The sequence below is a fragment of the Dipodomys ordii genome, unplaced genomic scaffold (genome assembly GCF_000151885.1).
Source record: "Dipodomys ordii isolate 6190 unplaced genomic scaffold, Dord_2.0 Scaffold100, whole genome shotgun sequence".
NCBI lineage: Eukaryota > Metazoa > Chordata > Mammalia > Rodentia > Heteromyidae > Dipodomys > Dipodomys ordii.
Window position 1 is genome coordinate 1,526,143 of NW_012267316.1, and position 72,089 is coordinate 1,598,231.

Below are 72,089 nucleotides of genomic sequence, written 5' to 3' on the forward strand. Positions count from 1 at the left end.
CTGTCTCTCTCTTCCTCCCTACCTCTCTCTCTCTCTCTCTCTCTCTCTCTCTCTCTATCTATCTAGCTATCTCTCTCCCTCTCCATATATATTCCAATATCTCTCTAATTGCCAGCCCAGGCAGGAAAGTCCATAAGACTCCTATCCCCAATAACCATCAGAAACCAGAAGTGGCACTGTGGATCAAGTGGAAGAGCACTCACCTTAAACTGAAGAGCTCAGACACAGTGCCCAGGCCCAGAGTTCAAGCCCCATGACTGATTTAAAAAAGTATTGCCTCAGTGAAACCAGGGACTCTCATCATGACCCTGAAGTCATTTCTTAAGGACAAAGAGGTAAACAAAATAGTTTAGAGAACATTGTGAACAAAGAAAGGAGTTTCAGATAAAGGTGTCCATAGTTAAGCTTTTCCAAATACCACCTATATTTCAGAGACAGGCCAAAGCTGGTGGCTACAGAAACATGAGGGGCCCAAAAATAGTCTAAAAGAAGATAAAACAAATAAGAAAACATGAAACTGCTTTCAAAATAAGGAATGAATTCCTGGTATGTTGAATATGCCAGGAAATTAAATATTCAAGTCAAGCTGAAAATCATCAGTTTCCTTATCTGTAACTTGATGTCTACTGCATAAATGATTTCCTAATTGAGCTTTTGTAACTCATAAGTTTAATTATAGCACAAAGCAGAATGACTGGTAATTAACATACTGTGAGAGGCTGAGGAAATAAATACTTAAAAAGGGATATATCAAAAGTATATAAATTGTACTAGAATAAGAAGATTAATGAGAAAACTCTGCTGTAATATATGAAAATGTATAAATATATATAAAATTAGTGATACTTATAAACATAAATATAATAAATTTAAATACATACACATGTATATACACATATACATACATACATTTTTATATATGTGCATATACATATATGTACATATGTCTACATACATATATATGTACATACTTTATAGATACATGTATATATGTATGTATACACACACATACACACACACATATATATTGATAGACAGACACAGATAGATTGGAATTGCAGAAACAATAAGAGAATTATCTGAGGAGGCTTGGGGTTATCGGGTATAATCCCAGGCATGTCAGAAATGAAGCAGGTGTGGTCTGAGGCCAGCCAAGGCAAAGTTAGTACAAGACTCTATCTCAAATAACAAAAACGAAAACTCAAAACAAAGGGATGGGACATGGCTCAAGTGGCAGAATACTTGCCTACCAAGGCTGAGGGTCTGAATTCAATCCTTGGAACCGAAAAACTACTTGAAGATGAACGCTACATTCTTGACAAGTCTCTAGTTCCGTTTACACTAGCATTTCACTTTCTGGAGCTGTTCACTCTGTTATTTTTTTTAATAAATGTATTCTTTTTACAGTCTGTGATTACCATAGGTTTTTTTTTCATCTCCTTTACTTCAAAAAGAGGTAAGCTCCTAGCTGGAAGCCAAGAAGAACCAAGCACCATCAAGTTTCCTCCCCTTCCCCCCAGGAGGACACCAAATGATCTTTATACCGGCTTCATGTAGAGTCCCATCTTTAACAATAGGAAGCCTCAGTCTACACATAAATGAATTTTGATGCTTAGTCTTCCATTGAGATTTGGAAGCACTGTATTCTTTTCCAGATCAAATATGGTCTAAGCAGTCTTTTCCTTTTATTTTTCAGAAAGCTTTCAGAGAAAGATACCTGAGGGTATTTTTTTCATCTCGCTGTAGAATGAAAGCATAGAAGGTGCATAAATGCCCACACAGCAAAGTTAATAATAGTCTACGAGCAGTCTGTTTTTAGATTAATAGAACTAGTTTACACAAAGCAAGCCTGTACTGTGAAAAAAGAAAAGAAAATAGAAAGATCTTTAAATGTTAGGAATGATTCTGGATAAACTTTAAGAGAAAAAGTAAACATTTTCTTTTCCCACATTGAGTTTAGAATAATTAAGTGAATTCAAAGCCTGAGCCACTTCATAAAAGGCTTTTTAATTGCTCCTATTGATCATGACCTAAATTTGCTTCTGCACAGTTCATGGAGCAGCACTGGCATTGAATGGAATCCCTTGGGGAAGAAAATTCACAGTCATTCTAACATTATCCAATGGATCCAATGGGAGAATAACTATTTACATTTATTAACACACAGAGAAAGATCATTTTTGTTGGTAGACCAGATAACTATGGCTTCATGGCTAATACATTAAAAATATAATATTTGAAAACCAAGAATTCTCTCATTGGGTTTTGGTAGATCATGATTTTAGTTTATCTCTCATATACACATAGGTAATCATTCTAAATCTATTGGATAATTGAAGTTGTACATAACCCTCACAAACAGACATGCTGATTCACTCAATGATGGTGCTTCTAAGCATCAAGAAACCTGTAGAGTAAAACATACCACTCAGGGTCCAATAATTTGGATAAAATGACAAAATCTCTCTGCCTTTTCTCTTTTCATAGGAGAGGGGAATCACTGTGGTGATTATTAATGCCAGTCTGTACCAGGGCTTAAACATAGGCCTTCTTGCTGTCTCTTGGCTTTTTTTGTGGAAGGCTGGTGCTCTGCCACTTGAGCAACATATCTGCTTCTGGATTTTTGCTAGTTAATTGGAGATAAGAGTCTATAGGTTGGCTTTCAACCTTCATCCTCAGATCTCATCTTCCTGAGCAGTGAGGATTACAGATGTGAACCACTGGCATCTGTCTGTGGTTTTGTTTCTGTTTCATTGCAAATCAATAGATTTAAAAATTCTAAAGTAAGCCCAATGCTATTGGCTCAAGCCTACAATCCTAGCTATTCATGAGGCTGAGACCTGAGGACTGAGCTACTCAAGAGGCTAAAATATGAGGATTGCAGTTCAGATTCAGCCCAGGAAGAAAAGTCCCTGAGACTCTTAACCACAAAAAAGCCAAAACCAGAGCTATGGAACAGATGACAGAGTACTGAGAAAAAAAGCTCAAGGACAGCATCAGGTCCTCAGTTCAAATACCAAGAACACTACCACCAAAAAAAACCCCAAACACTCTAAAGTAGATTTCTCTACATTTATATTGATTGGAGGGGGATGTGTACATAGGTGCTGTCCTTGAGCTTCTATGCTCAAGGCTAGCACTCTGCCCGTTGAGCCACAGCTCTACTCTCATCTTTTTGGTGGTTAGTTGGAGATATTATGAGTCCCATGGTCTTTCCTACCAGGGATGGCTTTGAACCACAATCCTGATATCTCAGCTTTCTCAATACGTAGGAATATAGGTGTAAGCCAGTGGCAGCTGGGTAAAATTTTTAACTGGCATTATCTATAAAGTAAGCACTAAATCTACAAATTGCTCCTGAAATAAAAAGGACATAAAGAAGGTTAATATTAAGATGTCAGTTTTTCTCAATGTGATCTATAGCTTTCATGCAGTCAAAATAGGTGGGGGTGGGGTAGGGTGGGAGATGGGAAGGGATGGGAAGGGGAAACAAAGGAAGAGGCAACAATGCTTGATAAGAAATGTACAAATTAATTTTTGTTTTTGGGTCCGATCGTGGGGCTTGAACTCTGGGCCTCAGCGCTGTCCCTCAGCTCAAGGCCAGCACTCTACCACTTGAGCCACAGTGCCACTTCCGGCTTTTTTCTTTTTGCTTATGTGGTGCTGAGGAATCGAACTCAGGGCCTCATGCATGCAAGGCAAGCGCTCTACCACTGAGCCAGCTTCCCAAGATAAGTATTCAATATTTTTTTGTTTTTTTTCCTTTCATGCAATTGTTTCTATCATATTTATAAGATGATTTCTATGTTGCTTTGTATGTCTCTCCCCCACAGTATAACCCATACTTTCACTGTATTTGATGTTGGTATAATTTGTGAAGGGGAAGAGAAAAAACAATCATCATTTAACTAGGGATACAGGTGGACCCATTGCAACAATGAGATGTATAAGTCCTTATGTCGAAAAAACGAACTTAACAACTTTGGTGGGGGGTGGGGAGAGGATGGGGGAGCGGGGAGGAGTATAGGAAGGGATGGGAGGGGGAAACAATGAGGAAGCAACAATGCTTGATAAGAAATTTACTTGTTATCTTGCCCATGTAATTGTAACTCCTCTGTACGGTATTCTCACAATAAAAAAAAAGAAATTCACACATTATCTTGCCCACGTAATTGTAACCCCTCTATATGGTATTTTAAAGAATCAAGGAAAAAATACAAACTCACAGAAAGTTAATTTATAGATATGACAAATGGATTCCAATGTCTTGTGCGATGGCAAATAACCAGAGTGGCCAACACACAATGTGGACAAAGAAGCAATCAGGGGATCAATAGATAGTACTTGATTTCAAGATTTACTGTAAATCTACACTAATAAAGACAGCAGAGCATTAGTGTGACAACGGACAAACAGATCAATGGAACAGAATAGAGAGCCCAGAATGGGACCCACACAACTGAAGTCAATTCATCTTTGTCAAATGAACAAAGGCAATTCATTGAAAAAAGGATAGACTTTTTAACAAATGGCACTAGAAATACTGGACAGTTATAAGCAAAGCAATAAATTAGGCCGTAGGAACAACAGAGATTTTGATGTGTTGTTGAGAGCAATGCAAAATGGTACAACTACTTTTCATATAGTCCAGCAATTACTCATATTGGTCCACATAGCCTTACCATATAATCTGGCAATCACATTCCCAGCTATTTACTAAACAAATTAGAATCTCCTCTCTACACAAAAAGCTTGTACCTACATGTTATTTATAGCAGCTTTATTTATTTGTAATTATATTTTCAATCAAAGTATATTAGTCCTATGTGAAATGGATTGAAAAGCTAAGGATGACTAAGCATATGGCTTATGTGGTGGAGGGATTGCTTCCCAAGCATGAGCTCAAACCTCAGTTCCACCAAGAAAAAGAAATCACGACACACAAACTAAAGAGAACATATGAATAAAGTCGGAGATTTTTTTCCTAGAGAAACATGATACTTCATGAGTATGGTTCATTTTATATCACACGTGTGGCTTAAGTGTCATAATGCTTGCTTAGCAAGTATGAGGGCCTCGAATCCAATCCGTATTGTGTGGAAAAAAGAGAAAAAAATGAAGCCAATGGCTCAAAGATATGTAATTCCTCTAATTTAGAAAAATGGAAGAGCTAGAAAGAATGGAAAGAATCTATTTCATATAACCTCTTACCAAAAGTTACAATTTTTCTTTTTTACCAAAAGTTACAGTTTTTCTTTTTTATCTCCTCAGGGAGATAAAAAATGTTTCTCTTGAAACAATTGTTTTTGCTACATTTAACACATCAAATGTGTTTTCCATAATGACAGATAAAAGATCACATTTTTCTTCAGTTTTCCATTTATTTCTCTACCTTCTCATGATTGCCTTCTGAATTCTATGATTACTACAAGAGCTGATAATCCAACCATATTTCTAAATGTTCTTTAAACCTAACAATTCATCACAAAAGAAGTTTTCACATAAATTTTATTTTAAATAAAATTTCCAAAGAGGAAAATCACATATAGACAGCTAATTCGAATTCTGCACGTATATAAGAAATATATCTAAAAAAAAAGAAGTATATCCACTCTCTCTATTTCCAAAACTCTTTGCTTACCTAAGTTAACATTGGGTCTTTGATGGGCAGCCTTAATAGATAGTCACAGTTCTTTATCTTCAGTTTTCCTTTCTTTCCTAGTAGATTCTTTATAGAGTCACCATAGTGATATCTCATAGGCACAACTTGATCATGTTACATTCATACTTAAGATCCTTCAAGGTACTAAGACGCCTCTTTTCTCCCTTTACCTTTGGCTAATTGTCTCTTATCCATCAGTACTCCACTTCAGTGGAACTTCTTAGGGAAGGGCATTCTGAGTCTATACTCAGAAGTTAGAACACGAAGTACAGTCTCAGGATGTTGTATTTCCCCTTGAACACTTGTTCAACTTCAATGACAGAGTAAGCTACATAATTACACACATACTTTTCATCCCTGCTGAGGCAAAGTGAATTTCATGGATTTATATAAGTGGTATCTGTCTTTCAATCTTAGTTTCTTAAGTGATTACATCATTCCCAAGAGAAACGAAAGGCAACACAAGGACTCATAGTACAGATGATAGAGAGGGAGGAAAGAGTAAACAATTTAGGTACCCTAATTAACTACCTGGAAAACATCATTTCCCCCTAACCATCAAATAGCCCATACTTACATAATTTCCTGAGGCTGAAGCAAGAAGATTCTATTTCCCACAATGACTCTCTTAATTATTCTGACTGAATTTTCCATTCTGTAGTTGGGGCATAGCTTAGTGGTGAAAACTCTTGCCTAACATATAGAAGGCCCAAGTTTTGATCCCCAGCATTGAAAAAAAATATTCTGTTTTAAAGTGCCTAATGAGCAAAATGAGTGAGTAAAGGGATGTACAGTGAGAGATAAGAAACAAATGGTGAAACTGCACTATTCAAAGGAAAGAATGAGAATATTATACCTGCTACAACTTGTTTGTCTCTTATCCACAGGCTGGAAGTCAATGTCCTTACATCCATTGGTGTCCTCCTGTGAGATTTGTTAAGAACTCAATCATCTCCAACCTCTGTGCCAGCACAATATAGCATCTCCTGGACATGCCACAGAGCAAAACTGAGCAAAGGCCCGCTTAGATTTCAGGACTGATATGTGACCAACTCTGGCTAGAATTCATATTTGATCACTTTTTTTCTTTTCTCAGTTGTGGGGCTTGCACTTAGGGCCTGGGCCCTTCTCTGGGTCTTTCCCCCTCAAGTCTATTGCTCTACCACTTTGAGTTACAGTGCCAATTCTGGTTTTATGGTAGTTAATTGGAGATCAGGGTCTCATGGACTTTCCTCCTAGGCTAGCTTCAAACTGTGATCCTCAGATCTCAGCCCCCTGAATAGCTTGATTACAGGCGTGAGCCATCAGTCACCAGCTTGATCTCAATTTTTAAAAACTGTTTCCCTGATAATTTCCAAATTATCTATAAACTATTAAAACTAGGTCAAAACTAAAATCATCAGCAAAACAAAGTTAATAATTCATGATTATTTTTGCAGTTCTTCCTATTCAAATGAAATGCTTGGAGAAACTCTGTAGTGTTGCTGCTCTGTGAATCTGCCCGAAACAACAGCTTTGGAGGGAAACAAGGCAAATACTGAACTGATACTAATTTCAATCCTGGAATCTATGAAAAGATAATTTAACAACAAAGGTGAAACAGTTTTATGGGGTTGGGGTTTAGAAAGTATTGATTAGAACAACATTTATAGGATTGTGCAAATAGATATATTTGGATGAAAAATATGAATTGTTAGTATTTTAAAATAAATATTGGTTAAGTATATGAAACAATAAAAGACTCTTATAAGGAAATTGAAGAGAAAGAAAGCTAAAGCCAAGTTTTGAATGCTCTCTTCTACATTGTCCCTCTGCTTTTTCTGTTCTGAGGGTATTTTCAAAGTCCCAGTGAACTCATTAACATATATGTCAACTAAAAAAAAGATTTAAAAGTTTTTCTTGGCTCTTTATTTTTTGCAGAAATAGAAACTGAAGTTGAAACACTGACATATCTCTTGCTGTTGATAAAATTACTGAGATAAAGAGATTAAAGTATACATTCTTCAACCATTAAATCACTCTTTGCTGCACATTAAAAATTCTTAACAAACTGATTAGTAAATCTGAGTTCAAAACAGTCTTGAAGTGCTTCAGAACTTGCAAAAATAAAGGCATCTTATTAATAATTATATAAAGAGAAAGAGATAAGTATGTATGTATGTATGTAGATGTTTCAAATAACATAACCTACTGTCTTACATAAGTTCCTAGATTTGTAAATTCATTAAGAAAACACCATCTGGATTATTTTCCTTGCAATTCAGCCTTTATAGTTAATCCAATTTAAAGTGATATATGTGAATGTAATTTTTTATATCTTTTATTACTTAATAGAAGCTATAGGAGTATTTTCCTTTTATATTAGTGTTGTTTTATTGGCAAAGCATAATTGCATGCACACATAAGCATAATATCTTATCATAATATATGTGTATTATATAAGATGATTAAGCCAAGACAATTAACATACCCTTTAATTCACTCATTTTCTGTGATGATAAAATTTACTCTTAGCTACACTGAAAGATATAGTGCATTAAATATAGTCACCCTTCTAAGCAACAGACCTCTAAACCTATTTCTCAGAGAGATCTTTTGCAGAAAAAGAAAAAAACCACAAATATATTTTAAATTGTCATTACTAATTTTTACTGGTAAAAATTAGAATACTGGATAGTTTTGTCAGCCTAGAACTTCAGAAAGATCTATTTGTATTTGAAGATATCCAATTAAGCAATATCTAGCGATATATTTTCTATTCATCAGACACAGTAAATTACACATATTTTTACCTCATGAAAAATAATCTTGAGGAGACATTATGTATCTTTAAAACCTCCTAAATCTTTAGATTCGCTCAAGTAGAGTAAGATCAAGATGTAGTAAATCCTTTAGTGCATAATTCTAGTCAGCCTTCATATCTTTCAAGATGAAGAATGAGCTATTAGTAGTGGCACAAACTATATTTGCAGTACTTGGGGAGTTTGAGGCAGGAGAGGCTTGTTTTAAGCCAAAATAGAGTACATAGTAAGATAGTCTCAAAATAAAGGAGTATGTAGAAAAGGGCTTGATCCATGTGAGGCACTGCATCCAAGCCCTGGTAACCATCCCCTTACCCACATATGCAAAAATGAATTAAGGAATATTTAAGTGCTACCAGTATAACTTTATAAAGACTACTACCAGAATATCACATACTCTTGTTTGTTTTTGTGATCTATGGGGATCGACCCCAGGTTCCCAAGCATGGTAGGCCCTTGCTTTACCACTGAGCTACATTCCAGGGCATAATGATAGTGTTTTTAAATAGAAGACTGCTCTTGTAAAGAAGGTTTTATTCTCCACAGATGTTGACATTGCTATAGACGAGGGAACTTAGAGACATAAAGATAAACCTTAGGAATAAGACATTCTGCATATGGAAAACACACACTGCTGACTGTCATGGTGACTGCTGCTGCACTGGCTGTCATACAGTAGGGTCTGTGATGGTGTACGTGTGCTATCTTAGTATAGAAGTGGGGAGGCAGTGAAGGGAAATCAACACAGAACCGTTGTCCCTTCTTTCAGTGCTTTATTCAATGTCTAACACTAATGAATTATAGTTAGAGGTTCAAATTTGCAGCTTTTAAAATTATATTTATATAACTATAGATGTAATCTATATCTAATTTGTCATGTCTTTAACAAGAGCAGGGACAAAAGAGTTACACAATTTGGTCTCAAGATATAATTCATGTTTCCTCCCGAAATCCTTACACATGGACCTCAAAATACTGCACGATGTGCTGGTTGGTCAGTACTATCCCTGTAACACTTCCGTTCTCACTTGCATTGGGGAGTGGATAAACATTCATGGCTGGAGGAAAGAACCAGTATTGTAGACAGGCAGAGGGTTAGCACCTCACCCAAGGTGAGGTGCAGCCAAAGTAATTAGTGTGGTGTTCTCAATGAGGGGCCCTTCCCTACTTGGCACCTACTTGGCAAAAGTGGAGTTTGCAAACAGTGGAAAATTGGTTTGAAAAATCAGTGTTCAAACAGCTTACAGAGGCACTGTACAATCACCACAATATGGCTCAGACCTCTGCCCCTGGGGTGGTTTGTCATTCTGCTTCTTTTGGAAGAAAGTATCTTAGACTCTTCCTGTATTCAGATATCTTGTAAGAAGGATAAAGGAGGGATGACTGTACACATATCAATGTTTCCATTATTTTACTATGCATTTTAAAGCATTTGCACTTCTAGGAAATAAAATTGCTTCTTGCAATCAAACAGCATGCCAGTAGCACACCATGACTCAGTGGCACATAATATATATTTTATACTTTGTGACAGATTTGATGAATTATGAAAATTGTGAATACGATGTCCCCATACAAATGAGTCATCAGTACCAATGTCCTATGGCTTATGGAGGAAGGGTTCTCCAATTTAACCACCACCTTAATATAATCACCACATTTACACATTTACAGGTAGCATCTGACTTCTGGATTTGCCCTTAGGAATTAAGCCATTTTTTGAAAACTCATGATGGAGAAATTTTTTCAGTGGATTAACTTTGGGATCATGGAAAAGATGAGGGGAAAGCAAGTATCTTCTTAATTCTCAGAAGTAGATTTTCTATTCTGAATGTTATAAAGAGAACATAAGAATCTTGTTGCAGGTAAAAACATTTTTGAAGAGATTTATAGGTGATAAAGCATCATGATGATAGTTTGACTATCTTGATAAATGATTTCATTGATTAGAGGGACCTATGCTTCTATATATTTTGCACTATCCAAATTAAATAGAATATAGTTACCAAACTACAACTGATCTAGACATGTATTTGATTCAATTCCCATTTCATAATTATAGTTTGCATTATTATTGAATGTGTATACAATTTTGTAGCCACATATATTTAGTTATGTTTGGATGGCAAATATTTTCTGAGTAGCATCCAGCCTTTGCTAAGTACCATTTTTAATAGCTACATTACAATCTCTTTAAGCATTTGTACTATATTTTACATGTCACTTCCCTATTGTTTCCAAAATATTGCAATGTAAAGCCAGGAGATTTGTGAACTTTGAAAAACTTCTTTAAGCACAGTTTAAGAAATACAATTTCTTGTATATATGGTAATTGTATACATAACATAACAATGATTAATTTTTGTAGCTTTTGTAGGAAAAGTCTATTATTAATCAGATACTATTTATAATATTATAGATTCCATTTATATTATGCTTTAGTGAGGGTAATTACCTTTTTAGCCTTTCTTAACAGATGAGAAATTAACCTTAAATTGAATTTCCTTGATTAGTTCTAAGGTTGAATAACTTCCCATATATTTGGCTAATGATTCTTGTTTTATGAATGTCATAAAATTTAAAAAAGATATCCTCATACACTGTATTCCTTGATTTTTCTCACTCAATTATACTCTTTATGCCTAATAAATATATTAAGTATTCTGTTATTTGCCTCTGTGTGTGTATGTGTGTGTGTGTGTCTAAGTGTCTGTGTCTGTATTTGTGCATACCAGTCTTAGGGCTTGAACTCAGGGCCTGGGTATTACCCTGAGCTGTTTTGCTCAAGTCTAGTATGCTACCACTTGAGCTACAGCTTCACTTCTGGCATTTTTATTCTGGTGAACTGGAGATAAGAGTTTCACAGTTTCTTATCTGAGTTGGCTTTGAACTACCACCTTCAGATCTCAGCCTCCTGAGTAGCTAAGATTACAAACATGAGCCACTGGCATTGGGCTTGTTTTATTTGCCTTTTTTAACATGGAGATTTCAATAACCACAAGTTGAACTTTTATACCAAGTACATATACCTTCTCTTACATTTTCAGAAAGCTTACAAAGACTTTTATCATTCCATTAATAATTACTTCAAATGTTCTGTAAAATTTTTTTTACTCTTTATTACTTTTATTGTCAAGGCGATGAACAGAGGGGTACAGTTACATAAATAAGGTAATAAGTACAATTTTGTCAAACTTGTTACCTGGCCCCTCATTTTTCTCCTACTCCCCCTTTTTTATTCTTAAGGATTTATTTCACTGTAGAATATGACATAGATGTTTCACTTGATTTCATCCTAGGTATTTTTGTTACCAATTATTCTGCTACTATATATTAAATAAGTTTCCTTTTCCTCAGAAATTTATGATAATTTGAGTGATGTATTTCATGTCTAAGTAACATCACTGCATTTTTTTGGCTAATAAACCCATCTGTCCATTCTCTTAGTCCTTTTGGGGTGAGGGTATTCCTGAGGCTTGAGCCCAAGGCCTTATACTTACTAGGCAAGTACTATACCATTAAGTCATGCACCTACACTTCTTATAATTCTAATTGTTTTAATTATTACTGTGCAAAAATCTTAGTTTTCGTTTGCCTATGATATCCTTACCAGCGTTTATATGTTTTATTTCCCACTCAATGTATCTTATAAACAGTAAAACTATTTACTTATGTTATTGAAAAGATGTTTTTGGAGTTTTTTAAAAAATCAAGATTGCAATAAACCTGTCAAATCAGAGAATTAAAAAATCATAATACATGCCACTCATAATTTTTATGATTTTTGAATACATATAACTCTCATTAAAATGATTATCAGGCATTTTATGTAATTTTGCCAATATAAATAAAATATTTCCACTTTATTTTCTAAAATAAGCTTCAAGCCAGGTGCCAGTGGCTCATGCCTGTAATCCTAGCTACTCAGGAGGCTCACCTTTCAAAGCTAGCCTGGGCAGGAAATCCATAAGACTCTTATCTCCAATAAACCACTCAGAAAACCGGAAATGGTGCTATAGCTCAAGTGGTAGAGTGCTAGCCTTGACCTGACAAGCTCAAGGACAACACCTAAGCCCAGAGTTCAAGCCCCACACGGACAAAATTAATAAATAAATAAATAAGTTTCGAAAAATAGCATTGATGTGTTCTCGTTTGATCTTTTGCTAGATGTGTTAGTTTTTGTGCTGCTGTTAACAGATAACTGGCATAAATGATTTAAAGGAAAATGCTTGCTTTGGGCTCAAGTTTTCAGAGGTTTCAGTTCATGCTGGGCTGACTCTGTTGTTTTTAGGCCTAGAGCAAGGTAAAGACATCACTGTAAAAAAAACCATGGGGGATAAAAGCTTCTCACCTCATGACAGCCATGAAACAAAGAAGAAATAAGAAGGGAGTAGGACAGGCACATCTTTCCAGAGCATGCCTGCAATGATACACTCCCCCAAGCAGATGCTACCTGATACTGGCCACTGCCTCCCAATAATGTCATCCTATTATGACTATACCACAGGATCAATTCTTGAATGAGATCAGTGCTCTCAGTATCCAGTCATTTCCCAAAAGTCTCTTAGTTGGCAACAAAGCTTTCAATACATGAGCCTTCAAGGTACATGTCATATTCAAACCATAATACCTAGTTATCAATGTTTTATACGTTACAGCTCTTTTCAACAATGGCATCACCAATAAAGTATAGTATATTCAACTGTTCTAATATTAATAGTTCTGCCTCCATCTTTCTCATTGCCTTGGTTAGAACATTCAAATCAATGTTAAATAATTTGGGTAAAACTAAGAATTATTAGAGCACTAGCCTTGAGCTGAAGAGCTGAGGGACAGCGCCCAGGCCCAGAGTTCAGGCCCCATGACCAGACCCAAAAAAAAAAAAAAGAAAAAAACTAAGAATTATTGCTTTATTTCTTAAAAAACAAATGCTTTCAATAGCTAATAGGTGGGGAGTTTGGGAGGAGGGAAAGTAGGAGAAAACCGAGGGAAGAGGCAACAAGTTTGACAAGAAATATCCTCATTACCTTACTTATGTAACTGTAAACCCTTTGTACATCACCTTGGCAATAAAAAAAAGAGAAAAAAAGTTAAAGGCAAATTGTAATTGATTAACTTTTGCCTGGCTAAAGTTACAGCTCCTAATTACCAAGAGTATGACTAAAGTTAGGTCATAACCCCATGCATGCAGTGGCATTGAATCTTGTTAATGGATTTTGCTATTCATTTGAAACAGAGGATTTAATTCCGATTACAAGGGAAACCTGAAAGAAATATGAAGGTCTTAGATAAATGATGAAAGTCATTTCATTATTATCATCACAACTTTGTATTGAGGATTTTTGCTGCTCAATTCCTCTATTAGACTTTGAATACAATTTGAGTAGGAGATAGACTATACCCAATAGTTAAAGCTCACGGTGATAAGACTAACACACTGTAGCAAACTGGAAGATTTTAGAAGATATTTTCTAAACAGATTACAAAAACAAGCATAGATTTGTACTTGATGACAAAGCCTAAAATGCCTTAGCATGCTAATGTCAGCAGATGTTCTCATTTTTCAACCTATACAACTTTACAGATGTCTGACAAGTCATACCATTTTATAATTTTACCTCTGTTAATAGAAGACAGATAGGAAGTTTTTTCTTGCAAAAAGATTTTACCCATAACAACATTCTCTTCTCTTATTTAGTCAAATAGGCTAAGATATTTTCCAATACAATATGCAAAATGAAGTTCAACTTAAAGGTCATTGGGGCTAAAATACAGTATATACAGAAGAGAATTCAAATGGCGTAACTCCTTAGAACAAGTAACTCAGTCTAGCAAAATGAATACCAGTAAACTGGTACTTGAGATGTGTAAGGGAGATCAATAGGAGGTGGTGGGGGCAGACAAATGAAAAGAGGAAGGGAAGGAGAATGCAGTCATCATATTCAATGCAGAGCCAATGAATCTAGGAAAACTGAGGAGTTGTGTGTGTCTGGGAAGGATGAGGGAGAATGATCAAGATACATTGGACTCATTAACTGACATGTTGAATGGTAACTTCTTTGTACAACTATTAAAGATAATAAAAATATAATAAAAATTAAAGATAACCAGGCTCTCAAATACATTTTTTTCTTTTCTTTTTAAAAATTTTGTCGTTAAGGTGATGTACAGAGGGGTTACAGTTACATATGTAACTTGTTACCCACTCCCTCATTTTTCTTCCACTTTCCCTCCCCACCATGTGTTTTCAAAAATAGATTAGTTTGAACTGTATAGAACATAGTGGAGAAAAATGTCTGGTAAAGAAGAAGGTAGAATACAGGAAAGTGAGGACAGATAGGGTGTCAGAACATGTTTCCAAGTTCTCTGAGTATCTAGCAGTTAAAAAGTTACTATTTTTAAAAGTTACTATTTTTATCCAGGCTCAGGTGGCTCATGCCTGTACTCCTAGCTACTCAGGAGGCTGAGATCTGAACATCAAAGGTTCAAAGAGCCTGGGCATACAAATACAAGAGACTTTTTTTTTATCTCCAATTAGGTAGCAAAATGCCAGAAATAGTAGTATGTCTCAAATGGTAGCGCACTACCTCTTATTGAAAAAGCCAAGCAAGAGTATGAGGCCTCGAGTTAAAGCCTCAATATTGGTGAACGTGTGCGCGTGTGCCTGTGGGTGTGTACGCATTCACACACACGCACACACACATGCACACATGCACACACAGAGTTTAATGATCTTAAGGAAATTTGAAACAGGGATACCAAGTTGCAAAATGAGGCAGAACCTTTGCAAAAAAATCTAACTGCTAAAACTAATGAACAATTGAAAGTGATTTTGTGGTTATCGATTCCTAAACCCCAAATGTAAATCCATCAAAATATTCTAATGTCAGAGGTGGAATAAGATAATGTGTGTGGACATATGTTTCAAGCTAGAGCAGATTCATGACCTAAATTGAGAGATACTGTGAGCCTCTACATGAAAGGTCTTAGAAAATGACATTCATGGATCAATAAAATATAGCCATCAAGCAAGAGCCATATCGCTTTACATCCTTCACATAACACCTATTACTACAACAATAATATTTTACCCTGAAGAGATTTTTAATAGGAAGATGATTATTTACATAACATTTTGTTTGAGAATATATATGGACATAGGAAGATTTTCTTCCTGAATTGTGCTTTACATCAATCTATTGAAACATGAAATTCCTAAAAGAGTGTTTTACAAAACATAAATATAGTACAAAATATCGTCTACTTTCAGGAACACTTTGAAATATTCACTTAATATTTTCTGGGCTTGGAGTGCAATCAGTGTGGTTAGTATGTGTGAGGAGCTGGGTTACTTACCCAGCATGCCTTCTTCTCCAAATTTTAATGGCCTGGTGAAATACTTTAGTAATAGGTAGAATCTAGTACTAATTTTCAGGTCTTTAATATAAAAGACATGATCAAATTAACCAATCTTTTAAAAGTATTTAGAAATATTAAAATATTAATATTTTAAATATATTTTAACTAACCGTAGTAAATGTATAAAATATTAAACATATTTTAGAATATTTACAAAATATGTCTGTTGGGGTTGTGAGCTTTTATTTGGGCTTATATTCGAAATTCATCTTTTTCTCTATAGCAGGGTCTTCACTCAAGGCCTTGCAATGGAATGACTTGGCTCACTAGTTCAGGTGGTAATCTACACTTGAGCCACGCCTCCAGCCTGCTTTTGCTGTCTTTTGGAGATAGAGTCACTTAGACAATTTTGGTTTGGAAAACCCATTCTCCAGATCTCAGATCTCTCTGTAAAACTAGGATTACAGATATGAACCATTGGCACCCAGCCTATTTAACGTGATTTAAATCTCTTAAAATTAAGGAACTTTTGAGTCTCATAAAATTTAATGAAAATCCGTTCATCATTAAGTCAGGTCTAAGAAATAAGCATCTTTTCCTCCTTGAAAACATCCGTCTCCCTCCATGAAAACATTTACAGTCTATCTAGTTCATGCCAGGCTCTGGGGGATGCAATGATGATTGCAAAGTTCCCAGGCCAGTGGTTGTATAATTACAACATCTAATTACACATCTAATTACAATATAATCTGGGCTTGGTGATAAATGTATGAGGACACAGGTGCTTGAGCACCTAGCAAAGCTCCGTCCTAAGTCTGAGATCAGAAAGGATTAAGAAGCAGCAGCTAGGTTAAGACTTCAGCTCTTTCTCAAAATTCCCTTTAGAAATAAAGTAAGGTTTATTGTTTGCAGCAATAAAGGAGACCCCTGGGGTAATTCCCAGAGCAGTGTTTTCCAGAACAAAGTAAGCAAGAAGATTTTATTTGAGAAATTTGCTACATACAATCACATAGGAAAGACTCATCAACACATTTTGCAGGAGGTACAGTCCTGGCATGCCCATTTCGAGGTCACAGTATTTTCACAGATTTACTTTTCACAAAATGCCATATAGGTACATCTCACTCAAACACTTGAAACAGAAGTATTAAAAGTTAGCCATCACCTACTTGACATAGAGAAAGAGCTGAAGTTTGATAATAAAAACTCTTACAAACCCACCATCTTATTTTCCCATCTAAAATATCTAGACCTAGGGGAAAATAATTTCTACATGTCATTTGTGTACTGGGAATGAAACATCTTTTTATTCTGTAATAAAATATTTTACATAAATCCAAAGAAATCCTTCTTGATAAAATTCTCAAAAGGTAAGACACTTAGGAGGATTTACCACTATATGCAGACATAATTGTCAAACACCACATGGTCTGTAAATAGAAAGCTGGATGATGGTGAGAAGCCTCTTAATAAAAATAGGAAATTATACAACCCACCCATTCTGTATTAATTTTGTACAGCATTTGACTTACTTGTCATTGTGCTTTCAAAGGCTGTACATAAGTGTCAATGAAACTAGAACTGTTTGAATAGGTACTAAGGAGAATACAGTTCTAAGTACTCTCTTTTATAAAGGCAATAATAGAAATTTCAAAACCAGAGTGGATTGCTCTGTATCTCATAAAATAGAGCAAGAAAATACTATCTTCTTCACTCTCCAGTAAATTCAAAGGTGGGACTCTTTTCAAGGTAACTCAATGAGCAGGAAGTCATTTTCCCAGGAAAATTTTTAAATGCATTACTTAACTCTGATTTTTTAAAAATTTTTAACTCTGATTTTTAAAACAATAATTATAAAACATTTATAAGGCTGTTGTATCTTGCAGGTTTGACAGACAGGATTGTTTTCCCTAACACAGTGGAGCATTTTGCAAACATGCTCTGTGCCATCGTCAATTTCAGAGTGGAAAAACCAGTGCTTTATTCTTACCTAACCTTGAAAAATATATGGCATACTCAATGGAAAATCTATTAGTTAGTTTTAGGAGATTTGACATCAAGTAGGAACAAATTTCAAATACAAATGAAGTAAGAGCTACAAGAATCCTGTTTAGAACTATAAAGAGAAATGTTGATGTTCTATGAAGGTCAAAGTCAGTTCTTTACCTTTTCTCAAAAGACATATTGATGGAAGTACACAAAGTGGTCTTGATAATGAATCTCTTCTCATTTTATTATTCCTTGTTCCCTTCCATAATTAATTTGAAATTTAAATCAGTCCCTTCTCTCAAATAGATTAACTATCTAGCATGTGCAATAATTTGAAACCTCCTTTTGGTGGTGCCAAGGCTTGAACTCAGAGTCTTATATTTGCTAGCCAGGTGCTCTACCACTTGAAAATGCCCGTAGTCCTTGAAAAATGTTTTCTCAATGCAGAGAGGGGGAAAGTGACTTGTAGGATAATAAATAAGAAACAATTAATTTCCAGGTCATATGTAACCAGTGTGTTATTAAGAGAATGTACATACTCATGCCAAGGAGGTAAGTGGATGCTTTTCATAGATAACATTTGGTAATAGACACACAGGATTCATAGATGTGATTCTCAGGAGGTTAAAAAGAAGGAGAATGTAACCACATTCCAATTGACAAGCACACAGAAAAAGTCAGAATAAAAAGCCCTGTTGGAGATCTATAGACATGATGAGCAGCTGTCAGTCTGCAGCATGCCACCAATTAATGGGATAGAAGCGGGGTGATGAGAGGACTGTGACTGATCTGTGGGCAATCTTATACACCATACCCAAAATTTGCATTCTATCTTTTTAGCATGTATTGTTCAGCATCATAGTTATTATCCCTCAGCAGCCATTTAAATTTCAATTAACAATAAATATAAAAAATAAGTTTCTTGGTTGCACTGGAAACACTTCTAGTGTTCAGTAGCCACTAATAACTCATGGCTATCATAGCAGACAGCACAGATGCAGAAGGGTCCCATGGTCAAACAAACAGTTCTGCTTCCAATATGGAGATAGACAATTGTGCAAGAGACTGATTTGATGGAAACGGTGCTTGATTCAAAAAGATAATTCAGAGTGAGGTAAGGACTGGTGTGGAGGTAGGTGGGAATGGAGACAGGGTACAAGAAGAAATAGTTGTTTAGTGAATGAACACAAAATGTAGCTGTGGAAAGGTAGAGAGGAATGTAGAGGGCCAGAATCAAAGATGGTGATGCCTGCAATAGTAAATGTGGGTTGGAGAACAGATAAGAATGTTTTTGACCTCTCTAGTTTGAGGTTCCTGAGACTTGAGAGCAGCTGTTTGGGTCAATAGGTTTCCAAAGTAATTTTTAGTAATTTTTGTTTCAAAATTGACTTCTGGTCTCTACTATCCCCAAACAACTATCTAGTTCATGCCAGGCTCTCAGGGATGTAATGATGATTGTTAAGATTCCATACAATTCTTAAAGTTTTCATACTGAGCTAAACAGAAAGCAGAATGGGGGCTCAAGGGAGCAAAAATGATGACTTTGAGTTTAAGGCTTTTGCTACTTGCAAAAATGCAATGCAAAAGAATTATACAAGCTAAAAGAACTAGGAATTGGTTATTGCTCCCTGACCTCTCCCAGCTTCTAAGATTTGACAATCAGTGATGTCCACACAGAATTAAGCACTCCTCAGCTCAGAGGAAAGGTCCTGTGACTTCTAGCTCTTAATGGACATTAGTCTGGAGAGCATCCATATTGCAATGCAAGTACTCCTATCCAATCATCTGTACCACAGTTAAAAGCTAAGGGCCAAAGAGTGAAAAGCATGGAGTCAAGAGGTAGAACTGTTGCTTAGCAAGTGTGAGGCCCTAGATAGACAGATAGATAGATAAATAGATACAGTATATATAGAAGAAGAATGTAACATATATTCCAACTAACATACAGGAAAAATCAGAATAAAAATCCCTGTTGGAGAATTCATATATATATATATATATATATATGTGTGTGTGTGTGTGTGTGTGTGTGTGTGTGTATGAATATTTAAACATATCCTGTCTATGGTATCATATATCTATGATGCTATATACATATATTTATAGTATATATAGTATATATATTTATAGTATAGTATAGGTATTATATATATTTATAGTATAGTATATAGTATACTATATATAGTATGTACACTATATACTAAATATACACTAAATAAAGCATTGCTATATATGATATACAGTATATGTATTATATACTGTATATTCATATATGCTTAATTTAGTATGTACGTATATATATATATATATATATATATGAACAAATACTAAACCAAGGCTCCCCTTCTCCTTCACATCCTCCTAACCACTGACAAAACCTCCTACTCTATGCAGAAAACAGATGTACTCCAATCCTGAATTGATAGCTACCTTCAATCATCTCTATAAATTTCCTGCTTATTTCATAGAAAGTCATTCCTATCATTTGGTTTATAAAAAAGAAATTCACAAAAGGATCAATTACAAAGGGAGACACAGGGTTAAGATGGAATTTCTGTTTAGCATAGGAGTTAATTTGTGATGCTTAAATACTCTTGTAAAAGATATAGTAAAGTTCAATAACTTGAAGATACAAAAAAGAGGAAAGGCTTGGTAATGATGGTAATGAGGTCATCACCATGAAGAGATGGGACCATAGTATGGATGGTGAGTTGGAACTGGGCTTACACAATGACCATTCATTTATCAGCACAGGAAGGAGTTAAGAATAATGGAAGGAAAATAGTCTAATCTGAACCCTAAAGTCTGCAACAGAATTATCAGTGTGATATACTTATGGATATACTTATCAAATTCACGTGTAGAAAGCTTAGCTTGATTGCCTATTCCAGTAGTTCCATATAAGTCCTGACGTCTGGGTTTACCTGTATGAAGATTTTCCAGACTTGTGTGAGGCCAAAGAAGGACATATCCTGGGTGTGCCCCAGCTTCTACAGGGATGCTTGAAGTCCTTGAAAAATTCCAGTCTACAAAACTACTGTCCAGAATTGATTGTCTTTGGATCCAAAGCCCAGAGTTACATTTATGTTTGAGAATATATTTATCTTGGTTTGAATATTAAATCTTGATCTGACTTGTGTGTGTGTGTGTGTGTGTGTGTGTGTGTGTGTGTGTGTGTGTGTGTGCGTGCGCGCACATGCACTCACTGTTGCTGGTATTGAACTCATGGCCTAGGCTCTGTCCCTGAGCTTCTTTTGCTTAAGACTAGCACTCTGACACTGCAATCACAGGTCCATTCCAACCTTTTCTGGTAACTTGGTGAAGATAAGAGTCTCACAGACTTTCATGCCCAGTCTAGCTTCAAACTAGATCCTCTAAGCTCAGCCTCCTGACTAGCTAGGATTACAGGCATGGACCACTGTGGCCTGGTTTTAGATTTATCTTCAGCTTCATTTGTAAATTAATTCATGCTCTTCAAATTGTCAGTTATCTACTAGAAATCACTCATCCTTTTTTTGGGGGGGGTCCAGTCATGGGGCTTGAAGTCTGGACCTGGGCGCTTTCCCTCAGCTCTTCAGCTCAAGGCTAGCGCTCTAACACTTGAGCCACAGCGTCACTTCCGGCTTTTTTTCTTTTTGCTTATGTGGTGCTGAGGAATTGAACCCAGGGCCTCATGCATGCAAGGCAAGTACTCTACCACTGAGCTACCTTCCCAGCCCCAAATCACTCATCTTTTGAAGCTACACACATGCTACTTTTTCTAAATATTCCTACCTGGTATCTGTGTCTTTTAAAATACTTTAAAACTCTTACCTCACCCTAATGATCCTCATTCTGTAAAATATTTTCTATTTTCAGTGAAAGGTCAGCTGCATATAGAAAATTTCTATGCAATTAAATTTTAAAATGAAAATTTCTGTCCTTATTTTTAATGTCACAATCAGGGAAGAAATAAAACATAAAATACCAGGCACTCTGTTTTCCTGTACAGGTTGTCCCCACCTTAGGACCAGGCTGTGTTTTGGAAGTTCATTTAGAAATTGAGCATTATGAACATAGAATATAATTTCCACTGGAAAAAATTACAAATTGTAATTAGGTTTCCGGGCCAACTCATAAAAGCAAATTTGATATATAATATAGTTGAAGTACCATAAATTTGCATAAAATAATACAAAATAGCATATGGAACTAAGATCTGTTTTCCTGTTACACTAAATCACTTTTGGAGCTCAGGCAAAGCCCAATGACTTGACTAATTTAATGTTGGAGGTTAAGCCATAGGTGTGACAAGCATTCCTTCTGGTCTATTTTCAGAATGCCAGGAACATGTTATTGGAATTTAAGATAAATGGAACCATGAGTGGTGGAGATTCTGACTGTCATTTGAGGGTATAACAATATGAACAAATGGTTAACCCTTGAGTCAAGAAGTACAATTTTATTTCTGCCATCTTTACATCCAAAAGAATCAGAATGCTCTCTCATTTATCAAGGCCAAGGGGAAAGGGAGAAGGAAGAAAACGATGATGAGGAAATAGAGAAGTTGTGCTATGGGAATGAGCCAATCCAGCAGGTATGAACCAAGAGGAAGCCAAGAAAATAGGCAGTGAATTCACTACCTGCAGCAAAAAGGAGGGCTCCCATTAGCCAGTGGAGATTAAGTTTCTAAGCAACAGAAAAAGAAGGAAACAACAGTTCAGAGTTCCCAGGTGAGGGAGAAAAGACCTTCCTCCCTCAAAAGGAAGAGAGGGTGGAGACAAGAGCCAATGAACTGGTGCTGAGGATGAGGCTTAGCTGAAGGTAAGGTAGAACCCCTATCTACCAGCAACAGCACAGTGAAGATCTGAGATTTTTTAAATTACGATAGTACAGAAGTAAGAATTAAGTAGTGGTGAATCACCAAGCACCTGGAACTTGCCAGGAAGCCTGGACTAGAACCATTAAAAGAGACCAAGGAGAGAAAGTATTCTTGTGCTTCCCAGAAGGCAAAATAAATAAATAAATAAAGAGACCCACTATTTTCTACTACAGAGGAGTAGTGATTTGTGTGTATGTAAATCAGAGACTGTTAATCCTAAGTTTGTGAACAGCAGATTTACCTTGATTTGTGTTCTCAAGAACTCTTTTTAATAAGTTCTTCAACCTCAGTAATTGAAACTATCAACCACATCATGTGTATAATTTAATTTAAATTTAATCAAATTTTTAAAAGATTGCATGCCCAGCTTAAATATATTTCTCATGGCATCCTATCAAACTTAAAGCTTTGTTTTGGATGGCTAAAAATGTATATAAACAAATACACTAGAAAACATTAGTTAATATATGTGTTTGAGTTCTAACTTTAATTTATAAAGATATTTCATTGTACAAATGTCACTGCATACATTTGGTGCCACAGTCTATATTAAGTGGAATAAAGACATTGATATATCAGAAAGACATAGTTCTTGTCTTTTTAAAGAAAAAGTACAGCAGAAATCGCAAGGAGTGCCATATATTTTGTGATATGCTGTAACAGGATAAATTGCTATGGTATCCCTGAGTGGACTGATGCATATCTGTAATGTCAGCTATGTGGGAGGGGGAGGATCACATTCTGAGGCCTTCCTTGGTCAAAAGTATGAAACTCTATCTCAAAAGTAATGAAAGAAAGCCTGGGTAGATCACCTATCAGCAAGTGCTAAGACCCTGAGTTCAAACCTTAGTACTACAAAAAAGTGACTTCTAAGTAGGACCCATTTCATAAATAGCCTGGAATTAGCCTATCAGAGAAAGCAAGAAATAAGGAGACATTTTCTACCTGGGATACTACCTGGGGTGTTTGATCTATGAGCAGTTATTCCTCTGGGAGGCAGTTGTGTGAACTGGATTGGGATAGTACCTAGGGAATAGTCATCATTGGCTGCCTGTCAAGGCACCACTTCTCTGGTTAAGACCCCTAACCACATTCAAGTGGCCACCTCTCTTCCCCTGCATGATCTAGAGGAAGATGGTGATCCCAATCTCATAGCACCAGATTCATCCTGATGATGTTAAGTCAAACATGGCAACTGTTTGTTTTTTCTCATTCTAAGGTGATGAACATAAGCATATGTGTGTGTTTTTCTCTTTCTTGCTATTGTTTCTAACGTATTTATAAGGTAATGTTTTTGTTGCTTTGTATGTCCCTCCCCCACGGTATAACCCCTGTATTCACTGTATTTGATGTCGGTATAATTTGTGGAGGGGAAGGGAAAAAACAAATTGTTTAAATAGGGACACAGGTGAACCTATTGCAACAATGAGATGTACAAGGTGCTATGTCAAAATATGAACTTTACAACTTTGGGGGGGACAGTAATCATGGAGATGGGAGGGCAGGGATGGTAGGAGAAAAGTAAAGGAGGATAAGAAATGTACTCATGAACATGTATTTGATATTGTTATAATTTGTGGAGGGGAAGGGAAAAAACAAATCGTTTAAATAGGGATACAGGTAGACCCATTGCAACAATAAGACGTACAAGGTGCTATGTCAAAAACGAACTTTACATCTTTGGTAGGGGCAGGGAGGAGGGTTGGTTGGGTGGGGGGAGGATGGGATGGGAAGGGGAAACCAAGGAGGAGGCTACAATGCTTGATAAGAAATGTTCTCATTATCTTGCCCATGTAATTGTAACCCCTCTGTACAGTATTTTCACAATAAAAAAAAAACTTGTCAATAAAGATGAGCACTGAGGAAAGAAAAAAAAAGAAATGTACTCATTACTTTGTTCATGTAATTACAACCCCTCTGCACAGTATTTTCACAATAAAAACTTACTTTAAAAAAAGCAACAAAGGAACAGAAGCCCTACTTTTCTTTCCTCTGGTTGTTACCAGATTGGAATTTGATACCTAGAAGCATTGCTGTAGCTGTTTTCCTACTCAGCTGAGAATAAAGCATTATTCCCAAAAGGGCTCAGTGAAGACCATCCAATGTGACCATATAAGATGATGTCCCTCCCCCATGGTATAACCCCTGCTTTCACTGTATTTGATGTTGGTATAATTTGTGGAGGGGGAGGACAAAAACAAATCGTTTAACTAGGGATACAGGTGGACCCATTGTAACAATGAGATGTGCAAATCATTATGTCGAAAAACGAACTTTACAGCGTTGGTGGGGTGGGGGAGAGGATCGGGTGGGGGGAGGAGGGGGAGGATGGGAAGGGATGGGAAAGGGAAACAAAGGAGGAGGCTACAATGCTTGATAAGAAATGTACTCGTTATCTTGCCCATGTAACTGTAACTCCTCTGTATGGATGGTATTCTCACAATTAAAAAAAAAAAGATGATGCTAAGCGAAATGAACTCCAAGACATGGAAACAACATAAAAACAACACCATGTTGTTTTTAATGTACTACGTGATTTCTTTTTTCTTTTGTGTTTATCTCTTGTTGTCACTGTATTTGATTGTGGTGCCCTGAGTATTATATATACATGTGTCTGAATTAAGGAAGGAAAGGGGAGCAACAAAAAGGTGAGACAAAGGACAAGGAAGGAATCAATGCAACAGTGATATTCACAAGACAATATGTTGGAAGTGAACTGTACAACTTGGGAGGGATTGGGGAAAGGAAGGGGAACTGGGAGAAAATGAGGGAGGGGGTAACAATTTTGACAAGAAATATACTCACTACCTTACATATGTAACTGTAAGTATATCCCCTTGACAATAAAATAAAATTAAAAAAAAAAGAAGTCAGGTATAGGGCATAAGGAACAGTGGCCAGAGCTTTCTCTACCTCTGCATCCTTTCTTGTGAAGCAATAATCTCACTGACTATCTCAAACTGTAACACAGCTTGAGGAAATGTATTATTTTTTCCCATGCTGTAGAAAATATATTGATTATAAAAAGTTATGGCTAAGCTAGAGACAAAGGTAATCCTGAAAGAAGAGTTATTTTCACACAGAGAAAGTCTGTCGTCTACCATAAAAAATATAAACAAGTAAAATATATTCTTCTTGGTTTTTAGAGGACTTCTTTTGGGTATACATGGAAAAATCTCTTCTTTTTTCATGTAGGAGGACAGGTTCAGGGTCAAAGTAAACAATGAAGAAAACATTGCAGTAACAAATATAAGAGGGTATCTTTGCTCAACATGGTAGTAGTAGAAGATGCAAAGGTGTGGACAGAGGCACGTGCTAGTTAGTTCAGCTCAGATCAAAAAGAAGAGGCGGGAGATCAGAAGAGCAAGATGGTCTTTGCCTTTAAAGTGCTCACCAATTACCAACAGGGAAAGAAGATCCACCAGTAGTTCATCTATACAATGCAGTCACTCTGTTACTACGTCTGATAAGACAAGTAGTTCTGTGTGGAGGGGAGAATATGGAGGAGTCCCAGGAAAAGGGATGACATGAAATATTCCAGAGAGACAATCCCACCTACACTGTAACATATGGCAATCTAACTTCAAGTTTATTCCATTCTCTCCTTGAGTCTTTAGCAGCTTTATAAGGGACTTGAGCTGGTTCTCTTTATGCTTAATCTTCTCCATTCCCTCCAGTAGTTGTCTTTGGGCTTAAAATTCACTTCCTGGGACTACTTTACCTAAGCCTGTAAACTAGGTCAATTAATCCTCCCATGAGGTCCCACAGACTGCTTTGTGTCCTCTCTCATTTGTCATAATTGTTTAAGAAGTCAATTCATTGTCTGTCTGTGTCATTCAATGGTCAATTAGGTCCCTGGGGGTTGGCACAGTTTCTGATAAGTTCATAATCCACTTCAGTTTTCTGTCAAGTGCATAAGAGTTAAAAGCTGTCATGTAAGTATCTGACGGGCGAATGAATGAAAGAATGACTATGTTGGAATAATAAGAAATACTAGATTCAATGTAAGATTGACAGGAGATAAAGGTAGAAATAGTAGACAACTTTGGTGCTTTTGATTTAAGGGTAACCAACTTCATTGGAAAAGAGGAATCAAGTTTATCATCAGTGTCCCATATATAGTAAATTAGGGAAAGGAAAGGAAGATTCAAGTGGAATAGACTCTCAGGGAACAGATATGGAATTAAAGAGCTGCTGTGGACATGCTGTGGCTCTCAGATCAAAAACAACCACATTAGAGCTAAAATTTAGAAGTGAGTTTCTTGGGCTGGGAAGGTGGCTCAGTGGTAGAGCATTTGCCTTGCATGCTCGAGGCCCTGGGTTCAATTCCTCAGCACCACATAAGCAAAAAAGAAAAAACCAGAGGTGACGCTGTGGCTCAGGTGGTAGAGCGCAAGCCTTGAGCTGAAGAGCTGAGGGACAGTGCCCAGGCCCAGAGTTCAGGCCCCACGACGGGACCAAAAAATAAAAATAAAAAATAAAGAAGTGAGTTTCTTGATTCTGATACTCAAGCCTCAAATCCAATGCAACTGGGTAAAGCTTCGTAAATGACCTCTTCAGAAAATCCTGATGTACAATGAAAACCTCTGATTAAATTCAAGGTTTTTACTGAGACACAACAGTATTATGTAGGAGATGATGAGCCAAGCTAAGAATGCAACCCCAGGCTCTAGATCAGGATGTCAGGGATCAGAACCTTCATCCTAGAGAAGTTCAAGGATTAACAAGAACATGGAAGAATACAATTCAAACTGAAATATAGTAATACATTTTTGAAGTTGCAGGAATGAACTATCTTCCTCACCTTGAGCAGGGAAGCGTGAGGGTGACATGGACCCACTGTTCCTGATACAGATACTTTATTTAGTGAACTAGCATTACAAAAGGGCCGAGGGAAGCTCCCAAATTTCCTAGACTTGAGATGACCGTGTATCTGCAGATGGTAATGGAGCTTTATGCTGACAGATGAGCTGCTAATAGTATTAATCATGAGCAGCCCATAGAGAATGAGAAACATCTGTTCTTCCTAACTCCTAAATACAACATAAAAAGGATGGACCACGTGACATCGATGTGTTTCAGTGTTATGGACTTGAGGTAAATAACATTAACTCTTTTTATTAGTAAATATTAGAAAGGGTTGCCAAGGGAGATTGTTCAATTATCTTTTTTGGCAAGGCTTAAGTTTAAATCTGGGAGACATTATAGTGGGCCTTTCCAAATGACAAAATATAGTATAGGTTGATGGTCCATTAGAGACCAGTGTTTCTTTCATGGAATATCCTTGAAAGTCCCAACAGATTCAGCAGAGAGCCTAGTGGAAATACCTGAGGTTAAACCACTCTGTTCCGCATTTTCCTCAGAAATCCCAGCTATCACTCCGTATGCTTCTGCAGAGAAACAGTAGTGAGGCTCTTTAGGTCTCTGGAGACAAGGATGCAACTGTGCATCACTATGTGAAATAATGGAATCACTACAGGTGAGTGACAGGGTGCTGTTCTTGTGCTGCCAACATCAATCATTTTCTCTAATGAAGCTTTTCTGAATTAGGTTTTAGTTGCCTTCCTTGCTTTTCTTTCTGACCACACTTTTCTAGTTCATTCACCTAATTAAAAAAGGAGACCATTCAGACTTTTTTTCATAATCTCAGGAGAACTAATTAAGTCTTTTCAGTAAACATATACAATATGCATTTGCATATATTTTTGGATATGCTTTATTTGCCTCACTTTTTCTATACTGTTTCCTTCCTATGTATTTCTTTGGGCAAAGGCAGACAGTACCAGTCAGAATATAGTTTCCCTTCAGGACAAAATCTATATAAGGCAAATTGTGCATTATTTAACTCTGTAGCAGAATGGAATTCAGGAAGACAACTTGATGTTTAATGTACAGCACTGACAGAAGGGGGCAAGGGACACTGAACTACAAATGTCACCATCAGAATGACTTTGCAATGCAGCCTGCTGAACCATAAATACCAGTAGAGTCATTTAGTCTTCATCTCTAGCCATAATTCCCAAAGAGACAGATTCTGTTATTAATCTGGAAATGTATGAGCAAATAGGTGATTTCTTTCTTTGAAGTAGACATAATAATTATACATTATCATAGAACCTTTATAAAGATAAAATCTAATTAGCATCACATGCTATTAATATTATCACTCATAACAAAATATTCTGGGTAACTGAGACTCCATGCAACTCCATGAATTATCAATTTTGAATCAGTACAAATAATCCCATCTCTGAAACAATATTTAATATAACATCAATTTTAATCATCCAAAGGGATTTTCAGAAAGGCACAATAAATCAATATCATTGCTGAAGACAGTTGTAGTTATTTGGAGGGAAACAAATTTACAAGATATGTATAGATTATAAAGAGAAAGGCAAATAAATAATGCTTAAATTACTCCATAAGGTATTTCTCATGTATTAAAGTATACTAACATTTATTTTTTCCCTCCGCTTGATTATGTACTGAACATGTTTGGGTATTAAATACAAAGCTCTATGCTAAAGATTAATTCATTATAGTCTTTTCTCTTTCTTGAGGTTTACTGCAGACCAAATAAGGACTAAAACATGCATGCCAAAACTAAGACATTTCATTTTTGCAGAGAAGTCAATGGAAGAGCACTGAAGAGCTTGGAGGAGTGAAGAGAGATGATCTGTCTCCTGGAGGGAACCAGCTGGAAAGATATTGTAGTAATTCAGGCAAGAAATGATGCCAGGCAGGTCCTTGAACTCACATTGAGTCAATAGAAAAATGGAGAGAAGAGATGAATTGGAGAGATTTATTAAGAGTTTAAAATCCACTAACTGTGGATTTAACAAGGAGGATGCTAATCCCGAAGTTTAATTTGGACTTCTGAACAGATGATGGTGCCACTCAAAGATGTGAAACACTGGAAAAATAGCAGATTAGAATTTAGGGGAAATTATGATATACAACTGGATATACACCAAAGATGTAAATGAAAGTTCCAGTTCATCTTGAAGCTCAGGGGAGATATTTAAGTAGGAGCCATATGAGGCCTAATAGTGTTCTACTGCTGTTGAAAATCAACTGGAACACCTGCCCCATTCAAAGAAAATTTTCTTAAAGTAATAAAAAATAAGGGCAAATCTTGGCCTCTCAAGATTAAAGTAATGGCCAGCCTGGCAAGATGGTAGGAAAATTAATTATTCAGTGTCAGTGTCCTAGAAGCCAAAGGTAAATAAGACATGGTTGAGTGTATCAGTTCATTCAGAATCCAGTCAGGGAGACTTCCTGATTTGGAACCAGAGTCTTCTGATACCGAGCCAAGGAAGTTTCCATGGAGGTCAGTGTCCTGAACTGAGCAATTGCTATGGAATATGAGAAGGATGAAGACATTGTATGAAAACATTGCTTCAAAAAGCCCAACTGTAAAAACTATAAGAAAAATACAAAGGTGGATGAAGATTCAAAGGCCTTGCATTTCGTCTGCTTGAAGAAAGCAACATTATGGGAGAGTGACAAAACCAGAAATATAAGGGGCTCAACAGAAAGTGGGGGAAAAGAAGTCAACAAGCAGATGAGGAAACAGGTGAAGACGTGAACTAAAACATGTAGATACAAGATAAGAATTATTTTTTCATTTAGGAAAATCATCCTATATAAAACCCCCTGTGACTTCTCATTTCAGAAGTCATAGAGTTATTTATTCTACTCATTTAACAAGATTTACTGAAGGTCTGCTTCATGTAAGTACTGTCAGTCACACAGTAGAGAGCTGAACATGGGATTGAGGTAGAGGCAATTGGTCTAAACATATAATTCAAGACAATCTGTGATAATCTAAACATATAATTCAAGACAATCTGTGATAATCACAGCATAGATGTACACTCTACAGTGAGAACATAAAAGCCTATATACACCTTTCTATTACTTACATATGAAAACAGTAAAATAGTTCACCTTCTCTCATATAACATTCAAAATATAATCTAATTAATGTTGACCACTATATAGATACATTAGTTATTAATCTAGCCAGGGAAGTAGAATTAATTAACCTTAGCAGTGAATTGTATTTTGACCTTGGTCTAATCAGGCCAATTTTCCACTCTAGAGAACATGATTAATTATCTGGTTCATTTAGGGAAAGAACCCTAACAGAAAAAAAATAAACAAACACATGCCAGAAAACTTTCCTTAATTACAAGGATTTAAATGCAATTCTTCTTAAGAGATTAGCTTTTCCCTTTGATAAAAATGTAATAAAATGAGAATGACATTTTGGGCCAATAAAGAATAAAGAAAAGAGACAGATGAAATTTTAGGTTAACTTATCAAAGAAAACACATTTATTTGACTGTAAAACCAATTTCATTTCCTTTCTTATTTTCTATACTTCATTACAGTTGTATCAGTTTCTTATTTGTACGATAAGATATATTTGTGTTATTTATAATCTATACATATAATTAAGCACTTGATAACCTGTTATAAAATACTTTGAAATGATGAAACAGTTATAAATTACATTGTATAAATATAAAGTGTGCCTTTCACTATTTAAAAAAAGAATTCAATGTGAAAACATGAAGTTATCTAGATACACATTAACTGAGGGATATTACAACAAAATATCTTTAAATAAAATCTATGCACAACACGATGTTAATTGATTAATTAATATATGTATTTATATTTTTGCTGGTCCTGGGGCTTGAACTCAGGGCCTAGGTATGGTCCCCGAGCTGCTTTTTTGCTCAAGGCTAACACTCTACCACTTGAGCCACAGTGCCACTTCCAGCTTTTTCTGTTCATGTGGTGCTGAGTAATTGAACTTAGAGCCTCATGCATATGAAACAAGCACTGTACTGTGGAGCCCCTTCCCAGCCCCTATTTATTTAATTTTTATTGTAAAGGTGATGTGCAGAGGGGTTACCGTAAGAAAAGTCAGGTAATAAGTACATTTCTTTTCAAACAGTATCACTTCTTCCCTCATTTTCTCACAATTTTTGCCCTCTCAACTCTGCTTCCCTCCAAGTTGTATGGTTCATTTCCAACATAGTGTCTAGTGGGTTCAACTGCTGAATGAGTTCACCCTTTATCCCATTATTTCCGTGCTTCCCTTTGCATACAAGACAAAAGGTACAGAAATCAAAAACAGTGACAAAAGGGGAAAACAGAAAAAAATACAAAAATTAAAATAAAAAATCCTCTTGTATCCATTCCTTGGAATTCATTTAAAAATATCATTTTAAATGATCATATGTACATAGCTCTTGAGCTCTTGTGATTCTCTCCTAAGAATATCCTTTGTTCTTACTGTGTGAATGTTTAGAGTCCTCTAATTTATCATTCCAAGTGTATTTTTTGTCTTTTACTATCCATTGGGTTTGCTTGTAGATTTATAGGTACATTTTAATTATTACATATGAGGGAAACCATGCAACCTATGTTTCTTTGGGTCTGGCTTATTATTGTTGCTGCTAATTATTTATAAAATAATCTGACAGGATTTACATAATTTCCAAGGTTTTAAAGAGAAAGACTGAACATGTCAACAAATAAAATGCAAACATTACTTTTAGTAGATTATCTCATACAATCCAAGTCTCTGTCAGCCTCAATGCTGTGTATTTATTGAGTTGATTTACCAAATGAACCTTAAAAGTAAATACTCTTGGAAGGATAGCAGCCATTTCCTATTTCTGCAGTTGGTATTTCTGGTTCTATGTGGCAAAGAAGGGAGCCATTTTTCTCCTTTCATTAAAACAGATGGGCTTATTTACCAGCCAAAAGTGAAGAGGGTCAGCATTAATTTAGGGCATCCATTTTGTGCCAAGAACATTGGCAGATTTTAACAGTCAAGTAATGACTTAGTGTGTTTTTTAAATCACTGATGCAGGTTTCATGGCAAAGGTAAAGATCACGTCCTGGCAGTACCACTACCCTTTATGCAGGTGCAACTTTTTCTTTGCCAAAGCAAGAATGGGTTTAGGAGGAAGATAAAGCTCAAGAATTCACTAGAATGAGGTTAGCACTTCACCAAGGAAGAAGGAAGGAAAACCCAAAGCAATTGTAGAATACACACACACACACACACACACACACACACACACACACACACACACACACCATCCTCCAAACTGATCTTAAATGTTGCTTCCTTTTAAACTTATTTCTACTTATCTTTTATTTAAACTCATCATCTTTTAGTTCTGATTATCTCAAAACAATTTTAGATAGCATTTTGAATGCCTATATGCATGTACCATAGACAATAGGTGTCCTTATTTTGCTTAGTGGAAATGAACATATACTGGCTCAATATAACAGTGACTGAATCTTCAGGTTTGTCTTTTATCTATTATTGTAGGATTTAGTTATTGAGACAAGTACAAAATATTCAAGCAAAGTAAATACCACTTTAATAGATAGAGTGAGGGAGATGGGTCATCATTTTTTTTTTTTTGTAGGTTGTGGGGCTTGAACTCTAGGCCTGGGTGCTGTCCCTCAGCTCTTCAGCTCAAGGCGAGCACTCTACCACTTGAGCTACAGCGCCACTTCCGGTTTTCTGGTGGTTTATTGGAGATAGGAGTCTCACAGTCTCTCCTGCCCGGGCTGGCTTTGAACCGCGATCCTCAGATCTCAGCCTCCTGAGTAGCTAGGATTACAGGCATGAGCCACCAGCGCCCGGCTTGGGTCATCATTTTTAAAAAATTGATAGATATTTTTAACCATAGATTTAGTTTCCAAAAAATTGAGTAAAACCCACAAGAATTTCCATAACCTCATTATCCCACATATAATTGTTTTGCATTTGTCACAACTGATGTGTCAATTTGATATGTAACTGTATCAACTAAATCATGGTTTACATTAGGCTTCATTACTTATGCTATCATGTTCTACAAGTTTATCAAACGCATAACATTATTGCTCTGTCTTGACAATATAATATTGAATAGGTTTGTTAACCTAAATATCCCCTAAATATAAATAGGTTTGTTAACCTAAATATCCATTTATTCAGCCCTCCCTCTTCTCCTTGAACTCTCAGTAAACACTGATTCTTTGAGTGTCTATATTTTTATCTTATCCAGAATTATATATGCTGTATTATATAGGTGGTAGACTTTTCTGACAGCCTTTTCCACTTAGTAATATTATATGCCTTTATGTGGCTCCATTGCTAATTTCCTTAGAGCTGACACTGTTTTGATGTAATATAGTATATCTATTCACTTATTGATGGACATCTTGGTTGCTTCAGAACTTTAATAAGCATGAATGAAACAAATACACACACACATGTAGATTATTATGTGGAGATGTTTTCAATTGAAGTGAGTAAATATCTAGAAATGAGAACAGTAATTCTAAAACATATGGTTTTATATTGTGAGACTTTTAAACTGTCTTCCAAAATTGATGTACTCTTTTGTATTCCCACAAGCAGTGAATAAGTTCTGTTTCTCTGTATCCTTACAGGCATTTCAATAGACCTTTTTTTTCCATTTGTAGGTTCTCAGTAGCATCTTGGTTTATTTTGCAGTTCTTTAATGATTTTTGCTATCTTTCCTATGTGTATTTATCATCTGTATATCTCCCTTTGTGTGGTTTATGTTCATTTCTCATTATTTCTTATTGTGGTCAGTTACATATTGGTTAGCTTTAAGAGGCCTTTGTGGACTTTGGGTATAAGTACTTTATTAAATACATATTCCTCAAATATTTTCTCTGGTTTGCCTTTTCATTCTCCTAACTATATCTTTTGCAGAGAAACAGATTTAATTAAAAGATTAGCATATTAGTTTTTCTTCAATAAATTGTGCTTTCTGTGCTATTATAGCTAGAACTCCATTACTAAAAACCAAAGTCGATTAGATTTTTGTCTTTGGTTATCTTCTGTAAGTTTTATAAACTTATAAAATACTGACTGTTTAATTTAATTAACTGAAAGGCATAAAACCTGTTTACATTTTTTTCCACGTAGAAGCCCAGTTGTTTAAGAACTGTTTGTTAAAAACATCTGTCTTGGGCTGGGAAGGTGGCTCGGTGGTAGAGCACTTGCCTTGCATGCCTGAAGCCCTGGGTTCGATTCCTTAGCACCACATAAGCAAAAAGAAAAAAAGCTGGAAGTGGCGTTGTGGCTCAAGTGGTAAAGCACTAGCCTTGAGCTGAAGAGCTGAAGGACAGCGCCCAGGCCCAGAGTTCAGGCCCCACGACCTAACCTCCCCTACCCCCAAAAAATCTGCCTTTTCTCCATTGCACTGCCTTTGTTCATTTGTGAAAGATCAATGGAATGCACTTGTGAGTTTGTTTCTGGGCTTTCTATTCTCCTTCATTGATCATTTTTATCTATTTGTTCACTATGCTGGTTTAATTATAGTAATTTATAATAAGTTTATTTACAATAGTATCAATCACTAGTCTTCTCCCTTTTCTCTCCCCACTTGTGGGTTGTGTTGGCTATTGTGGTGTTTTGCCTTCCCATATGAATGTTAGAGTCAGTTTGTAGATATCTGTAATATGAAATGCTGGGATTTTTATTCCACACAGCCAATGAATTTGTTGAGAGAGGGAGGGGAGAGAGAGAGACAGAGAGAGAGAGAGAGAGAGACAGAGAGAAAGAGAGAGAGAGAGAGAGAGAGAGAGTGCACGCACTGGTCCTGGGGCTTAAACTCAGGAGACTGAGCTTCTTTTGCTCAAGACTAGAGTTCTACCACTGGACCTAAAGCTCCACTTCTAAAAGTCTTTTTTGTAGTTATTGGAGATAACAGTCTCATAGCCTGGGAGGCTGACTTTGAACCACAGTCTTCAGATCTTAGCCTCATGGGTAGCTAGAATTACAGGCATGAGCCACCAGGCACTTGGCAGAACTGATAAATTTTAACTATAGGAATTGACTTAATCTAATGAGTTGACTTCTCCTGTTCATATATGTGAACCATCTCTACATTTAATTAATCTTTGAGTTATTTCATTAAAGTTCATCATTTCTCTCATATAGGGCCTATAAATACATATTTTAGATTTATGTTGCTATTTCCATGTTGATGCTGATGTAAATACTATTGTTAGCTTCAAATCCATCCATTCACTGCTGCTTTGTATGAAAACAACTGACTTTCTAATATTCCCCTCATATTTTATAACTATGTAACAACTACTTATTTACTTCTTTATCAGTTACAGCATTGTTTATGCCAGTTCGAGTTATTTTTATAAGCAAGCAAACCATTTGTAAATACAGACTTCTTATTTCTCAGCTGATATCCTTTATTTTGTTTTGAATATATATTCATTTACTTATTTATCATTTATTTTTCCTTCCCTTATTGCATTAGCTAGGACTTCTAGTACTGAGAAGCGAGAAGTGACATCCTTGCTTTGCTCTAATCTTAGCAGGAAGTAGTTTCTCACCATCACATGTACAGTTAAGTTTAGGATTTTTATAGATGTTCTCTGTGAAGCTGAGAAGTCTCTTTTATTGTTCTTTTGTGTGTGTGTGTGTGTGTGTGTGTGTGTGTGTGTGTGTGTATTTCTGTTGATCTTGATCCTAGGTCTTGAAATCAAGGCATGGACACTCTCCCTGTTTTTTTTTTTTTTTTGTCGGTCAAGGACCCTGAACTCGGGGGCCTGGGCACTGTCCCTCAGCTCTTTAGCGCAAAGTTAGTGCTCTACCACTTGAGCCACAGCTCCACTTCCAGCTTTTTTTCTGCTTATGTGGTGCTGAGGAATTGAACCCAGAGCTTCATGCATGCAAGATAAAAATTTACCACTGAGCCACCTTCCCAGGCCCTCCCTGGACATTTTTTTGCTTAAGGTTAGTTCTCTACCTCTTAAGCCACAGCTCCACTTTAGCTTTTTCTTGGTTAATGGAGATGAGAGTCTCACAAACTTTCCTCCCTGGGCTGGTTTCAAACTGAGATCTTTACATCTGTGTTTTCTGAATAGCTAGTCTTATTGGCATGAATCATGGACACACAGTTGCCATATTTTTTTTAAATGATAGATGTGTAAGAATTTTCTCAAGTGCTTTTTTTTCTGAAGATTAGACTTATCTGTTCTCAGATTGTACCTATTATTATTCTTACTTTACCTGTGGGTAAGAGTGTTCTGACTAAATAGAATATTATATTTTGTTAGGTCTCTCACACTTCTTGTGATAAGCAGCTGCAAGTGATCAGTTTATTCATCAAAAATGTCAACATCTTCGGATAGTCTTTTGTGCTATGGCAATGAATGTCTTCAACATACAAGAGGGCAAAAAGGATAACTATTTAAACTCTCAGACATCTCAAAGATATCTAGTCTGCTCTTTTTCACTTTTACATTCACTTTCCAAAACTTGTATCATCCTAAATTATTTTCACATCCAAAATAAGTCAATCTTGGGTCTTGTCTATCTCCATCTCAATACATCAGAACTTATCTTCACTGCCTTTATTGTTTTTCAGCTTAGATTACATGGTTCTCAGTTTCACTAATATTCTTGCCAAGAACTTAGAGTTTTTCAGTCTCTTCATTTCTACCCAACACAAGCCCAAATGACCATGAATGCATCTCAATTGATCTATTTTGCCTACATTTGAGCAAACACTGATGACACTGTTAACTTACAATCATTTGTTAGGAAATGGAAAGATGTGGAAAAAATTATATTAAATGAAGTAAGCCAGTTATTTGCAATAACTAGTATATGTCTGGGACAAGCAGAAAAGGTCAAATAAGATAATGTTAAGTGAAATGAACCCCAAGCTAAGGACACATTGGTTTTTTCTTCTTTGCTATTGTTTCTAATGTATTTATAAGGTACCATGTGATTTTTTTGTTGCTTTGTATGTCCCTCCCCCATGGTATAAACCCTGTTTTCACTGTATTTGATGTTGGTATAATTTGGGGACGGGAAGGGAAAAACAAATTGTTTCAATAGGGATACAGATTGACCCATTGCAACAATGATATGTACAAGATGCTATGTCAAAACATGAACCTTACAATTTAGGTGGGGGTTGGGAGGTGGGAGGTGGGAGGTGTAGCTGAGGAGGTGGGAGGGAAGGGATGGTAGGGGAAAAACAAAGGAGGGGGCAACAATGCTGGATAAGAAATGTTCTCATTACCTTGCTCATGTAACTGTAACCCCTTTGTACAGTATTTTCACAATTAAAAAAACTTAATTAAAAATTACTGAATTGGTCCTCAAAATTAACTATTTGACATTTTTTCCTATTCCACCTCTGTGCATTTTCCCACAATGATTATCTAAAAATGTTTCTATTTTCTTAAACCTTTGACACATTCCTTAACAATTCTCCATTGTCCTAGCAGATTTTGTGTTTTCTTTTCCACAGAGTGAGAAGCCTCTTTACATTTGGGAATTCCTCTCAGTTCTAACAAACCTAAAAATCTCTCTAGATAAACTTGTGGTGACATTGATCAAGATGCATTGTTAAATTTAACATGTATTAGCATGTTAAATTGAAATTTCTTTTACAAGCACTTAAAAACATAATTAAAATAATAAAATAGAATTTACAAGTTTTTCATTTAATGGAGGGAAAAATTCTTACCTTCTAGAGACAAGTTATTCCATTATATCTTGCATCCTTTTTATCAGAAAACTCAAGTAGGAAATTATTTATTAAACTATTTATTAAAAGTTATTAAATTCTTCCATTTTCTTTTAAAAATGTCTCAATTCATATAGCTTCTCAGCTCTCTTTTTCCTAGTTAAAATGTATCTGTATATACACATGCAAATTAAATATTTAATTTAAAAATCCCCTTTCCATTGATACTTCATCCGGCTTTTTATTCTCATTTTCTTTAATGAATAATAACATATGAAGGTGATGTGTGCCACTTCCATGTATAGAACCACTCCCACCTCTTTTCCTTCCCTTACAAAATTAGCATTGCTCTAGGTGGATGCTGCTGCTTCACCCTGGTCCTGTATCCTGTAGAACATCAACAGAGCTGATGTCAAAACCCAATACATGGGAATTTGAGAATGGAAACAATCTTTGTGATAATATACTTACTAATATTTAAAAGCTGTTACTGATGTATTTTACATACATTTATCTTTTGGGAATTATATTTTATTACCTTTAAGTAGTTGCACAATGATGTTATGATTCAAAAAATCAGTTTATGAATGTGATGCAACCTGACTAGTGTCACCTCTTTCATCATTTTTCCTTTTCCTCCCAACCCAACTCCTTCCCTCAATTTTCCTACTTTCATAGGATATACATTGAGTATGATTGCATTCTCTTCCTCTCTTCATTGTCTTATACATGTATACATGACCTCTTCTTACAATTTCTCCTCTTTACTCTTCAACAAGGAAAATGATTAGTTTTCAGTCTTGTTTTATTTATCTCTCTAAGCAGCATTTTCAATAGTTGATCTTACCTCTATTTTGAATCAGTCTTCTTTCCAAACTATCTTGAAAGATTTTTTTTCCAGTCCTGGGGCTTGAACTCGCAGCCTGGCACTGTCCCTGAGCCTCTCTGTGCTCAAGGCTAGAGCTCTACCACTTGAGTCACAGTGCTACTTCTGGCCTTTCCTGAATAGTTTACTGGAGGTAAGAGTCTCATGGACTTTCCTGCCAGGGCTGGCTTTGACTGAGAGCCTCAGATCTCAGCCTCCTGAGTAATTAGGATTACAGGCATGAGTCACTGGCGCCCAACTTATCTTGGAGTTTTTGAGAAGGAAATATACCTGATTTCCATTTAATATCTTGTTGCTTCCTCTTGGTCCTGTTCATTCTCAGTTTCCAAGACCATTAAATAAGTCTTGAAGCCCTTCTCAAGATTGCCATCTAAAACTTATATTCACATTTTACATTCTCTTCTTAGGAAATTTCACCTAAACCAGTACTTTGTTTTCCTTGTTACTAGATGATTACCAAACTTATATCTTTGTTCTAAACTTCTGGGTTTTTGAACCACAGAAATGTTTGCTTACTTGATAATTTTATTCAAATATCTTTTATATCTTTACTTCAATAAAGATATAACATATCCAATGTTCTAAAACTTGAAGTTCAAGTTAAATCTTGCTCCAAACTAGGTTTACTTCTGCTATTACTCTGTTGTCCATTATTTCCTAATTAGCTCGCAAGAGTCCAGGCCACATTTGAATCTCACAGCATCTCATGTGAAAGCCTCCCAAATTCCAAGAATAATATATATTTTTAAGAAATCATTGTAGGGGGAAAACAAAGGAGAAGAAATCATGGTAGGGGAAAAACAAAGAAATCATAATTTCACACTGCAGGGAGGAAGTAAAGATGTATCTATGACCTTTTAGCTCAAACAATTGTTTTCTAATGAAGATTGTTTGCTAATTTCAGCAAAAACAATTAGAGGCAGAAGTGAGTAGAATAATATATTTAAGAGGTCCCAGGAAACTACAAGCAAGTTAGAATTGTATATTCAATGAAATCATCTTTCAAGGACAAACCAGAACAAAGGGCATTTTATATATGGAAAACATATATTTCTATACAACTGGCTCCTTCTATAGAAAATCTTCAGATGTATTTTTAGGCAGAAAAAAATGACCTTAAATGGAAAATAAGATGCAAAAATAACAAGAGGCAGAAACTTGGCCAAAAAAGGATAAATCTATACAAGTAGACTGGATAGAATCCCAGTAAGGTTCAACTTGGGGAAGTTAAGATATAGAAGACAAATATGTGGGCATAACTGAATATTGGAATAACCAAAAACAAAAAGAAAATCAAGTAACTACTTAACAGTCATTCAGGATTCTGTTATAATTTTCTTTTTAAACTATGGGTAGGTTATGTAGTTTCTAGTGCACTGTTATTCTTTATCCTTACAGATGTTTTATTAACATTACTCTTTTAAATTAATATTTAACAAAAACACAAAAATGCATTTTATCACCAGCTGAATATAAATATGTTTACAGAATATGTTTACTAAATTTATAACTCACAAGAGACTAAGATTGGCCTCGTTTACTATTCTTCATATTTCTTGAAAAAGTATTCCAAGAACTGATCTGTTTTGAAATTTATAATTTATTGGATCTTAGTGGCAAAATATGGTTAGCAAAGTCATTCAGGATTGTATCTACAGCAATTTTAATAAATCTCAAGATTGTGCAACTATAGTTGACATTATGGGGAGCACTAGGCTCATAAGTAATACTATAATTCAGAAAGCAGCTTTAAATGTTTATATTCTCCTGCCAGAAATGTAAATTTGTTGGAACTTGTAGCATCCAGTTCTGCAATGTGAAACTCTACTACACTCAGTGTACACAAAAACAAAGAAGCCCCACTTAGGGTAATGTTGTAGCAGATTCTCAGCTTGTCCATGTGAGAGAGAATGTCTGCAGCAAAGGGCCTAATCCTTATAATTCACTTCTTAACCATACTTTATAACATTTTTATATAGACAGTAAAATTATACTCTCAATCATTATAATACAAATTAGGAAATTTTAACCAGAGAAATTGGATTAAGGATCATGTGCTAGTGAAAGCTAGAAGGTTGGTCATAAGGAATCTGTCCATGGCTCTGAAGAAGATGCCCATTGGTTATTTTTCCATTACTTAGTCAAAGTCTATATAAATGAATTTCAACATTATCTATCAGGGTTTATTTATTATCATCATATGCATGATTTATTAGGAGAGCAAGTGTCATACTCAACATTATTGCAATTATTTAATTCATATTAATTGAATGGAAAGCCAAAACCTTAAAAAATCTTATAGTAAGTACATTCAAAATATGACTTAGAGAAAAAGAAAAGGATGGCTACTATTAATAAAGTATTTTCTGCATTATTTTTGTGCCAGTACTGGGGACTGAAATCAGGGCCTCTTGCTTTTGTTTGGTATTTTGGCTTAAGGTTGGAGCTCTACCACTTGAGCCAGAGCTGCACTTCCAACATTTTTTCTCATTAATTGGACACAAGTCTCTACAGATAACTCTGTCCAGGCTGGCTTTGAACTGAGATCCTCAAATCTCAGTCTCCAAAGTAGCCAGCTAGGATTACAGGCATGACTCACCAGAGCCTGGTTAAATTAAATATTTTCTTATGTGTTTCTGCTGTTTATTCATCAATATTTTCTTTTCTAAAGTCAGTTTTCCTTACTTCTACTTCTCTGCCTGGCTCTGGATGCCTGGGTGGATGATCTCTACAACACTGCCTAGCTAGTTTGAGTCTTCAGGAGAGCAAGATATTAACAGGCAGGATATGAGAAAAGCAGAAGCATTTCTTCCCGAAAGCTTACTGATTTGGCCAAAGTACAAGAAGCAATCAAGTATTTTGAAGAATACTAATCTTACTGTGTGGTCTTTTTTTTTCAGGAATTCATCCATTTTTGTAGGCTCATTTAATTATTTACTAGTTTTTAAGAAAATAAATTATTCTTACCATCACTGTCTCTGGGTACTTTCCCATCTCTTATTGACTTAGTCCTGCTGACCACTCTTCACTTTAAAAAGTCTTCATTTACCAGACACTGTTGGCTTGCACGCATCCATAATCTTAGCTACTCAAGAGGCTGAAGTATGAGGACTGGCCCAAACACAGCCCAAGCAAGAAAGTCCATGAGAATATTATCTACAATTAACCACCCAAAAGCCAGAAGTAGAGGAGTGACTCAAGTGGTAAAGTATTAGTTTTGAGCAAAATAGCTCAGAGATAGCACCCAGGCTCTGAGTTCACTTCCTAGAATACACACGTGTGTACATTCACATACACATGAGTGCATGCACACACACATGCACACACACACACAATTATTCATTCAAAACACCTGAGATAGTTTTCTTCAAGAGCCATGATAAAAAGGTATTTTAATCACAACAAATATTTCAACCGTAAAGATATAAGACTAGTAGATAAGAAGTGAGCATCAAAATCTTTAAGTTATATAAGTTAGTATGGACTAGATCATAAGTATTGTGCATTCAAAGGTCATTATTTTGTCCCTGATTGATCCTCAATGTCTAGCTCATTGTATTTATTAGAAGAAAGTGTCAATACATATTTGCTGAATTCGAGTAAAGATAACTAAATGAAGTATTTACCACTTTATAATTACTTAGCGATTACAGAAGTTAGTTCAAAATTTTACATTATAGCACTACTATCAAGAATTCCTTTCATCACACTAAAGCCTATTTACCTCACAAAGATGACAAACAGCATAAAATATACAGAATGTCCCAATAATTCCTGCCAACCAACAGAGACACAAGTGTTATTGGTCATAAAATGCAATCTGATCTACAACAATGCATGTTTAATAAAGATCTTTAAATAAAACTTATGTTTTATAACTTTATAACTCTTTATATGGGTTAGTACTTATTTTTTAAATTGAAACAAATCATCTTAAATTTAATTGTAGGTAATATATTCTTGCTTGTATAGAGGAGATACATTTATTCAGAACAGAACTAAGAATTATGAGAAATATACATTATTAGATTTGTTTTCCGAGTGATTATTTTCCTAAAACAAATCCACACTTGGAAAGAGTCTGCTAGTTGATCTAAATGCATGCATCACTTTATGAATGAAAGCATAAAGACTATAACCATGTAGGAGAATTTATAAGACAAGATTATTTTGATATGTAACAAGATGTGCAAGCCCCTTAACAAACTACCAACTAAGAAAATTAGGTATTAAAAGCAGGGAAATAAGGTTCTGGCCTACCAAATGCTAGAAATTTTACAATTGCTCGTTTGTACATCTGGATGTAATTCAACCACATTCAAGAATAAATGGCTAAAGGGTTAATTGATAATTAACATATAGTATCAGAAATAAACACTGAAAAAGTTACAGAAAATATAACTTCAGCTGTACGAAAAGGGTATGACTCTCCCTTAGTAGCTGAATCTCTGGTAAGGAATCGCAGATTTGATGAAGTGTGCACTGTTCAAAAAATCATAAGGAAATCCATTCACAGATACGTTGTTGAAACTTGTGGTGGTCACCAAAGAGGAGCAAATAGTACACATATGCATATTTAAAATTCAACTTAACCATCTTACAGTTTTGCACTGAACTAAAACTTTGCAGTAAATCCTATTGTGGATCATCTCATTCGTGGAAGTTTGTAAACACCATAGTGACAATTAAGAGTTATAAGACTTGTCTGGAATATGTAACAACATTGTCTTGGTCAGATTAGTAGTTTAAGAGAGTTTCCCACATAGCAGATTTTTTAGACTCAAAATTATATTAGTAGTACTAAAATTCAATTTTTAATTAGTCCTGACACTTTATATCTACTTGATATATTACAATTTAGGTAACTGTTGTTAGAAATCACTGCTGCATAATAAATCACTAGAGCTAAATACTTTAGAACAATAATCACCATCAAGTGGGTGTTTCTTTTTGTGGGATTGTTTGTGAGATTACAGTCAGATGGTGATGGGAACTGTCATCATTTATGGGCCTGTCTGGCACTGAAAAACCTAATTCTGAGCACACACACACACACACACACACACACACACACACACAAAGTTGGTGCTGTGTTGGTGGTGGAAGATATGGGTTCCTCTCCACAAGTGACCTTTAGGTCTGCACAGGAGTACTCAGAGAATAGAAGCTAGCCTCCCTCAGAGGAAGCAATCCAAGAGAGAAAGGTGACAGCCTTAAGTTCTTTTATGTCCTCACTGCAGAAGTCACAATCCATTACATGGTGCAGAACTGTCTTTCACACAGGCCATCTCTTATTCACCAAGAAGCTACCCAAGTGTGGGTATGCAAATGGAAGCAAGTCCAGGAAACTGTTATGGGGCTCAGCTACCAGAGTAACCAACTATATAGCTACCACTACTCAATCATTTATTTTGTATTTTAAAATTATTTTGCATCCACAAAGGGTAAAAAATCAGCTCAGAGAGTCTTAATACCTTCCTCTCAAGTGAACTATAATTTTCAAGAACAACAAAGCACTGGTATAATGATATGCTTTGCTTGGTATTCCCCAGATCTTCCATCAATATGCTATGTCTGATCTCATGCTAGAAAAGCACAATATTTTTGGCCTTGTCTCATGTGTTCCTACCACTTGTTTCTTAATATTCCCCTGCCTTTCATTATCATGGAGGTTTTAAAGAGTACTAGTTAATTTTGTCCCTCAGTTTGTGATTTCTGGCACTTTCTCATGAATAGACTGGAGCTATGGGTTGAGGGGAAAGAACCATGGAGGTGATAGTCCCCTGTCACATTGTAGAATAGGGTATGTGATCATCCCTCCACTTACTACCATGTGTTAACCTTAACCCAGTTAAGACGTTGTATGCCAGATCCCTCACTGTAAATCAGTAACTCCTACCTTCTTTCCTATACTTTCTTTGTTAGAATAAGTCATTAAGTGACTGACACTCAAAAAGAAGAGAATTAGTCTCTACCTACATGAGGGAATATTTTCAAAGAACTTGTGCACAAATGTTAAAAGTCCCATAGTGACCAATTAGTTTTTGATTGGAGATGTTTCGGATTTTTTTTTTTTTTGATGGAGATAAAGGATTGCATACTAGGTAGATACTTGCAATGGAAAGAGTATTTGCACATAATTTTATTACTTGTACACTATCATTTCTTTATCCCTATAACAATTTGAACCTAAGAAAATGTAAGTCAAATCAATTGTATTTTCCTCCTATCAATTTGCTGTTACAGCAAAATTTCAAAAAATATTTTGAAAAACATGATTACTATACCTAAGTACCCAATTTTCAGCCTGATTCAACTTAAGGAAAATTACAAACATCTACAGAAATTACATTAAAAATGGTCCCTCAGATGCATGATGTGATGCTGCTTGTTTTGCTTTGCTTCTAAGGTTCTTGTTTAGAAGGTCAAACAGATGTTAGCTGTTATAATCCTCCAATGAATACTAATAATGGTACTAAGAACATCTTAACATACTGGAGAGTTTCCCAGATAGCAGATTTTTTAGACTTGAAATTATATTAGTAGTACTACAATTCAATTTTAATTAGCCCTGACACTTTATATCTACTTTAGAGCTGATGAAGTGCTCTTCGAACTAACAATTCCTAATAAGCTCTGTTTAAATTTAATTTCTATTTCCATCTGACAGTAACCAAGCCAAACTTGTGGTTCAAGGCAAGCACAACACAACATTGTTCAAGTGTTGCAAATTTCCACTTGGCTGCCAGTTACTCCTCTCATCAATTTAATTTTGAAATCACAAACCCTTCCACCTTCCCTTCTACTCACAATCATTTTCTTTGATTCTTCAGAGATTTTTAATTTTTAATTATATTTAAGAGGTTGTACAGGGGGTATTCAACATGTCAGATTGTGAGTACAATGCATCTTGATCGATGCTACCACTTCTATCACCTCACTAGCATGAGCTAGAAGGGAAGAAACTAGGTCTCTCTTACCTAGGGCAGTCACTCATGATGAGGGGAAAGGAGGAAGAGGTTTGGAGGGGACTAGAGGCAGGGGAACAACCTGACAGCAGTATGAAACTAACAGCCAAGCCATGTAACAATCGTTCCACATTTGTCTGGAAAATAGCAGTTACTCTGCTTTCAGAACTACATTCCATGAAATCATCAGAGGCTTTTGGAACCTGCTGATACTTTATTTCTAGCATGGAATATTCAATAAATGAAAACTCTGTTTGCTTGGTTCAGGCTGTACTGCCTAAAGTAACGCTTTTTCTTATTCATCTTAAAATACAACCTATTCGCAGTATTTTCTAAAATAAAGAATAAATCCAAGTCATGTCTATCAGCAGGATATAAAATTTTAAAACTTTATATGTTTCCCCTCTCAAATTTATATAACAGCACATGAGAGTTTCTGTGTACACTGTTCTGTTTGCAGCTAGATTGCCTGCGTTTAAATCTTGCCTTGTCAATATATTATTTGTCTATTTCAGGTAAATGACTTAAAACTTGCTCCACTGAAAAGTAGAAATAAATAATATCCCTTGCCTCATAAGATTTTGTGAGGAATCAAAAAGCAAGTACATGAATACGGGCATACTGGAGAGATTAACTCAGCATTGAATGTTTATTACTAATATTAGCAGAAGGGACAGAATCTTTTTAGTTATTTAATATTATTCTGTTCCTTGGACCTTCAACTCCAGACTTTGAAGGGATTGTATGTAAACTATACATAATTTGTGAGATGCATGGTATAGCTTCCTTCTTCATAAAGAGGATAAGGAATCTGCCAGCTTAGATACCACAGCAGCACATGGAGCTAGTGTTCTTTAAGGCCAGTTAAGATGACTCCTTGATTCATATGCTGCATTTAAGAGCTCAGACCCTTGAAATCTTGGTTTTGTTCTCTCCCTTAAATGAATTATATTAACACTTTAATGCAATGCTGTCTATTTTTTGTGTTTATCTACTTATTTTCATTGATGTTTCTCTAAGAGGAGATGGTTCATCCCACATAAAGCAATATCACCTAAACAGTTGCATTTCCTACTTGATGTACATTCATGACCTCTGTCCCTAACCAGTCTCTAGAATGCTGAATAAACATCAGCTTTTTTAGGTGACCTCTATTCTTATTCTATCTGCTTGATTGTTAGCAAACATTTACTGAACAGTTTAAAAGATGTCCTTCCTGGCACAATTTAATGGAGAGCAACATAAAAGCCATTTTGCTGCCATTGAAAACTACATGAAATGTGTCTCCTACTCTTCCCAGCCCAGGTGTAGACACTCCGATATGGAACACTATATGACTGTGGTATCTTCTCCATAGTACTTCCCAGAGAATGCTGGTAGAGCTACTAAGTGGGCCAGGTATACTGGCTAAAGTGGATACCTGAGAGGCAGATCACAAGTAGGCAGATCACAATTGGAGGCTGACCTTGGCAAAAGTGCAAGATGTTACCTGATAAATAATCTAAAGCAAAAAGATCTGAAAGCATGGCTCAAGTAGTGGAGCATCTGCTTAAGATGCATAAGACCTGAGTACAAAACTCAGGCCCTTCCTTCCTCTCCTCCCTCAAAGGTTACCAAGTAGCTCAGTGTTGGGGCAGAAGAAGTCCTTATGAGGGACATACAGCAGACAGTTTCCTTTTACTAATCCTATATTCACCAACTAATAATCAAGTTATTTTTGAGGTCATGGTTCTTGCTTATTTTTATCGTATTAGGGTAGATTTTTAGATTCTGCACTGGAAACTCTTTACTTTCCCCTCAAGTTAATAGCGTACTCTACTAGTGGCGCTGTAGCTCAAGTGGTAGAGTGCTCGCCTTGAGCTGAAGAGCTGAGGGACAGAGTTCAAGCCCCACGACCGACAAAAAAAAAAAAATAGTGTACTCTACTGTCTCCATTGAAAACATTTGCCAGTGTGGCCTAACGGTAAAATGGAAAATTTCTCACATGATTTTTGTGCTCTCTATATGTGAAGTAACTTAATCTGTGCTTCAAATGATTCAATGTTCTGAAAAATTAATTTATTATGAAGATAAAGTAATTATAAATGTAAAACACACTGAAATTTTGCTGTATTCTTAGCAGCCGGATATCTTATTCAAGTTTTGATGAAAAATTGTAACTTTTCTTTTTTATTCTTCTACTTTCTGGGATGTACTGTAAAGTAGTTAGCTCCAACACAATGTACTTTAAAATCTTACAACCAGATAAAATTCAACTTGGATACTTAATATTACTACAGGAATCCTGCAACATGGCACCATTATCTGAGTGAGGAATACAATAATTGTTGTGACAAGAATTGTTATCAGGATGATACAAAAACCTAGATACAAATATCTAGAACATATCCTGTGCTGTTCATTATCATTTCTTGACAATGTCTAGGCTTTTGTTTTGTTTTTTTTTAAACTGGACATTTTTAAACCCATACAGGGATGGTAGTGGAAAAGTACTGAACCTGACTTAGGAGAAGCTCACTTACAAATTTTGGCTCTCAGTTTCTTTTTCGTAAGGAAAGAAACTTGCAAAGCAAAGGGACAGAATAAAATAGTCTCTGGGAAATAGAGAAATGATTGTATCATTCTGCAGGTGGGCAGAGCCTATATACGTGATGGTCTTTGGATTCATCCCTAATTCACTCCTCCCCATGAGTGACTTTCAGTGGACTATTTGAGTGAGAGGATCCTGCTTAGCTCAGCACCTGCCCCTTCTTTGTTTTGTGCTTGCCTGCCAGTGAGGAGGCCACATGCTGATCTGCTTGCTGCCATTTGGTCCAGGGCCTCCTGGGGTAGGCTGGAGTTCACCAGCTGTTCCAGTGCCTGTCTCACTAACAGGTGCAGTCTGACAAGTGCACTTGGCCACAATTCTAATACCACTTCCTCCAATCAGCTTTACTGGGGACTTTCAGAGGTGACATTGTCACTCATATATATATATATATAATATACATATATATGCACAGGTGTATACATACGTATATGTGTGTACATATAAAGCTCAGAAGAGTAATAGGGAAAGTTATTTGTTTCTCAAAAAACTCCAGCAGATATTTCATTTCTGCTGTTTGTTCACATTCTATTCATTTCACTTTGTAACAGTATACCTAATTCTTTAGGGAGAATTTTCTCTCCTTTGCAGATACTGACTCCATTGAGATGATAAATTTATGAAGCTAAAGGAGTCTCTGAAGGTTCCATCTGATAGGAATTTGAATTGAGTGGCAAAACAAAAGCCAGAAGAAATGATTGGAGTTAACACCTTATTGCCTGCTCTCAGCCCCCAAAGCAGGTAGGTATTCCTGCCATCAAGAGCCCTTCAGTGTCTAGGCCCCTATCTTTTCCGAGATCAATACTCTGTTGTTTTCTTGGCTGCTTTTTTTTTTTTATAGTGTGCTGGTCCTGCGACTTGAACTCAGGTCCTGAGCACTGTCCCTAAACTTCTTTTGCTCAAGGCTAATGCTGAACCACTTGAGGTACCGCTCCATGTTCTTTTTTTTGTTTTGTAGTTAGTTAGGAGATACAATATCATGGGCTTTCCTCCCTGGGCTGGCTTCAAACCATGATCCTCAAATCTCAGCCTCCAGAGTAGCTAGGATTACAGTTGTGAGCCAGCAGCACTCAGCAATACTCTGCAGTTTTCATTGCAGACTCATTAGTTACCCCAAGAGCTTTCTAACAAATTCAAGATCTGCTTGTGTTTCCCAGAGTTAGTTTCAGTATGTAGCAAGAGATTTTAATAGATATCACTTTTGAGTGGAATAGGAAAGCAATTGGTTTCTGAGTTATGAGTGAATTGAAATTCAATATGTACAAATGGCTCCAGTGACAGCATGAATTATTAAACTTAAACTAATTTATGTTAACATGAATCACTTTGTAATTACTTTATATCACCAATCATGAGTAGTGCCAAATGAGTTACTTTGAGTTGTAAAGCTATAATGAAAATATTACGACACAATATTATTATACATGCAGTATGAAAAGTATTTCAGGTATGGCACACAAACCTCTATTTATACAAGTTATAATCCTATGCGATCTGTTTCATCCTCTGTAATTAAAAATAACCACTGTCTTCAAAGTTGATGCCCATGAAAGTTCTTAGGAGACCATTTCTAAATTATGACTCAAATAAAAATAGTCATTCCAAACTATTTCCTATTGGAAACCAAAGGTCAGATTTATGTCCTTTTACAGAAGAATTTTAAAAGGCTGACATCTGAAGTTATTTAGATCACACAAAAGAATAAATCTAGCCTCTCAAGTCAATTTGACAAGTTCCTGACAATGTTTTGATGAATTGCATTTACTTTTAATTAAATAGAAGCAGTGTTGAAATTCTGAGAGCTGGAATTTTTAAAACTATGTAAATATATAGAAGATTTGAGAAGTAATACCTTAAACTGCTCATCTTTTATATCTTTCCTCCAAAAAATGATTCAGTAACTACTTATTGAATAGGTTTATTCTGTAAAAGAGAACAGGATGATACAAGATAATGAGGGATTATGTATTTATAGTAGCACTATTAATTCCAATCAGAATATGTATTTCAGGATACTGAAAGCAAATGAGCTGGCAACGGGAGCTGTATAATTCTTACATTGTTAGACATGGCTACCCTTTAGGCAAAGATTGCTCCTAGAGTAAATCCATGGACCTTTTATATTCAAATTACTTAGAGTTACTTTTCAAAAGACAAAATGTGTAAAATATGTTTATGCCCAAATTACTAAATTACAACTTATTAAAGCATTGAAAACAGAAGTTTATTAAAACATAGATACGTTTCTCATGATTTTGATGAGCATCAATACACAGTTCAGATAATTGTAGACCACCACTGAGTAGACAGAAAGCAAAGCACGTCAATTAGCCAATGTGGTTCACTGAACTTGTTCTGTGTTGTATAGTCTGTGTTGTACAGTAGCTCCAATTGTAAGACTTGATTGATGTCACAAAGAAGAAGTTGTTGAAACATATCCCATTCACACTTGTTTTTTTTTCTTACAGATTGGCATGTAATGTTTGTACAGATGTATCTGGAAAAATGTGGTCTTTTGATTTACATAAAGCAATCAAATGGGTAATGACCAACTCAATAGTTAACATATTTACCATTTGTACTTTTAAATACTTGGGTTTAAGGGTTTATAAGTATAAAATGTATAGAGTCTACCCCCTAAATTTTATATAATATTGACATAATCTAAAAAAAATGTTTTCATCCCTGTTGAAGTCTAGGCTTTTTAACAAGGCAGCTGAAGAAAAGAAAATCCCTTAATTAGAAATGCCAGACCATTAAAATGTTGTATAAGTTTAGCTGCTAAGAATTGTTTTTAGTCTGCTGTCCATTAGTTCACTCTTAAATGATCCCTAAAATACAATTTTATTTAAAAAATCCTCTATGTCTTTTCTTTCTATAAGAATAATTTAAAAATTGGCCAGTTTTTAAAAAAATAACACAAAAAATTATAATCACTGGTGTCTCATGCCTATAATCCTAGATACTCAGGAGGCTGAGATCTGTGGATTGTTGTTTAAAGCCAGCCCAGACAGGAAAGTCCATGATACTGTTACCCCCAATTAGCTACAAAAAAGCTGGAAATAGAGTTATGGTTCAAGTGGTAAAGCACTAGCCTTGAGTACAAAAATCTAAGGGGCAGCGCTCAGGTCCCAGGTTCAAGCTGCAGTCCAGGAATACACATACAAACAAGCAGTATCATCATTGGAGCAAATTCAAGTGATAATCCAGGATTGTGACCCTACAATAGGCAAATGTGAGGCCCTGGTAGCCAGGGTGTGGCTCTGGAAGCCACAATAAGAACACTCATTTCTTTGAATCTGACACCAAACAAATGATCTTCCATTTAAAATCAAACTATATTAGCCTTTTTGGTTATCTGCATGTTTGCAGTCTAGAGTACTATAAATTGAAGATGTTAAAAAGTGAGATGATTGTTTGCCTCAGTGTAACTCATTAAAGTTAATCTAACCTTAAGAACCTATTTTTCAGTTTGAATTCAGTTCTGAAAATTCACAGTGAATCCATTAACACTTATTTAATATCATTTCCTCCCCCTGTTTTTATCCACTTTATCCATGCTCTGTTTGTTTATTTAAATCTCTTCCTTCATCTTAATCCTTCAAGCATGTCAAGCTTGCCCTCCACACAGACATTTCTTCCCTTGTAACTTACTTGTGCTGAAAATTCTCAAGATAGTCCTTTATTGAAATGCAAAGTCGTTATCAGATTCAAGTTGTTGTTATTTTATAGTCAAGAAAATTCTAGTGAATGATTATTGCTGATATAGTTTCAACAGTCTTTGTAAGTATTTTCTTTAGTGGAAAGGATTTGTAGGTTTGTTTTGTTTATTTTTACCTGTAATTTTCCTTATTCATTACATCTTCCTTATACATCGAAACATAGTTGGTATCTAGTCGAGTTCCATGATGACTTAACTTTATCAAATATAATACTCAATAAAACATAATTGATGTAAACATACTATCTTAAAAAGAAACAGAGTGTTAGGAAAAATTTTTTAATTTTATTCTATTTTGTACAGGATTCTTTGCACAGGATTTGTACAAAGAAAACTTTGTAGGAGCCTAAAAAGTAATCTTTTCTAATAAGTTCCTAGAAAATATCACACCAATTCAAAATTTCTGATGAAAGTAGAACTTATAGAGCTAGAACGAGAACTTAAAGAAAAAATGACATTCAATTGATTATTTATTCCAGTGTAAAATACAAAAATAAAACAAGTAGAATAATATCTAAATATCCTTACAAGACCTAAGGGCCTTCTCGATGATACCAGTGTTAAACCACAGAAAGTACATAATTTGTTTTCTAATGTGAACTGAATTGCTGAGCATATTAAACATTTGAAAATATTTTATTGGAAATTGGAGTTCTGGACATTTTTTCAAGATGTGTTGTTGAAAAAATCAACAGCAGATAGGGTTCTCAAAAATCCACGTGGCTTCTATGCAAGTTTAAGAACTTCATAATAGTTTCATTTTAGCCCAGTGATGGGTTATCACCAATACAATACAAGATGCACATGTTCTATGATCTCAGGACTAATGGATTCATTGCTGGCGATCACTTTATTTCCCACTTTTATGGACTTGCTGAGAATAAAAGGAAGAAATAAATCACCTTTTCTTTAATTTTCTTGGTTAACCTGAGGAATTCATTTTGGGGCTATCAAAGTAAGCTGGAGGCTGGAGGCTCACACCTATAATCCTAGCTACTCAAGAGTCTGAGATCTAAGGATCATAACAGCCCGGTCAGGAAAGTCCATGAGACTCTTATCTCCAATAAACTACCAGAAACTCAGTGGCACTGTGGCTCAAGTGGTAGAGCACAAAGCCTTGAGATGAAGAGCTGAAGGACAGTACCCAGGCCCATAGTTCAAGCCCTACGACCTATGACCTATCCCCACTTCCCCCGCCCCCCAAAAAAGTAGTGAGTAGTGAGTACCTAGGACTTGGGTCATATTTGCTTTGTAGGTAGTAACTTCTTTGTGGAATTCAGCATATTTGGAATTTATCAGACTCTTCCAGGGGATTCTGACACAAGTGGAACTTAAAATACTAAGAGACAGAGTTTAATCCCAGACTTTCTGATTCTGTAGGTCTGGGATTTGGACTCCAATTTGCATGTCTAACAAGTTCCTAGGTGATGGGCTTGCTTCCAACTGGGAAGCATACTGAATGACAGCATTGATAAGTGAACTACTGAATGATTTCATGGACTGTCTCTCATCACCATAATGAAATCAAACTGTAATTTCATACAGTTAACGAACACAGAACAAACTGAATCAGCTTGGAATATAATGGTAAAACAATATAATATAATGGAAAACAATGGTCTTGGTCTGGAATGTGGCTTAGTGGTAGAGTGTTTGTCTAGTATGCAAGAAGCCCTGGGTTCGATTCCTCAGTACCACATACACAGAAAAAGCCAGAAGTGGTGCTGTAGCTCAAATGGTAGAGTGCTAGTCTTGAGCAAAAAGATGCTCAAGGACAGTCCTCAGACCCTGAATTCAAGCCCCAGGACTGGCAAAAGAAAAAAAAAAGCACAAAGAAAAAAAACCAACAAACAAAACAAAACAAAAACACCAATGGTTTTATGTGAAATACAAACGTAGGATGAAAGTGACACAGAGCCTACAAAGAGATGAATCTTTGCTAAATGATTGAAAGTTTGTTTATCTGAAACAAATAAAAAGACAAAATCCAATAGCACTGACTGTAAGATATTATCATATAATAGAATAAAGTGGCATTCTTTCCATTATTCTATTTAAAAAAGTTATTTTATATGGCTAACATTGGTGTGCTCCTGAATAGAGATATTTAGGCAATAATATTTTTAGAATAATACTATCCTGTCACTTTCTCTCTTGCACAACTATTTTCATGCTTTCAAGTTATGTTAATACAGAAGGAATATTGTGAATATAGAAAATATGTATACATGTTGTTTGAAATATGTGTGTATTGTGGAATGGGTAAAACTAGCCATCTATTATAGTTTTTATCTGTGATGCCTACTTGCCATTATATAAAAAGTGATACCTTAAAATATATATGTCAGAGAAACTAACAGGACAGATATTTATGCTACTCAGCAGTGGTGTCTCTTCATCCTCACAGACTTTATGTTTTTAATTTTATATTACCAAGTTTTTAAAAAAATTTTATGGTGAAAATACCGTACAGAGGGGTTAAAATTACATGGGCAAGATAATGAGTACATTTCTTATCAAGCATTGTTGCCTCCTCCTTTGTTTCCCCTTACCATCCCTTCCCATCCCCCTTGCCCCCCGCCCCGCCCGGAGCCAAAGTTGTAAACTTTTTCAACATAAGGACTTGTACATCGTATTGCTTCAATGGGTCCACCTGTATGCCTATTTAAAGGGCTTGTTTTTGCCCTTCCCCTCTCCAAATTATACCAACATGAAATACAATGAAAGCAGAGACAATTGCAAGAAAGAAAAAAAATCTGAATACTTATCTTGGGGTTCATTTCACCTAAAATCAACTTATCTGACCTTTTCTGTTTGTCTCAGACACACACTAGTTATTACAAATAAGGGAAAACATGGGCCTGGCTCACTTCACTTAATACAATTTTTTCCAAGTCTTTCCATTTCCTAACAAATAGAGGAAAGAAGGATGGCCAATAGACACATGAAGAAATGCTCAACCTCTCTAGCAATAAAAAAAATGCAAATCAAAACAACATTGAGATACCACCTCACTCCAGTTAGAATGGCTATAATCAAGAATTCTAATAACAACAGATGCCGGAGGGGATGTGGACAGAAGGGAACTCTACTGCATTGTTGGTGGGAATGTAAGCTTGTTCAACCACTTTGGAAAGCAGTATGGAGGTTCCTCAAAAGACTCCACATAACGCTCCCCTATGACCCAGCAATCCTACTTTTGGGCATTTACCAAATTATCACAAACAAGACCATACTACAGCTACCAGCACAACTATGTTTATCACAGCATTATTTACCATAGCTAAGATATGGAACCAATCCAGATGCCCCTCAGTAGATGAATGGATCAAGAAAATGTGGTATATATATATATATATATATATATATATATATATATATATACACACACACACACACACACACACACACAATGGAATTCTTGCCTCCATCAGAAAGAATGACGTCATCCTCACAGACTTTAAGCAAGTATACTATGCTTTTGAATTTTTGAAGTGTTTTTCCCTGACATTATATCGGGGCTTGAACACAGGGCCTGTCCCTTGGCTTTTCTGCTCCTGCCTGGTGCTCCACCATTTTAGGCATAGCCCCACATGAGACTTTCTGCTGGTGAATTAGAGATAAGAGTCTCATGAACTTTCTTATCCATGAGCTGGCTTAGAACTATGACCCTCAGATCTTATCATTCTGAGTAGCTATCACAACAGGTGAGTGCCAGCAGCACCTGGCTTATATCATTTTTTTTGTATTAGGAAGATAATACTCTCCTTAGTGTTTTCGGAGGCCAAAGGAATAATCTCCATAGGATATTGTGAAGATACAGCTTTACAGTATTTCCTTCATTGATTTTTTTGTGTTTTAATCCACTAGAATTAACTTTGCTCACGGATCACCTTCCAAAGGACACAAGCAGCATCTGCAGCTGACTGCTCCAGCAGGTGCTCAAATGTGTACCCAGAATTTTGGTGTACAAACTTGAGATGAAGAAAAATACAAGCAACCATGCTCTAGCAGAGATTGGAAGCAGATCTAGTCTTGTAAATAGAAAGTCAGAAAACAGCTGTCTCTTTCACAGAGGAATCATGTTTTCCTTTGAAGAATGGCAGAGCAAGTGGGTCTTGCGATTAAGATACCAAGGCGAGGAAAGAGCAGGATGAGCAGCTGCATTCGAAATGCCATAGGATGAGACAGTGATAATAGCCCCCTCTCTACCCAAGCCATCTTCAGCTGCTGCTTATTGCATCAGAGTGGTAGGATGTGTCAGAAATAAAGGAAAAGGTACATACAGTTAACACAAGTGCCTTCCTAGCTGCCCCAAATCCAGAGCTAATTATTTGGTAATGTTTTATGAAGGTCATGGATAAATGTGGGGGTTTTCTGGAGTTATTCTTGGACAGAACACTTAGAAAACATATTAGAACACACAACTTGGGTTCTTAAGTTTTGATTTTCCCATCTGCAAAATGGGTACAATAATAACCTTCCTGGCTGGAAGTTATCCATGCATGATGTAATGCCTGACATTTAACACACGTTCCCTAAACCGCAATGACAAAAATAAAAGGTGACATTATTGTCACCATCTCTCAGGAATGTAGAGATAACTGACAACTGACAGGTGCAGAGCATTATGCAAGTCTTGTGCCAGTTATGCTTCTGTGTTTTATTTCCAGCTGCTCCCAAAGCTCAGCATTCCTGAAACATTATGAGAAGAGAACTTGCCTCCAAGGGAGAAGATATTCTTCATCCACGACCTTGTCATATAAAGAACTCATCTAAGCAGGTTCAAGTGGCTCACACCTGTAATTCTACCTTATGCAGAAGGCTGAGATCCAATTATCACAGTTCAAGAAAAGACTGTGGAGTTGTGGCTCAAATGGTGGAAAATTAACCTTGAGAGAAGTACTGCCATGGCACTCTACCACCTGAGTCATACCTCCATTCCTGCTTTGTTGGTGGCTAATTAAAGATAGAGTACTTTCTGTTTGAACTCCTCTGCCAAGGCTATCTTCAATCTGCCATTCTCCAGATCTCAGACTATTGAGAATCAACCAGTAGGATATTTTATTTAGGTGTGTGGTTTAGATTTTTGGATAAAATCAAACCCACTTTTTGACCTAAATAGAATACCCTACACTATTCTTAAAAGACAGGCAATGTTTAAATAACCTTTAAACATGAAATATCTATATTTTAGAATATTTTTGTCCTGACATTTATACTTTATAATAGTTTAAATCTTCAAGATTAACAGATGATATAGTGAACACCATGTGTTCATTGCCTGGTTTTATTATTTTTTATCAGTCCTTACTATATTTGATCACTCTTGCCATCTTTTTTGTACCATTTTAAGTTGAGTTGCCAATCATGATGGCTTACTGTTAAATGTCAGCATGTCTTAATAAATAGGACACTTGCCTACATAATTATGCTATCTTAAGTGCATCAGGAATACTGGTCACTAATATGTAGTCCATTCTGTTAGGAGTATAAATGTCATCTATTCTATTAGGACCATAGTTTAAAATATATTTTCATGGATAAAATTTCCAGGAAGGAATCTAGGTTCATTATCTCCCCCCAAATTCTCCTAAGCAGAAAGGCAACGCACAGAAGAGAATCTCACTTGGATCTGTTCAATGTTCCTGACTTAGCCAGTAGTTTAGTGTTGTTTTTCATTTATCTACCACTATGTATTCACTAGCAGCTTATATATTCTTTGTTTTGAGATATTTTAGAGATTTTTGGTGATGTCATAACATGCTAAAGTGTTCCAGTTTGTGCAATCTGCCTATTTACTCCTATTAGGTGGAACCTACTTACCACATACCAAGCTATCTGGCAAGCCTTTTTCAATAAACACTGCTTAGATATGACACACTAATCAGAAATATGAATCACAAGTTAGTGATCAGAGTAATGGCAATGGCCATAGGATAGATATTGTTGAGCATTCTTTGTTGATTCTACCTCAAAAGTTGTCTCTGTCCCAAGTGAAAACATTTAAGTGAATACAAATTAGTATTCTGCTGATCTGCACATGATTTTCTTTAACCATATACCAGGCAGGTTCCTATCTCCTTCAAAAACACATGGATATTGAGAGAAGGGAGGTAGGATGAATTTGGCAGTGGCAATGGGGTATAATCACAGGCAACAAGGTACAACATAAATCTCAGGTATGTGCATCTCAATGATAATGGCTGTGATCCAAGATAATAGAATGAGTCCTTGCCAAGTATACTGTGTTGGGAGAGCTACTTATAATGTAGTATGTCTAGTAATACATTTTCTAAACAGCTGATAAAATTCACAAATGGTTCCCATTTACTCTTGCTGTAAAGGGTGAATAATCCGAAATGATCAATTTAGAGGTACAAATGGTCTAATATAAGCAATTAAAAATAGTTTAACCTAATAATCACAATAGCTATTGTCTAATGCTGTTTTAGCTACTTACTATTACACAAAACATTATTCCACTATTGAAATTGTGCAAACTCTTATGTCTGACATTCAAACTATTAATTATATCAAGCCCAAATATTTTCATATCAGTTACATTGATGCTTCAACATCACATATGCATATCTACATTATACATATATATTCATATATATTGTAATTTGTTAAAAGATTGTGATGTAGGGGTGGCATTTCAAGACTCACTGTATTCATATACTACTTTGTTGGATGGCAACTCCTTTGTACAACTAGTTAACAATAAAAAATAAATAAATAACTGTGGCACGAATCTGCAAAAGACAAAGGTTTTTATTTCACAAGCTTGTGTTAAAAAGAGATTTCCCAGCATCTTTCTTAAATGAAGTAAAGGATTTCAGGAAAAAAAAAGAACACAACCAAAGCCTGCTGTTTCAGCAGCTTTTCTGCTGTGTGTTTTGTTTTAATGCAATAAAACAAACATTCCAATCTCTCCACTGTCTTTATCTTAGCAAAGCTATTTTTCCTTATAAGCAATAGGCCTAGATTTTAAAATGAGTAGCAAGTTCCATACTGGAGCAGCACAGAGATAACAGAGTCCCAGACCAATTCATTGACCTTACAGCAGGAAATAATGATGCCTCACCAGAGCCCACTTGGCCAAGAAGCATTGCCCCAAACCATTCACTTCTTTTTAAAATAAGATTTGATTGTGCTGCTCTTCCAAGAAAGATGAAAGCATTTTTATCAATGAAATGCAAACATGCTTTTATTCACCTAATATGATCACACAAACATTATGTAAAGAAAGCCAAGACTCTGGGGACAGGACTCAGTTTCATCACTTTTTCGTTTGCAAGGCTCTAGTTCATGTCATCAACCTGGTGTGTGGGGTGGGGGTGGGGAGGGAATGACCCTTTCATAAAATTCAAACATCCCTTATATTTAAATAACTTCCCCATAAAATTGCTGATACGATAGAAATCTTCCTTTGTCTAATTATAATTGGGGACATTATGCGTTTGTTTTGTGAGTAAGAGAGAAAATGAGGGAAAGAGGAGAGAGGAGAGGAGAGGAGAGGAGAGGAGAGGTATGGACAGGAGAGAGAAGGAGAGGGAAGAAGAGAGAGTAAAAGGGAGGGATGGAGGGATAGGGACAGAGAGAGAGAGTTAGCTATTTAAGACTACCTTGAGAATATATATCTGGTAGCCCCCAGAAAAACAAAACAGTATGAAAGAAAGCATAAAATATGATGAAACACAATTAAGTTTATAAAATAAAGTAATAAGGAAATATGCTAAATATGTTACACTTTCTGGTTTAAAAATACAGAGTGAAAAATCATGGCAGCTGTTATTTTGAAAAAGCCAAATGAATTTCTTTTTTTTTTAGCAAAATGAATTTCTAATTTAGAATTTCTAGGACAAATAATTTATATACAACTGTATGCACAATTTGCCACTAACAGAAAAGTATTTGTTAACTGTATTTTCATGTCAGCATTTGTACATAAAAATGTGCCGAGCTCCAAAATATATGTTTAATTTTAAATAGCTATGTCTGTTATTTCAAGCTATTTAATCCTTTTTTACATTACGGACAGAGATAGTCCCAATTATCAGTGTTCTATTTTATAGTGGTTTCTTTCTTTGGAAAATCTTCGTTGAAAGTGGGCAATGTTTTCTGAGCACTGAGAGCTGGAGAACATTTAAAGGGATAAAATGCTGACGCATCTGTCTGGAACATCACTGCACCTTTTCCTTTAACTTTCAGCTACTGAGAGCTCTGAACATCACAAACACAAGTTCTTCCTTCTGTGAGAGGGTCTCAATCTCTTAGGGCTACTGCAGCCAGGAGAGGCAAGTATCAGATCTCAAACAGAAAGGGCTTCCTAGGGCTCCCAACACTACCACCCCACCCCACTCCCAACACACACACAGACACACACACACATACACACACACACACAGCTTCTGCCAACACATCTCTTTCTTAATCATCAGGATTTTCCCCTTAAAGGCTAATTACCTAGAACAAGAAACAAGAGTCCCTTGGTTAAATCCCAGGACAAAAGAAGTAAAGCAAAGACAACAAAGGTTGTTTAAAAAGCTTCTTAGCCAGTTTTTTAGTATTTTTTCAATTAGCAACGACATTTGTGAACTCATTTTACTTTTATTTTTTCTTTTAGGGGAGAGAGAGTTAAAAAGGAGAAGGAATGGGACCCCAATTCTTTTTTATTATGTCTTTTATTGTAAAATTAGTGTACAGAGGGATTAATTACATGAGTAAGGTAATGAGTACATTTCCTATCAAGCATTGTTACCTCCTCCTTTGTTTTACCCTTACCATTCCTTCCCTCCCCAACTCCACCCCCAAGTTGTACACCAATTCTTTTATTAAAATATTTTCAAAGTCATGAAGCCTCATGAGATAAATGTATATATTATTCTAATATATGCCTTAGACTTCTGCTAGTTTCTAAGATTTGATATATTAAAATTTTCATCTGGGATACAGCAGTGGTGATAGTATTAGTTACCCAAGGAGGGGAAAAGGAAGAGAAAGCAGGAGAATGAGAGGAGAAAAATATAGCATAGCAATGCCTTCTCTGCAAAGGAGTATGTTCCAGAAACCATTTACTCCCCTTGGAAGCCATGGATGGTACCAAAGTTTATGTATGATATGTAAAGTTCATTTTTCGACATAGCATCTTGTACCTTTCATTGTTGCAATGGGTCCACCTGTATCCCTATTTAAACAATTTGTTTTTCTGCCCTTCCCCTCCCCAAATTATACCAACATCAAATACAGTGAAAACAGGGGTTATACCATGGGGGAGGGACATACAAAGCAACAAAGAAATCATTTTATAAATATGTTAAAAACAATAACAAAAAAGAAAAAACATTTGAGTCCTTATCTTGGGGTTCATTTTGCCTAACCATCAACTTATCTGACCTTTTCTGCTTGTCTCAGACATATACTAGTTATTGAAAATAAGGGAAATTATGGGACCTATGTTTCTTTGGGTCTGGCTTACTTCATTTAATATAATTTTTTTTCAAGTCTTTCCTTTTCCTAACAAACGGGGCAATGTCATTCGTTCTGATGGAGGCATAGAATTCCATTGTGTATATATACCACATTTTCTTAATCCATTCATCTACTGAGGGGCATCTGGGTTGGTTCCATATCTTAGCTACGGTAAATAATGCTGCAATAAACATAGTTGTGCTGGTAGCATTAGTATGGCCTTGTTTGTGGTCATTCAGGTAAATGCCCAAAAGTGGGATTGCTGGGTCATAGGGGAGCTCTATGTGGAGTCTTTTGAGGAACCTCCATACTACTTTCCAAAGTGGTTGAACAAGTTTACACTCTCACCAACAATGCAGTAGGGTTGCCTTCTCTCCATATCCCCTCTAGTATCTGTTATTAGATTTTTTGATTATAGCCATTCTAACTGGAGTGAGGTGGTATCTCAATGTTGTTTTGATTTGCATTTCTTTCATGGCTAGGGAGGTTGAGCATTTCTTCATGTGTCTATTGCCCATCCTTCTTTCCTCTTCAGAGAAGTTTCTCTGTAAGTCTTTAGCCACTTATTTATTGGGAAGTTGTTTCTTTGAGGATTTGTTTTTGGGGGATTTAGTTTTTTGAGTTCCAAATATATTTTAGATATGAGACCCTTGTCCATTGTATGGCTAGTGAAGATCTTCTCTCAATCTGCAGGCTTTCCATTGATCTTGCTAGTTATGTCCTTTGCCATGCAGAAGCTCTGCAATTTCATGCAATCCCATTTGTCCAACCTTTCTTTGATTTGTTGTGTTTCTGGGTCTCTATTTAGAAAATTTTGGCCTGTGTCAAGGAGACCTAGAGTTTCTCCTATTCCTTCCTGTAATGTTTTCAGGATGTCTGCTTTGACTGCAAGGTCTTTGGTCCATTTGGAGTTGATTCTGGTGCAGGGTGATTTATAAGGATCTAGCTTTAATTTTGTACAAGTGATTAACCAATTTTGCCAGCACCATTTACTGAAGAGGCTATCTTTCTTCCGTTCTATTTTTTTAGCTCCCTTATCAAAGATTAGATGGCTATAGGTCTGTTGGTTCATTTCTGGGTTTTCAATTCTATTCCATTGGTGCTGAGGTCTCTTCTTATGCCAGTACCAAGCAATCCAAAAATTCATATGGAACAATAAAAGACCCGGAATAGCAAAAATAATCCTTAACAGAAAGAACAGTGGTGGAGGAATATCAATACCAAATTTCAAACTCTACTACAAAGCCTTAGTAATCAATACATGTTCTATTCTTATGCCCATTTTCAGACTTGAGAATTAAAATGCATAGGAATTGTGAAATGACCCAGTTCACCTTGCTACTAAGAAGTGGAAGAATTTGAAGCCACATGGCCTAATGTCAAACTTCTTGGATTTTTAGAATAGCTTTTAAGGATTATTTTTTCTTTTATTTTAACAATCTTTATGGTTTTGTTCATGTGGTACTGAGGAATCAAGCCTAAGGTATCATGCATGCTAGGCAAGCGCTCTACCACTAAGCATCATTCCAGGCAACTTTCTTGGTTTTAATAGCTATATTACTTTCATTATTTACCTCTTTTACTGTGAAAAGTATTCTTCAAAAGGTTAGTCTCTGTGTTTTTCATAGCAAAGTTTTAAGAGGTAAACATATTGATATCAAGAGAATTACATTTTCCCCAAAGGTCAGTATATGATAGTTCTTGAGATCCAGTTGGATTTTATTCCTACTTTTTCATTAAATCATCATTATCTAAGATTTCAGTATATATTGTGATCTAAAGTTGAATATGCTGTTGAAAACAGCACAATCAACAACTTTGGGCTCTTAACATAGAAGTTGCAGGATGGAGTGATGAAAATAATACAAGTGACTTTGCTCAAGGTCACCCTCAAAAGGCAATACAAGGCATGGCATGCATGCTTCCCTTGTCCTCTATTCAATGCAGCAGTGACAGGTCTATGCTGCCTCCTCCCAAGCCTGTCTTGAGGTTCCTATAAAACTGTATTAATTAACTTAGTCTAATGAAAGAGAAAAAATGTGTTGGTAATGTCTTTGAGACCCAAAAGAAGCAATTTCTCCAACGTGAAAATGAATAATGGACTGAAGGTGCCCTTAACCACATTTTCAACACCTTCAAGGTATTTACTCTGTAGAGTCTGCAACATTTTCTGGCATAAGGATTTTCTTGATCCTGAAGTGAAATTTGCCTGATTTCCCTACTATTTTCCAACAAATCAGGTTAACTAATGATTCTCTACTGTAATTAACTGCCCATTACATCATTTTCTTGCAGATACTGCTGAATCTGTTGAATTACTCAGCGGGAGAGTGGAGACATTTCGACAAATGTACCATGAATGTGGAAAAGAAAGATACAGGAATAAAAATGGAGAAGCCCAAACTCCGTTTCATATACTGATTCTCAAATCCACCATGATGTATCTATCTTCCTCAAACTTACAAATTACCTCTTTTTCAATCTGTTCTGAAACCATAAGGAAGTTATTCTTCCTAAATCTTTCATTGTTCAGGCAAATCAAGGTCACCAAAGCAAAGGCTTCAACCCTACACAATTACACAGTACTCCCCTTGGCCTACCCTGCTGCCTGGTTCCTTGGTTTATAGCCTATGTGCCTCATTTAGCCTTGACATCCAGACATGTACATTCATTTCTGGTCTTGCTCTATGACAAAGAAGTCTACACACATATGTGATTTTGGTTGTGTCCTTCCGTATTTCTTTAAATATGCAGTACATGCAGTACACTCACCTTTCCCTGCTTTATTTTTCTCCATTGCACTTATTCATGCTCATATTTGTAATAATTTATTTACTTCGGTACCGCATATATCTCTAGAATATGAACTAGATGAGAACAAATTGTAGTCTGTTTAGTTCACAATGTATTTCTAATTCAGAGAGCATTGTCTGGCACATAGGAAAGGTACAAGGTAGATTTACTGAATGAATGAATGAATATTAGATTTTCATTCTGTAAAATAAGGAAAAGAACCCAGATGTGAAAAGATCAAATGGGCATTTGGTTATCCAGGAGTCCTACTAAGGAGTCCATCAAGGTAACAGCCTGGCTTAATTACATGTATGGCAAAGAAAACAATTGAATATTGCTTATGCATATTAGATATGCCTGGCCAGAGTCAGGCAGCATTTTTCCTCTAGGTAAGTACAGTAGACATTCACTAGTAGTGTTTATTCCTCAGTTTCAGTCCTCTCATCAATATACTTGGTAGAAACACTTTCATCTCTACCATTCTGGTCCATTACTAGTTACACTTAATAGTTTCTAAGCTTGCATGTGTGTGTGTGACATCACTTCTCTGTGCCTTTTAAATTTTTTATTTACTTTTATTGTAAAGGTGATGTGCAGATGGGCTGCAGTTACTTACGCAAGGCAATGAGGATATTTCTAGTCAAACAATATTATTTCTTCCCTCCTTTTCTCCCATTTTCCCTCCCCCTACTGCAGATTCCCCTCCCACTGAAGTTTTAAAGTTCATTTCCAACATAGTGTCTTGTGAGTATTGCTGTTGCATTAGTTCATCCTTTGCATCCTTTGTCTTTGTCTCACCATTTGATGATCCCCCTTCCATTCCCCAAATCAGATAAATGTATATACAAGGAACCAAAATCAAAAACAGTGATAACAGAGGATAAAACAAAGGAAAAAATTAAAGAAGAAAGAAAGATTTTCAAACAGTACATTAAAAAAACAACTCTTGTTTCCATATCTTGGAGTTCATTTCAAGTGGCATCATTTTAGGTGGTCATATGTACCTAGCTATTGAGCTATTGTGATCATCTGCTAGGACTATGCTAGACATATACTAATTATTACAAATGAGGGAAACCAAAGAGCTTATGTGTCTTTTGGTTTAGCTTACATCACTTAATATGATTTTTTCCAAGTCTTTCCATTTCCTTACAAATGGGCCAATGTCATTCTTTCTTATGGACGTATAGAATTCCCGTGTGTATGTGTGTGTGTGTGTGTGTGTGTGTGTGTGTGTGTGTGTGTGTGTGTATGACATTTTCTTGATCCATTCACCTACTGAGTGGCAGCTGGGTTGGTTAAATATCTTAACTATGGTGAATAATGCTGCAATAAACATAGTTGAGCTGATAACTTTAGTGTGGCCTTGTTTGTGGTCATTTAGTCAAATGCCCAGGAGTGGGATTGCTCCAGCAATCCCACTATGTTTAGCCTTCTGAGGAACCTCCATACTGCTTTACAGAGTGGTTGAATCAGTTTAAAGTCACATCAACACTATAGTAGGGTTCCCTTTTGGCCTCATCCCCATCAGCATCTGTTATTGTTTTATATTTTCTTTTCTTTCCTTTCTCTCTCTTTTTTTTTGTCAGTCATGAACTCTGGGCCTAGGTGCTGTCCCTCAGCCCTTCAGCTCAAGTCTAGTGTTCTACCACTTGAGCCACAGCACCACTTCTAGCTTTTTCTGCTTATGTGGTGCTGAGGAATCGAACCCAGGACCTTGTGCATGCAAGGCAAGCGCTCTACCACTGAGCCACCCTTCCAACCCTCAGTTATGATTTTCTTCATAATGGACATTTTAACTGGGGTGAGGTCAAATCTCAATATGTAGTTTTGATTTGCATTTCTTTTATGGCCAGAGATGTTGAGCATTTCTTCATGTGCCTATTGACTATCATTATTTCCTTGCCAGAGAAATCTCTTTTGAATTCTTTAGCCCATTTATTAATGGGGTTCCTGCCTCTTTATAGAGCAAAGGATTTACAAGCACTAAGTAATTGTACTTCTAAGTCTACCAGATGCTGGAAGCAAAAGCAGATCTTGTAGGTATCTGGGGAATGTTCTTTCCTCTTTTACCCCAAGATTCTTCCTTTGCCTTTGGTCCCTCTCAGTTGAAGTAGAAAAGGGCAAAATAATTATATGGAAAAGTTATTACTGCAGTAACACTGGCATTTTAATTTGTTGTGAGTTCACTTCTGTTTTAGGTTAACATACTCATAGGTTATACCTCCTGAAGCAGTTAACAAGAACAAAAATATAATTTTGTCAGCTGCTGGGTCACACCTTCTCTGTATCTGAGAAAGGCCTGATGCCAAAAAGGTTGAAGATCACCATCAAAGATTATTTTTTAATGTGGTTTTATGCTTCATGATTCATTAAATTACTGAGAGACTGGCTTTGTTTTTTCCATCTCAGGGAAATTTGTTCATGTCATTTTAGGATCAGATTGAGAGACATTACATTTTTTATGTCTCTTTCCTTCATTCTTAAGCAGTATTTCTACTGAAAAAAAGGTGACTTTAAAAGAGAAGATAAGTTGTCTTGCTACCTGATCTGTGTAACTTCTGTGAGGGGAATGCAGAATGTAAAGCAGAGCTGTAACATAGATTTTTTTTTTAAAAAACCAAATTTCAAAACAGTATTCCAAAGCTTCAATCATTTATTTAAACACAGATTTGCATGTTGCTGGACAAAAGAAAGCCAAAAAACAACAAACCAAACAAAATCTTTATGGTCTTAGGAAGAATATAATTATGTAACTTGAAACAGCTCCTATATGCGAAATATTCAATACAAAAGAACCTCCCCTCCCCTAGCAAACACATTCATTCCCTTATTTCAGGTTGAGAGTGATCACACAAACACAGGAAGAAATTTCCACAAGTAAAATCTCCAGTGCCCCCAGAGATAGATGTAAACTGGAATGTGAGGTCACTGAACACTTCTAGAAACAGATAAATGAAAGGGTCCTTAAATCCTCACAGCCTCCAGGAAGATACATTGGACAGAGAAAATCAGAGATAGACATTTATCCCCCGCCCCCTGTTAAATTTTTCATAGACATAAATCCTATAAATTGCTTTTTTTCTTTCTGAAGGAAGTTTTCCAGATCTGGAGTTATGTAACTTTTAAGTCTGTCAGAGCTCATTTAGTCTGAGAATCCAACTCCACAGATGAGAATGCTATGTCCGGAGGAGGTCAGGAAGTTTGGTCAGTCAGGATTGTGCCATGGCATTTCTCCCCCTAGAAATCTGTCTCTAGTCACCAATGTCAGAGACAACTGACTGACTCCCAGGATTTGCTCAGGATTGAAAGACGCTTGTTAAGAGTTAGTCACGTAGTTTTATTTCCCTTATTAAAAAATAAGATTTAAAACAATTTGGCACTTTCCCAATTCCTAGTATAAAATTATACATAGAAGTCAGTGTCAAAAAGCAATAGAGCAAATTAAAGAAAATAGGCATGAGGAACTAATACAAGGACACAGGATGACCTATTGCAACAAAGATACCCATAGGACAGTATATTGGAAAAGAACTTTACAACTGCTGGCAGCGAGGGGGGAGGAAGAGGGATAGAAGTGTGGGAGGTGGGAAGGGAAGGGATAGTGGGACAACAACAAGGAAGGGAAGGGGTAACAATGATCGACAAGTAGTGTACTCATTGCCTTACTCATGTAACTGTAACCCCTCTGTACAACATCTTAACAATAAAATAATAAAAAAGAAAATAAAAATGAGGCCCTAGGGGTCCATACTCTGTGTATTGAGTCCAAACAGAGTTATGGAACATGTTTGATGACATTGTTGTATGATAAATAATTACGGGTATAGCTTTTGGTTTGCAAATCTCCCGGAAAAATCATTTAAACTCCTTCATTTCCTTCTTGACTGTTTATGGTTTCTGTGGTTCCTTTGTTTCCAAGCCTTCACGTTTATTTTTGGCCAGGTTGGGGGCACAGCATGCACTGAACATTTACTCTATCCCAGGCCCCCATCTGGTTCTTTATGAGCTTTGGGAAGGCAACTGGAGCCCAAATGCTTATGTCCCAAGTGGAGTTGTCTTGAGTCATCTCAAGCCATGGCAAATGGGCAATATCAAGAAATCTGTCTGGTGGCTTATATAGCAGAGCCAACAATTTCATTGGGGACAGCTCTGCTCCAAGAGTGAGGGGAACCTGGTTTTCTCTGGATTAGAAAGAAATGTGGTGTGTGGATTTCTTTTTTATGTTGGTCCTGGGGCTTGAACTCAGAGCCTGGGCACTGTCCCTGAGCTTTGTTCCCCAAGCCTTCCACTCTACCACTTGAAACATAGCTCAACTGCTAGCAATTTGGTTGTCAATTAGAGGTAAGAAGACTTTCCTGTCTGGGCTGGCTTTGAACTGCAATTCCCAGATCTCACCCTCCTGAGTAGCTAGGATTATGGTCCTAAATCACCACTAGTGCCTGGCTAATTTATGGAATTTTAAGATAGCCACCTATTTCTCTTTTCATTTCTGTCTTGTCTTCCTTTCCTTTTCTTTCCTCTCTTCCCTCCCTCCCTCTCCCCTCCCTCCCTCCTCCTTTATTTCCTCTCTCCCTCCCTCCCTCCCCCTTCCTTCCTTCCTTCCTTCCTTCCTTCCTTCCTTCCTTCCTTCCTTCCTTCCTTCCTTCCTTCCTGTTCCCTTGCCAATATTGTAGCTTGAATCAAGGCCTCATGCACTCATTCAGCTTACTTACTCATGCTGCTTCTTCACCACTTGAGCAATGACAACATCTGTCATTTGGCTTGCTATTTTTAAAATCTTGCAGGCTTCTGTTGACCAGGCTGGCTATGAACTAAATTAATCCACATCTCGGCCTCCTGGGTAAATAGGATTGTAGGCATAAGACAATGATGTCTGGTTTAGTTCTGTTGTGTCTCATTTATTTTTGTCATTCTTAGGTTGCGAATGTACAAATCAAACCTATTCATTTAGTGACTGGAGTGGCTGGAACAGACAGGAATTCTGAAACTAAATAAAACCTTTTTCTAGCCAGGTACCAGTGGCTCACGCCTATAATCCTAGCTACTCAGGAGGCTGAGATCTGAGGATCGAAGCTCAAAGCTAGCCCAGGCAAGAAAGTCTGTGAGACTCTTATCTCCTCCAATTAATCCCCAGAAAATCAGAAGTGGTGCTGTGGCTCAATGGTAGAGTGCTCGCCTTAAGCTAAAGAGTACAGGGACAGTGCCCAGGCCCAGAGTTCAAGCCCCACGATCGACCAAACAAAATAAAACAACAACAACAACAACAACACACACACACACACACACACACACACACACACACAAAACCTCTTCTAAAACTGGTGAGTGGTTCAGGGAATTGAGAAAAACATTTAAGGTTGAAGTTGATGATGCCTTCATTGTACAAACTGAAGTAAAGTTTATAATACTTACTCTAAAGACCGACAAAAAAAAAGGAAAAAGGGAGAAAGAAACAGATGGTATCTCCCTGTAGCATTGTATTTGGACTCCTCTCTTTTGCACCAGTATTTATAATTCTCAAACAGTAATAGGCTTAAAAAACACTTTTACTTTCCATTTTAAACCAAGAAAAGGGAAAGCTGAATATTCAAAACAAAACAGGCTTATATTCAATTCCAAGAATAATAGTTTTTGCAGAATTCAAGTGCAGCCATTAAAGATGAGACAAGAGAACACTGCCCCAGAATGTCAGAGCTATTTATCGCCATAAAGCTAACATCAGAAATGAATTTACCTATTACAATGGCCAAGCCATTAATCATGAGATACCCTTTTTTTTCTTTAAACTAAGTCATTTTGAAGGGAAATGCTTTCATGACACTTAGAGATTGATCTTCAGATTCAAAGTACCATAGCAATTAAAGATTTTTATCACAAGTCCTAGTGCTGGTGGCTAGCATTTTGAAATTTCTGGGAAAGGAAAAATGCAGGCAATTGCTGCAGTATAAATGATAGGTAATTATTTATCAGTATACTGGCCAACTTTCTCTGCTTCTGGGGAACTAACAAGAGATCTTCTCATTCCCACAGTAAAGTCAGAAAAAGGAAAAAAGATCCTCAGAAATATAGTAATGTATTATGCAGTAGGATTCTGAGGCCAATGAACTCTACTCATCAGTCTTATCTAATCTTTTTGTAGGATATTGTATTTTATTCTTAAATATTTTATAAAAATAACAATAATATGATTTACCTAAATGACAAGTTTCCATGAGAAAAGGAAAATGTTATTCTAAAGCATTCAAGCCACCACAACCACCACAACCATGAGAGATCTTTCTTAGAACTACTCTCAAAAGAACTATCCCGGGGCTGGGAAGGTGGCTCAGTGGTAGAGTGCTTGCCTTGCATTCATGAGGCCCTGAGTTCAATTCCTCAGCACCACATAAGCAAAAAGAAAAAAGCCGGAAGTGGCGCTGTGGCTCAAGTGGTAAAGTGCTAGCCTTGAGCTGAAGAGCTGAGGGACAGTGCCCAGGCCCAGAGTTTAGGTCCCACGACCAGACCCCCCCCAAAAAAAAAGACACTATCCATATTACCAAGGTAATCATAATGTAGGCTGTAACTACTAATAACTGGAAACTCAATGAACATAAATACCTGTCTAAGCTGGCAGATATTTCTAAATATAAATACATATTCCTTTGGGATTCAATTGAATTTTTAAAAAATTCTCACCATTCATATTTAACTTTATATGTTCCTACAACTCCCTTTGGCTCTCAGGTTTGGCATCCAGTCTATGGCATCTATGTGAGACCCTTCCTTCTTTCATCTTCTTCCTGAAATACTTATGCTTTAAGATATAAATAATCCATTGCAAGCCTAATATATGGATGTTAGCCTCCTCACCTGTGTTCTATGCCCTCTACATACCCCATGATGTAACTCTGAACATCAATCCATATTTATTTTGCCATCTTGTGCTATATAAGTCAGGATGGACCCCAGGAGAGAGAACAAGGCTTATCTAAGACAGCATCTCCCAAGAAGATCTTTGCTCTGACTTCAAATTCAGATTCCTGACTCCCAGAAGTGTTGCTTTCTCTAAGTGATGCATAGCCACCGCCTTTGTATAAACAGGTGCTTCTTTTGATGATCCTAGTTGCCAATGATTAAATAGAATCTGAAATGTTACTGCAAGACTTATTAGAGATAGATCAAATGAAGCAAACTGTCTTAAACTTAAGGAGTTCATATCCAGTGTAGGTAAATAGCAAGTGCATGCTCACCTAGCTTGTTAGTAGAAAATAGTTCAAGAGAATAATTCTGAGACATCCAGCAGTTAGTAATTGAGTTAGGCCTTATATCTCTGTTTTTTATTTAAATCAAAGTCAGATAAGACTTAAGCAAATGCATTCCCTTATTTACAGTAAATCTGTCTTGTATTCAGGAGCTCTATCCCAAATCTAAAATAAT